Raw genomic sequence first — 72,089 nt, 5'->3', positions numbered from 1 at the left:
AATTTTAATGTGACCATTTCCTTACACAAGCAAGCAATAACACACATGGGGAAGATTTTACATAGCTTTTATTGCTTTTTGAGTACATAGAGGGCCAGATCCACCAGTGCTTTCTAGCTGTTTTGCACTATTCCAACAAGGCAAAGCAGCATAAACTGAGCTCAGCTGACCAGTTAAACTGGGTTGCTGTTTTAAATTGCCAAAGCAGTGCGTACAGGCTGGAATATACTGGTGAATATGGTCAAATGTATCTACTGTTTTTAAAGTTACTTCTGAAACGACTTCCTCTGGAAAATACTGCTTCTAGAATGAAATTCAGCACCTGTAACTCTGGTTTTATTAATGGCACTTACAGGAATTACATCAAATCATGCTTGCAATAGGGTATAATTGGTCAAATGTCTTGGGTCCTTTGTAATAGGGTCATATTTTCTTTTTCATTGTGCATTACAATGTATCTTTATTCTACTGTTTTACAGGAAAAGCAGAGCAGAAATAAACAAGGAATAGCCAAGAAGATAAGGCATAGCATTTTCATGGTGCTAATTAAAATGATAAGTTAAAAGTTAAGAGCAGAGCAGGAAAACAGATGTGCGTAAGATGTGAATATTGGCTAATGAAATACACATCTTTAGCAACTGTCCCATGCAAACAGGGGAACATAGCAGTACTTGTTTATATAATGTCACTTTGAGAGCACATTCCTGGGTGATTATGCTTTGCCTCTGCAGCCAAACTTAAATGAAGTGGCAGTTGCTCATTAATTGTATTTGATAAGAATGTTGCTGTTGTAAGAAGCTTGTTTTCTTTCATGTTTCAATGTGTTCCCAAAGGAAATCATGACAGTGCGCTACTTGACAAAATTTCTTGAGACACTTGATAAGAACTAGAATTGTTCTGTATAGAGGTCCATCTTTCTCTAGCGGTGACTGACCCTGAGGATGCAAGGTTTCACTTTTGTTCTTTTTCTTGGCTAGTAAAGCTTAAGACTACACAGAGAGTAGCCACTGTCTAATGCTTTAGCATGTTCTGTTGCTGTTATTTCTTAGGAATTGTATTAATTGCATCATCATAGTGTTAACTTAATGGCATGAGACTTTTCCACAGACAAGTATGAGGGGGAAAGCAATAAACATCAGTGCTGAAGGTGGGAGTGGGTGGGATTACAATTTAAGGCCCTGATCTTGCAAAGACCTAAGAACATGTTTAATTTTATGCTAGTAAAGTAGTTTCATTGATTGATTTTAATAAGACTGGGAAGGTATAAGGGATAGTATTCCTCTGGGGTCAGAGGCCTGCAGCTGGCTGGCTAATTAGCCCCACCCACTGCACCTGGGAAAATACCAGCAACTTAACTGGCTGATCCTCAGAAAAAGAGGAGCAGGGTGTCTGCACTATCTGCCAGAGGCTGGAGCAACTGCTGTGAAGAGCAGCTCCAAGAAACAGATGGACAGAAGGGAGACTGGGGAAAATCCTGTAACATCACAAAAAAGGCTCTGACGTATAAGCCTGGAACTTTTGGGGTGGTGAATTCATGGGGTGAGGGACAGACTCGAGGGAAACGGACTTAACCTGTACAGACTTTATGAGAAGAGGCTGTGAAGCACTGGTCCTTGTTTACATTAAGAAGGCTTGAAATAAAATACACAGCAATTAATCTGACTGGAATCTACTCTCCCTGGATTCTATGAGAAGGGCCCAGACAGGATTTTCCCAGGGCGGGAACTGGCTCCACAGGCACAAGCCTGGGTCCAGCCAGAAGAGAGTGATGTAACTTAGGCCCCAATCCTTTACAAGGCCTATTTGCGTACATAAAGTTAAGCACAGGCATAAATCTTCACAGTTTCAGGGTCTGAGTCTATAACACCATAAGTGTCCCTTGATTAGACAAGCAGTCTGTCCTATAAGAAGAATTCCTAAACATTATGGGTCTGATCCTGGATGTTAAGCATTCATATGGCTTAGGCAGTGCTCATGATCAGGGCCATGAGGACAAAGATAGATGATGGATTCCAGTTTAAAACATAGTCTGGTAGTAATTCAGAGGCAATTTCACATCCCTTGAAGGGGTTTTGGCCACAGAAAGTGGACAACTACTGTGCAGCAAATTTCCTCTGGTACTGCTCTTCCTCATGTCTTCCAAAGTTTTCTTTTTTTAACAGAAAGCATAACTTGGAACAGGCACAACAGTGTCTCAGTTGCTACTTGAAGTTGATGTGTCCCTGACAGGAGGCTTGAAAATAAACCTGCCTGAAAAATAAGACATGTAGAGGAAATCTTTTATCCAATATCTGAATTTTCACTGTAGCTCAATAAATCACCATGTTATTTGCAAAGGATTTTTTTTTCAAAATGTGCACCTACAAGCATATTACCCATGCAATTACATGTTAATCATTACATAGTGCAAACTTCGTGCACGACTACCCAATCTGTTTGCACAGTAGAGAACAGAAGTTGGTCCAGGGTGCTCTTTTTCTAAAAAGTTCAATATGTCTATTTTAAATAAAACTATGTAGGGTTCACCATTGCACGGTGAAGGACTCCCTCTACCACTTCTCCTGGCCAACATGCGGAAGGGTTTGCAGCAAGAGCTTTGGTACCTTTGACAAGGAAGGGTTGGCAAAAGAGTTAAATTATTAGCCACATCTCTCTTCAGAGCTTACCACCATGATTGCACTTGTCTCACATGGCAACCCATATGGCACGTCATTATCCTCCCTCCCTGCAGATCTCATCTCTCTCCTTCTTGTTATTCCCCTTGCTACACGGGCCAGCTCACTTCATGAAGACAAAACATCCACATGATTTTTGTACAGTAAAGAATATTTTAAAACAGAGATAGTAAAGTTGCAACATGCTGCAAGGAAAAGCCACTTACCTCTGGCCCTGTCGGCATTCTGTAGTGGCTCTAAGGTCATCAGGATAATATATGGCATGACATGTCCTGGAGCAGGAACTGGCAATGTGTGACTGGAGATTTAAAATGAAAAAAAAGTCACAATCAATTGTGATAGGTACCAAATATCTTTCCCCTTGTTATTTAGGATCTCCCTAACTTGTTAGTTATCTTAAAAAAACTTCTAATCACCTTAAGTTAATTCTTTTGATAGACTTATTACAATTTCTTATCAAATACTTAAAATTCACTCCTATACTTCACAAGCTTCAAACCAAGTTATGTTTATTAAAAACAATGTTGTTATGAACTTGACAAGACAGTGGTGTTTAAAACCCACATGTTATTACAGAGTGATACTGTACTCTGGGGGTGTGCACTATTTGGCAGCTGGGTGCACTCTGCTTTGTCTACTGTGTTCTCTCTTGCCCTTAGACTATGAAAGCACATGCTGGGATCTTGCCTGCAGATTCCACTTTTGTTCATTTATAGGGTGCACTCCAAGATACACAACAGAATGCAGCTGGAGGCAACCGCCTGGAACAAACTGGAAGTAAAAACACTAATCCTTGGTGCATGTTGTGTCAGCTTAACTGCATCCAAGTAAAACAGTACTCTGAATGGGCAAATCCACTCATCTGCTATGTGGATGCACTAGTGGAGAAGAATATGTAAAGGACTGATTCCTGCCCTTGCTCCTGCCCATCCTAGGCAACAGAATGATAGATTGCAACTTAGAGTTTGTCTACACTGCAATTAGGCACCCGCAGCGGGCCTGTGTCGGCTGACTTGGACTCACAGGGCTCGGGCTGCCAGACTGTTTAACTGCAGTGTAGACTTACCAGTTCAGGCTGCATCTCACAGGATCCTAGACCCCAGGCTCCAGCCCGAGTCCAAAAGTCTACACTGCAGTTAAACAGCTCGCTAGCCCAAGTTCTGCAAGCCTGAGTCAGCTGGCACAGACCAGCCACGGATGTGTAACTGCAGTGTAAGACATCCCTTCGTGTTCCCAGATAGCTAGGCAAAGGAACCAGATGCTGGAAAGCCCTCTATGCTGGGAGTATTTTCCAGGTAGGCCACATGGATGCTTTGTGCCCACTTTGCACCAACATAGCTGGCATAAAGTGTCCCAGTACCCATGGCAATCATGAACTGGCCACTTAAATACCACATTGGGCCTGATTCACCACTGCTTTGCATCTTTGCTAGTCATTCATACCTGTGTAAGGTCACATCCACACGTGTGTGTGTGTTTAAATAGTCACCAAATCAGTATGTAATTGACCTTCTACAAGGCTGTGGAGAATCAGGCCCATTGCATCATCTATAGTTTCAAATGTAATAGTTTCAAGGGAGCTCCCACTCTGATTGCAAGACAACTGCAGATAGACTGAGACTAGCTAAGCAAGATAAAAGACATGGACTCACTTGTGCTACATGTAGAAACACATGTTCAGGATGATGAGAGGATAATGATTTCTGAGTGACATGCCACGTCTGTGTACTTACAACAGGACTTTACTGTTTTGGGAGTGGGATTACAACACAAACTTGTCAGTTGGATGCAGTCTCTGGGAAAAGGAGCAGCTAGAAGAGCACTTTGTATGCTGTTTAACAAAAAATGCTCTCTTTTGCTCCGACTTTAGAAGTGAGTGGATATTTGGTGAACTTTGTTGCTGCTTGCACTGTTAATACATCTTTACTCAGTAGGGTAATGAGCAACACGTGCACTAGGCTAAAACATGAAAATCTTAACACAGTTTTTCCTCAATCCTTATGCAGAACAATTCCATCAACTTTTCCTAGGATCTTTGTTTGAGTTTTGTGTAAAAACTGAGTAAAGGCCTCATGATTTGTACTATTCTTAATAAAAATGGACTAAGAAAGAATACGCTGTATCTGTGTCCTTATTTGTCTCCTGTCAGTGAAATAGCCCATGCCAGAAATCCAAATCCTTCTTGACCGCTTGGAAACCAGGACAATATCTACATAGAAAGAAAACAATAATCTAGCCTCTTAAAGGGAATAACCCTTGAAACAAAGAAATCAAACTGAAATACAATAAGTATAAAAATATATCTGTTACACCATTGCTTGCCTAACACAATACAACTGGCTCAAGCTGAGTTATGTAATCTAAAATAGTTTTGCTTTATTTTCTGTCCTAGTTTTTCTCCTGAAACTCAAAATTTCACCTCTCACTGTCAGGTACAGCTGCTGTCTCAGTTTCCCTCTTCTTGCGAGGGTGGCTTAGGCTTCTGCCTAAATCAAAGTTACTCCTTCCCCTTCCCAGGTAAATAAAGTTTCAAAACAGAGTTCAACAAAAATATAAAGCCTTCCTCTCAGTGAAGGGCTCACTCTCTTGGTCCAGGACCAACAAGAAGTTTTTATTGCTGGGCTTCTTTCATGGTCCTTTGGAGGAGATGTATGAGCAGCTCCTGTTCTCTCCAGGTTTTCTCCCAAGTCTCTGTCTTTCTTGCCCAAAACACCATTCTTGAGGTACTTTCTTCAGCCCTTTGGTTGTTCTTCTAGGCCTCTTCCTAAGCTCTTCCAAACCCCTTCCTGTGGAGGAGAAGAGAGATTCAATAACACATCAGATTTCTCACTGTTCTGAGGCAAGGCTACCTTTTATATCCCCTTGGCAACCTTCCCATAATTCCTTGCTGTAACTACAGTGCCCAGGGTCCCTCTGGACTACAGCCACTAGAATCCCTCTAATCTGGGAACAGTCCAGTAACAGGAATGTGCTGCTGGATCTGGGGCGGGCCTTAAAGCACCACACACTCTGATAGAGTCCCAAATCAGAATTTATTTGACCAAATGACAACTGTTGCAACACAGACACATTGCTAGAAATTGGTTTATTGTTAGTTGGTTAGATATTTAAAATTTCATGTTACAATGACCTGCAATAGACTTGCCAGTCACATTAAACACTCTAACCTCAAACATGGGAGTCAACCCTGCTGAATATTTAGAGAAGTGTTTTCACAGCAAGTACTTGGCAAATCTCAAAAAGTTCAGACAAACTACCAGAAGTTTGAATGATTATCCAAGGCTGAACTTGTCCAAAGCTCTTTGTGCTTGACAACTTTGTCACATTAGTCTCTCTCAAGAACTTCCTGGGTTTGGCCAGTGCAAAAATATTGTAAGAATAGCAATTTCTAGTCCCAGCTGAAAGCAATGGCCTGTAACCAATTTTTAAAACAAATAAGCAGATTTGTTTGCTTAACCTTAGAAAAGGTTTGAACTCACTTCCATGTGAGTTTTAAGTCAAGATTCTGGTTGGTTCTCATATGATCCCATCGCTTAGTTATATAATAAAGAAGTCTATAAGGAGGTGAATCTAAAAAGCAGCTGGGAACCAAGAATACAGGTGCTTCATGCAAGGGTATGCGTTCAAAAGAATTTATACTATTGTTACATTGAACTTACATCTTTCTGCATATCATAGATAAACATATCAAGAAAAAAAAGAGGTAGAAGGGGGATGAAGAGAAAGGAATGAGAAGGGAAAAGACAAAGACACACAAAAAGGGCAGAAAAGAGAGGTCTGAACACTAGGATTCAGTAGTTTGAGCTGTAATCTCCACTCTAATTTATTAACATCTCTGCCTCAGTGTCCATCCTTAAAAAGAGGAAGAGATGATCATACCAACTTTCACCACCGCAGCAATGTTAGAGTTAAGTAGCAATTTGTAAAATGGAAAGTAATATTAAGCACTTTATATCTTTGAAAGACTATGCAAATATTGACTAGTTTGTCCAAACTAATTTCAAAGTACTAAGTAGTATGATGATTATTTTAGTAGACCAGAAGCTGCCAATAAAAATGTTTCCCCCCATGTGTAGAACATGTCATTTGTATAAAACAGAAACTGCCTGCTATGCTCTTTATGAAAACAACAGCAGTGCTTCAGACAATGCAGCTGAGGGTGGGACTATTAACAGTTATAAATACAACGTTAACAACGTCACTGTATTTCCCTTGACTTCCACACTAGAATCTCTGGGGAAATAAAGGCCCTGTTACTTACTAACTTGAATTCCTGTCATTGTACTTTGGCATCAATTGCTCTAGACTAAAACCTACTACATATGTCCGAGGTTATCATCTTTGGGGTCATTCACAAGCACTGATGTATAGCTGAAATAAGTGGATTTTTTCCCCAAGAGTTTTGTCATAGATCAGGGTGAACAGCACACTGAGTGGTGGCAGAATGGGAGAGAATTCCCACAGGAATTTGTATTAAATATAACAATTTCACTGCCCTTGGATAATTGTAATTGTTTTCTTAAGTTTCTCAACTAATCCAAAGTGACGACATGTCAAGCTTTACAATAGTTCCAGTGCTATCATTTCCTTCCCTCTTCCCCACTCACCTATTTTTTTGTAAAAAAAAAAAAGCTGATGAGAGCAAAACCAACAAACATATACACTAAACTTCCAGTCTAGCTAAGACCAGTGGGTGTTTAAGTCTTAGCATTTGCTAAAAAGTGTCTCTTTATAGACACAGATATATTATTGGGATCATTCTGATATTTTTCCTTCTAGCTTGCCCCTTATTCTGCAAATACCTATTTTTGTTAAGAGAAGGCGACAGATTTTTTTTGGTCAGGTGGATTTTTGTTACCCATGAAAGTCTATGATTGAAAGCACTACCAACACTTAGACACTCTGTGAGTAAACAAGGGATGGGCAAATCAGTTCAGACAAAATAACGTCACAACACAGCCAAACAATCTTTATGAATTCTTTCTGGAATTCCAAAGTTGTCTCAAGCAGGGACTGTTTCTTCCTCATGATTGTCATTCAAAACATTCTAGCAAACATGCACAAACAAGCTGTGATGCTGGCAGACCAGGTGCCAGCTTATGCCAAGGGCCCTAGGCCTCACTAAACACTTACAACCGCACAACTGGAAACCAGTCTTGCTTACCTGCATGGTAGTATTATCAGAATAGATATTAGAGTTATAACAATGTGTTTAGACTTTATGGAATGCTTGTAAGGTGTACATGTATCAGTCCTACTTATAATATAGGTAATTTTCACTTCATGCATCTGAAGAAGTGAGGTTTTTACCCAGGAAAGCTTATGCTCAAATAAATCTGTTAGTCTTTAAGGTGCCACCGGACTCCTTGTTGTTTTTGTGGATACAGACTAATACGGCTACCCCCGATACTTGACTTATAATATCTGTATCCCATGGTATAAGGTAATGTTCAAATGTTTGCTCCATAGGTATAAAAATGCTTAAGGCTAAGTTCCCCCCAGTCAGGGGAGAAACATTACCAAGCATGAAATATTAGTTTACCCCATGAGGTGTTATCTCCTGCTCATCAGGAAGACCTATTGAATCCAAATGCGCCAAGCAAAGACTTTGTCGCTAGCTCCCCTACCCACCGAGGAAGAGGTTACATGCAGGAGTTCTCGTCCCATCAGCTGTGATTTTGGGATGAGGGGGATAAAAATCCCTGACAAGGAGAACTGTATCTTTTATGCTGTCAGGCCTCTGAGGGGCAAAGATACCTAAACATAAGCAGGAGAACCCCATCCAGGTCAGCCCTAAACATATAGAGCTGCTTATTATAGAAGCACCAGGGAGTGGGGAAAAGGCTGCCTAATTTATAGAGACTGACTGTATAGAAGAGTTCCTGTCCACCTTTGAGAGGCTCTGTGGGATCCACAAGGTCCCAGAGGATAAGTGGGCTGCCCATCATCTTGACCAGATTAACTAAGAAGGCAAGACAAGTTTTAAATGATATGGAAGAGGGTGATGCTATGGTATGTAGGAAATTTAAAGAAAGTGTACTGAAAAGGTTTAAGATCACCCCTTAGTCCTATCAACTGAAGTTTAGAAATCTTAAAATGTTTGACAGTATCACTCATCTTGAATATGTGCCTAAAATGTGTAATTTTATGAGAAGATGGATAATGGGGTAGGGGCTGAAGATGATTATGAAAAACTATTTGATCTGATGGCCCAAGGAGAAATTGTCATGGGTAGTTACAGATGAGGTGACTGTAAGGCAGCCATCTGTGACAAAAAAACCTTCCAAAGTTTTTGAGGCAAAAATTGCTGATGAATATGTTGAGTCAAGGGCTCGTGGTGGGCATAAATCCCAGGGAAAGAGAAATCCCTCTGGCCTGCAGGGTAAGTGGGAGGAGGGGTCTGGCAATAAACCTACCCCCAACTTTAATAAAAACACCCAAGGAAGCCCAGGTTTTAAAATCCAATTCCCAAGTTAAGGCAGGTAGTCTGCCATCACTGTGAGCCTCCCAGCTATATAAAACCAAATTGTCCAAAACTTAAGGTCACATCATAATCCACACACACAACCCTCAATGGGAATGCTGCTACCCTGGAATCTGAGATAGCAGAAGGGGATGTGAAGGACCCAGTGAGCTATTATAGGACTGAGTCTTAGGAAAGAAGTGAAGAATTTATTAAGGATGCTAAGATAAGTGGCATAGATTGTAAGGGCTAGAGGGACACAGCATCCCAAGTCACTTTGGTCAAGGAAAGTTTGGTAAGGGAGGAAGACAAACTTCCTGGTAAGAGTTTAAATATATTACCTTTGGTTGAATTCTCTGTAACTGTACCTCTGGCTAAGGTCCACCTCCAACTGTAGGATTTTAAGGGAGATGCCATTGTGGGCATCTGAAACCTGCTCCCTGTTGATATTTTAATAGGTAATAATACTTTAACCATGTCTAAGCAGGTTAATGGCATTACCCACAGCCAGAAAGAGTATGGCTCTAACTCACCTGCTTTGTTTGTGGAGAGCAGGGAGGGCTGCAGGATGGGGAGAATGACTGCAGTCCTTTCTAAGCTGAGAGTAGCAGTTTCTGCTTAGAGGAGGAATATGAATATTTCACTGATTTGCGAGAGCCTGCTTTCAACTTAAGTGGAACTCAGATGGAGTTTATTGAGGGTCAACAGGCTGATCAAGAGAGGGTTGCAGCCTATAGATATGTAGAACCCCTCACTGGACCTTCCAGGAATGGAAAGAAATATATACTTGTGGTGGATTCTGCTAGCAGGTACCCTGAAGCCAAAGCTCTATCTCATATAGAAGCTGAGACTGTGGCTACTGCCCTATTCACCACTTTTAGCAGAGTAGGTTTTTCCCAGGGAAATCTTGTTGGACCGTGGTGCAAATTTCATGCCTGTAGTTTTCAAAAAGTTATGGGAGTTGTGTGGAGTGAGGCATGTAAAGGCTGCCCCTATCATCCAGAAACTAATGATGTGGTGGGAAGATTAAATGGTACATTGAAAGCTATGCTGAAGATATATGTTACCAGGTTAGAGAATGACTGGGATGTGTTGCTCCCTTATTTGTTATTCACAAATAGCAGGGTTCCCCAAGAATCTACTGGCTTCGCTCCCCCTTTGATCTTCTTTACGGGAGACATGTGAGGGGACCCCTACATTTGACTGGCGGCTCGTGGGAGGGTAATACAGAGGAGACAAGACAGCCTCTAGGCAAGTATGAAACTCATTTAAAAGAAAATTTAAAGGCTTTGATGGATTTAGTACTGCAAAACAATGAAAGGAGTGAGGTGACCCAAAAGGTTTGGTATGACAGGTATGCTGAAGAAAGATCTTTTGACATAGGTGATTTGATGTTAGAGTTTATTCCAGTGCGAAAGAACAAAATGCAAGATTGGTGGGAAGGACCTTTAGAGATGATAGAAAAAGCGAATGAGGTCACATATGATGTAAGGAAGCTCCACGGTTGGGGAGCTCTGCAAACGGCACATGTCAACCGATTGAAAACTTACCATGAAAGAGAGATGGGAGTGAATATGATTTGTTGTGCTGATGAGGGAACTTGTACTGTCCCCTTAACTGATGTGGTCAGTGAAAACTTACCATGAAAGAGAGATGGGAGTGAATATGATTTGTTGTGCTGATGAGGGAACTTGTACTGTCCCCTTAACTGATGTGGTCAGTGAGAGTAAGGAAGAAATTTCTCTGGAGAGCATTGAGACGTGAGAGGGTTTAAACCCCACTCAAAAGCAGATGTTAGCCCTTTTGCAGAATCACGGGCAGGTTTTCCAACCAACCAAATTTAACTGACAAGACTGTACATTCCATTGAAACTACAGAGCCCCTCCCTACTCCTAGCAAAGCATATCATACTATAGGAGAAATGCAGAAACAAATTCACAAGGAAGTAGAAAGCATGCTGGATATGGGGGTGATTACTAAACCAAAAAGCCCCCGGGCATCACCTATTATGATGGTATCTAAAAGGGATAAAACCATGAGGTTTTGTGTAGACTTTAGGAAGTTAAATGCTATCAATCAACCTGACTCATACCCCACACCCTAAATCGATGACTTGCTGAATATATTAGGGGGTGCAAAATTCATAAGCACCCTGGATTTGACTCAAGTGTGTTGGCAAATTCTCTTATATACTGATGTCCAGGAAAAATCAGCATTTGTAGTGGAATCTGGCCCATACAAGGTTAAGAATATGCCTTTTCAGATTAATTAATTCAGGGGCTACTTTTCAGACGCCTGTCAATGAAGTGTTGCAGGGATTACATACCTTTGCCAGGGCTTATGTAGATGACTTGGCTACCTTTTTGACTCCTGACAAGACCACTTAAACCACATGGGAATTGTGTTACAGAGGCTTAGAGAAGCCAAACTCACTGTCAGGTGCCCATGTGCAAGATGGGGGCCGCAGAGGCATCTTATCTAGGACATAGCATGGGCAGTGGATTTGCTCGCCCTCACCCTTTAAAAGTAGAAGCTACTCAGGGTTGGGTTGCCCCACAAACCAAGAAGCAGGTCTGGCCAATTATTGGTCTGGCCAATTAATACCAAAGGTTTAGTGATATTGTGGCATTCCAATCTATCTTGCCACCAGACAAGCTGGACTATTTCATAGATGGTCACTTTACACCAAAAATCACTAGAATATTCAGGTTACTCCCAGTCGCAAAGGAGTCAGGCAAAAGACCAGTCACTTACCCCGGGTCAATTGTACTCACATCTCAAACCAAAGACAATCCTGCAATAAATTACCGAAGGTTTTATTAACTAAGCAAAGAAATTTATTTACAAGGTTAAAACAGGAAACATACATACACAAATGAGTTACAGTCTTAGATTAAAAAAAGGTAATATAAGCTGCTATAATAAGCAGCTCTATATTCCCTTTTGGACGGACCCATGGAAAGGAGCAATTATTCTTGGCCCTGGGACCCCCTATCCTGTGCCCCTCACCCTATGTCTAAAAAGAGGACAGGCTTCTCTACCGTCACTCCTCAGGCCCCGCCAGACCACAGTAGCCCTCAGCCTCCTCTGGCTCATAGTCAAGAGGAAGTGGAAAGCACATATGGGTACCTGCCCGGGTCATTCTGCCAACAGTTACCCCACATGGCTTACTCTCTGGGCGCATGTGTAGGAGCCAGTGGGCATATGGAGTACACATCTGGTGGAGGAGGAATGTTCGACTGTAGAAGGGAAATAAATACTGGGTAGGAGTAGCAACAAGCACAAGGCAATCAAAGGACTCCCTCCTATGGAAGCCTATTCCAGAACTCAACTACCCTAATAGATAGAAAGATTTTCCTAATATCCAACCAGCAGATTAAGCTGATTACTTCTTGGCCCATTTTCAATGGACTTGGAGAACAATTGATCACCATCCTCTTTATAAAAGCCCTTAACATATTTGAAAACAGTTATTGGGTCCCCTCTCAGTCTTTTTTTCTCAAGACTAAACATATCCAGGTTTTTTTAAAAAAAAAATCTTTCCTCACAGGTCAGGCTTTTAAAACCTTTTATCACTTGTGTTGTTGTCCATACTGTCTCCAATTTGTCCACATCTATCCTAAATTGGAGAGTCCAGAGGAAAGCAACAAAAAAATGGCCCTGCTGCACCATCTTTTTTCTGGACCCTGTAAACTTAGCTGGGACCCCATATTTTCTTGCCCAACCAGATCCAGGAAATGGAAATTTCACCACAGAACGTGTTCATATACCAGATTTGTAATTTAAATTGTAGCCAAGACAGGTACAGATGCTACCCCAAACCAAATCCTGGAAATTCGTTCATCAGTAGGAGAGCAATTAGTTCTCACTTGTGTTTACGCATCTCAATCCTGTCCTACACACACCCCTATTATTTCACACTGCACTTCTAAACCAAGAATGCCCCTTAAGCTAAGTTCATCCAAACTGTAATGTGGATTTGTTATCTTGACAAATGTCCAGTACACTCTAAATCGGTGCCAACAAGGAATTTCATTTGGGACCTAATCCAGGTCACAGCTTAGCTTTCCAGAATTTATCAGATGTACCTATTTCACTAGCTAGCCCTCAAACATTTATCCAGAAACCTTCTACCACAACCGCCTAACCCATATTTAGGCACCAGAATAAAAGCGAGCTGAGTTTTACAGGTGTTGAGCCCTCACAGCTCCTTCTACAATCAAAGGGAATTGCGAACACTAACTCTGAAAAATCAGAACACTTATTTAAGAAACAATGGCCTTGATTCGCCGATCTCTCTTGTGGGTGAGAAGGTAGGAAGCTGGTTGCAGCTAAATAATTCAGGGCCACCTAGCCCCGATATAACTTAGGGCAGGTCTATCCTGGCCATTTAAAGCAGAAAGAAGTCCCCTTCTTGAGCAAAAACCATGGGAGCGTCTACAATCGCCAATGACTTTTCCAGTGAAACAAAAAGAAAACCACCTCCATGAGAGACATACAGCTCTTACCAGTGATGCTTTTGCGGTGATGCACAAATGAAGACACGTTCTTCCTGTTTACCCAGCTTTTAGCCTCCGGAGGATATCCCGCTGTGCCTAGGTGACCACTCTATCCAGCAGCTTTGCTGCTCTGTTGCCAGGTAAACAGACATCCACCCCTCCCCCTGTAAAGCCCCGGGAACTTTGAAACTCCCCTTCCTGTTTTCTTGACAAGTGCTCACTTATCTGGCCAGGTGACAATGCCTGGTCCATGGATCAAACAATCCCCTGCTTGGAGCAATGCTGAGTACTGGAGCTGATCAGTGTTTGGGGAGAGGAGGCTGTGCAGGGACCCAGGATGCCCCGCGATCACGCCTCCTCCACTTCCCACAAGACCCATTGTAAAACTGGAGAGAGCTGCACTGTGGGATAGCTGCCCTAGAGCACTGCTCTCATCCGCGATGGAAGTGCTGCTAATGTAAAGAGTCTCTGATGCCTGAGGAGTTAAGTGAGTGCACAAACCAGCGCTCTACTTTCACCAGTTCCCGATCACCGGTGAAACTTACAGCGAAAAACCTGTGCAAGTGTAGACATCGCCATTACTTGACATAGCCATTCCTGGGTAACTGCAGTGAAGCCAATGGGGTTAAGCGAAGTAAGGATTTGGCCCAACACATCTAATTTGTGGCCGAGAGAACAACTCAACCACAGGTGTAAGTTGAAGCCAATGGGAATTGCATATATGTACACAAGGGTTGAATTTTGGCCAGTATTACAATTAGCCTGGATAAGAGAAAAAGCAAATACAAATGAAACTGAAAAAAGTTCCAACACTGACACTGAAATGAAGATCAATGAGAAGTTCATGAACCAGATCTGAAACTTCATTCAACACTGGCAATGGCACTATTTATATTTCCAGTTCACTATGTCAGCAAGTTTGAGTCAAAACTTGCATTCTTTGATCACAGGGCCAGCAGAGACTATAGATAATTCCTCAGGGAGTAAAGTCTGCTCTCTGTGCTGGGATTACTCTCCCTGACATACCAGAGTCACAACAGTGAACAAACCTATACAGACTATTAAATACCTGCCTTAAAAAAGGAAAAAGAAAGAAAGAAGTTACTGAACAGCTGCTCTCAAGAGGGAGATCAATGCAAATGAAGATGGATTTTGTGGTTGAAGGGAGCTCAGCACCTTTCCTCTATGAATCTGTCCTGCATAAAATAATAAACTTCACCTCATTCAGAATGAGCTAGATTTCTCTCAGCAGCCTGATTGGCCCAAATTTTTCACTTTTTTACACTGGTGTAACCCCAGTGCCTTCAAAGGGATTTCACCAGTGCATCTGAGGGCAGAATTTGGCCAATTGCCCCCAAAACTGATGTAAATTGTCACATCTTATATCGTTAACTATGGGCCAAACTGTGACTAGCCACTCTAAGGCAGCTGTGCAAGGGAATAGGAAGTAGTAAGGATTCCCCTTCCTGCCACACACAGCCATGTTAGACCCACAGTTTAGCTCTATGTGTGGGATGCAGTACTCCAAATGCTCCCCCTAGGGAGCACTGGGGTGGGGGGTGGTCAAAAGTAGGCTACACAATGGCTCCATCCCACTCCCGACAAGCTGACCAGCAGAACTAGTTGGCCATGCAGTAGAAGACCAAGCTACATACTGAAAACATACTGGTTGCAAAATACACTCTTCCAGTGCAACAAGGGACCAGGCGACACTAGGTATAGCAGGGTAGCTCTGAATGACACTGCCTCCTGTTGATCCACCCAGGATAGCATGCCTACGCACTGCCCCATACTCAGGGCTGAGCCTATAGGTTCAATCTAGCCTTACTCACATGAATTTAAAAGTTCTTAGGTCAAATCCTGCCCTCAATGCCATTTGTGCATTCCCAGTGAAGGCAGTTTAATAAAGGTCGTCAAATTCATTCCACTTCCCTTCCGTGCCAGAGCCAGAACTTGTCTGGATTTAGTGATGGTGGTAGGGTAGCACAGGTGAAACTGTGGGTGGAACTTTCCCCCAGGCTTATAATTATAAATACCTCATACATTTGTTACTCGACACAAGCCTATCCACCAAATGTTGGGCCCAAATGTTTCCAGCCTTTGGAAAAGTCCAAATCTGGATCCAAATTTGTGTCTTAAGCCCATCTCTAATTATATATTATCCCATAATTGTACCAAATAGCTAGAATTATATTTTGGATTTTTGATGTATTATAAAGAAACACGGCTATTAAAACACAAGGGCAAGTGCTACACATATGAAAACAAAAGAAGGGAAAAACTTCCCCAAAGTCCCATTCAAGTCAATCAAGCTTCCTTTGGGTCAAAGTGCATTTTTAAATTTGTAACTGCTTTGCAAACAAACAAAAATATCAGATGTTCGACTTAGTTTCAATATTTTTACATTTCTCAATCTTTGCGGGCGGAGGGTTATTTTTTTGTGGGTGTTCAAAATGCAACTGATGTCTTCAGCATTACTTAAACAACCACAGTCTAGCAAAAGATAACATTACAATTTTTTTTAAGTATTAATGTCTGGCAAAACATCAAAGTTTGTTTCCTTAATCTAGAGAATCCTTTACTTATGAGTTATTTATTATATCTGGCTTTTCTCCAGAAGTTATGTATCCTACACTGATTTATTTCTTTTAGCGTCACTGTTTTCAACTGTAAGAGAATGGAACTTGGCAAAGCCATTTCATGATTAAGGACCCTATTCCGTTCGTCAGGAAGTCAATGTGATGTTCCCATTGACTTCCGGGGGAGCAGAATTGGGCCCTAAATAACCTGAAATCAAAGCCAAGAAAGAGTCGGTTGTTACCACACACACACACACACACACACAACGGAGATCAGAGAAGTGTTTCCTCTTGGTCATGAACTGGGAATATTAACCCATTTGAATAAAAATATCTGTTATATTCTGCATCTGATTCAGGAGATGGAACCAGAATTTGGATGTTGAAGGCAGACAAGCAGCCATGGTCTGGAGTCAGTGATCTGAATTCACTGGTGGCTTGAACAGTCGTGCAAGATACACACAGGGTGTTGATTAGATGGCAGATGTAGGTGGATGAAAGTGATAAAATAGTGTAACTTGGATGTATCTGGCATCCCATGGGTATGCAAGATTAGTGCAACTTATATGCCAAGGGGACAGAAGAAGGTGGAGAGTATCAGGAAAAGCAGCTAGCAAGTGTAAAAAAAAGCTGCTCCCTCTTTAAACTTATGCATGCACTGTCCCAAACACTTTTAAGGGTAAATTCAGTCACAGAGAGTCCCCTTCATGTGTGCAGGGGCTGCCGAGGCAGCCCCTCCCCAGCACCGCACAGATGTCCTCCAGCAGGTGTTCCACAACCAAGGAGCTCCGCAGAGTTCTGGCAGCAGAGCCAGAAATGAGGGACTGGAGCCTGAGAATGGACACCTCCCCTACTCAGAGCTATACTAATGTGTGCTGGGTCCCACTAGGTACATGGACACCCAATCATTGGCAGCATGGGTACTATAGGAGCTCCTATAGACTCAGGCTGCCAGAGGGAGAAGGGTCATTGGAGCAGCAGCGAGACAACTACCCATTTGGAACCCTTGTGAATCTGAGAAGATCCCCAAGATCTAGAGCGTGCAGGCACCTTGTTTCTTCCCCACTCCACACTCCCTGAATCTCTCCTACTTGAGAAGGCAACATACAGGAAATTCCTCAAGGTTCTTGTCCATCTGGCCCTCTCCCATGAGTTTCCTCTATATAAGGGGTAAAAAACAGTACAAACTTGTTTTTATCACTGAGTCAAGCAGCTATGACTCAAAATACACACAGGGAGCAGATCTGCTGGTGAATATGTGCTATCGTTACACAGTCACTCTTCAGAGTAAAACCACACTGTAAATGTGTCTGGCACATAGACAGAGATACAGCAAGTGGTGTTCATTTTGGAGAACCAACCAAAGATCAGGGTACTTTCCTGAGACACCTTGAACCCACTGGGAATGTAGAAGTTCATGACGTGGCATAAGCAGATGCAACTCCTAATGAAGTTGATGAGAGCTGCAGAACAGGTTGAATTGACTCCCACAGTGGTAAGCTACTCTAATTTAGGGAAATTCAACCCTGTGCAGAGGGTGAGCACAAAGCCTATGCACTACTGAAACCCTATTCTCAAGGCTTAAGTGGAACTCAAGAGGTACATAGAAGTTGTGTTGACCCTCTGAAGAGAGGTGAATTTCACCAGTTTTGCACTGAATAAGGAACACATAGCAATCTTGCAAACATAATTTTGTTCTGCTTACAACATCTTGCATCTGCACAGTAGTATTATTTAGAGATGTAGGTGTGCATGGTGCTTAGTTTCCTTCCATGCTATTGAAAATCACCACCTGTCATGGGGGAGGAGGGGAGTAGAACATAAAAATTATGCTTAACCCCACCTACATGAAATCTTCTTAAGAAAACATAACTGTACTCAACAATAGGTACGTGATGGAAACCAGACATTTATGCTCCTACTGAAAAAGTTAGAGAGGGAATCTGGTTTCCTAGCTGCACTGTTCCCGTCTGTTCTAAAGGCAAAAAATGTGTGTGTTGGTTTTACGTTTGGATAATTGCATTTGCAAGTCCAAAATCCGAGACGAGATGAAAGCATCATAGTTCTTGGAATAGCCACCGGGTAAGGAATGGCATTAAAGAACTAGACTCTTTTTCTTAAGAGTAAAAGCAAGCACTGGAATAAAATGCTGAGATCAGAATTAGGCCCAATTACGCTGGCAAAATTTTAGGAATAACCTCACTGAAGTTAATGGGGCCAGATTCATCGGTGTATTCTGGTGACACTGAGCAGCCATAAACCCATTTTCACTGCTCTGCACCACTTGGAATGCACTGATGACTCTGGCCCTACAAATTTCTGACACCGTAAAACTGGTGTAAATGAGATAAGAATTGGGCCCCATGTCCTTAGGCATACATCGACCCGGAGATATTTGGGCAAATTAGCTGTTATTACACAATCACAGCAGAGAAACTTAGAACTACACTCTTAAATATTACGGGGTCATCTCTTATCTTCTTTGGCCTAATTCTCATGGCTTTTATGCCCTTTGGCATAATACAAGTATGAAAGATATGCACATCCCAGACTGCATTCAAGATATTCACAGGAAGGGTCACATCAATCTGAAGACACCAGGGATTGTGTCAGAAAGGATATAACTTGCAAACTCCTTCATTTTATTAATTTATTTAAAATGTTTATCCAGGAAATTCCCATTGAAAAAAAGCATTTTGTTTCCATTCTGTAGCCAAGAAAGAGGAAACAGCAATACACGCTCACGTCATTACAGAAGTCAAACAAACTAATTCATAGGAAGAGAACATGGGTTAATGGGTTATCATTCTTTCACTTTATTTTTAACATATTAGTGACCAGTCAGTTCATACAGATTAATCTGTATGAATGGGGAAAGTGTCTCAGATAAAATGAGATCCTCTCTGACTCTTCACCTCTATTTGAACCAAATCCACATGGAATCTTTTTATTTTAATTTTTTTATTAATTATTATTATTATTTTTCTGTACTGTTTCCAAAAAGAAGTGATCAAAGGCTACTATTGTGGCATTTCTATCCTGGCCAAAAGCAGAGTACTGGAAATTTAACAAGACAGCAGCTAATTTTCATGAGCTTCTACGTTTCCAATGGGTTCAAGATGTTTCAGAAAAATTTCCTAAGCTTTGGTTGCTTACCCAAAATGAACACAACTTTATTAATGTGATTTTACTCTGAAAAGTGACTGTGTAACACTGGCACATACTCTCCAGCAGATCTGCTCCCTGTGTGTATTCTGAATCATACCTGCTGGACTCAGGGACAAAAACAAGGTTGTACTGCCTTTTACTTATGTGAGCACAGCAGAGCCAATTTAGCTGACAGAAAGTGAATTGGATTCTATTCCTTCCCATTCCTGTTCATCTTTCCCAGAATTGTATGCAGTGTAGTTGTAGCCATGTCAGTCTCGGGATATTAGAGAGAAAAGGTGGGTGAGGTAATATATTGTATTGGAGCAGCTTCTGTTGGTAAGAGAGACACGTCTGAACAAGAGCTCTGTGGAGCTCGAAAGCTAGTCTCTATCACCACCAGAAGTTTGTCCAGTAAAAGATATTACCTCACACACCTTGTTTCTCCAGAACTGATTACTAAGCTCCAATCAGCAACATCTGGTGTCAGCCTGAGTTCATATTGGCTATTCATATTGGCTGAGTTCATATTCTTGGCTCTGGGAACACTTTATTATTTAAACTACACTGCAGACATAGAAATGTGACTTTACAGCTTTCTCTGTTGCAAAGAGTGCAGAAGAAACTGGGGCTGCTGGTAAATTGAGGCACACCCCACCCAGTTTTTTGAGACTGCAGGAAGATTGGCAAATTGGGGAATGGAAGCTGGATGCCCAGCAGTGGACACAGACTGGGAGTGACAGAAGTGATGTAAGACAGGGGAACCCTAAACTAAAGGTCTTTTCTACTTGCAGAGTTTCTGGGTCCTGTAAGATGACCTGCTCCTTTAAGAACATGGGAAACTCTAGGTACCTTTATGTGGAAAGTCCTGGGGAAATTAATTCCCTGAACAGAAAGTTTGTGGCACAAGGAACTCAACTGGACTGGACCCAGGGTTTAGGATTCTGTTTGATTTTCAGGGTCTTTCAGAAGCTGGAAGTTCCGTCTCTGAAATTAAAAAGACACAGGCCTCACCCAGGACAGCACCCGTGGCTACAGAAGTACAGCCTATCCTGTGTACAGTGACTGAACCCAAGCAAAGCTCTAGGGAGACCCCCATATTTGACAGGGAACTCAAAAGAGGCCTGGCATAAAGCAAAGGGAAAGACAGGGGCAAGGAAGGGCAAGTACGAAGTTGGGGTTTTGGTGGGTGGTGGGAAAACAGAACACATTAAAAATCACTACCTAGGAAGAGCCTGGACTCTGGGGAAAAATGAACAAGGGGAAGTCTAGGGTCCCAGCAATAAGCAAATCAGGAAGCAGTCCCTGTGGTCTAGAATTAAAAGTGGGCGGATAGCAACAAAGTTTGAACTCCCATTTGGCTAGAGTAGAAATCCCAAATCTGCTGTCATCCTAGGAACCCATGAATGCGAGGGACTTGTATAGCCTGGTTACAGATCCCTGTCAGGCCCAGAAGCCTGGTTTGGGAGTATATTTCTGAGTTGGATAAATCAAGTGTATTTGGAGCAGCAGGTAGCAGAGATAAAAGGGAAATTGGAGGCTGAGGCCAGCAGGCTCCAGAGATTCATTAGAGAGACAGCAAGGTCGCACAACCTGGCAGTGAAAACTAATAGATGGCAACTAGGGGCATCTGAAGGCCCCAGTGCCGAGAATTCTGGCCCAGAACTGAGAAAAGGTATGCGAACAGAGCACAGAAGCATCTGTGGAGCTGTGCAATAAGGTTGTGAAATCAAGACAAGAGCAATTCTGAGATTGGGGTCAGAAGTACCTAGAGACCAACTGGGTCACTGTGTAGATGTTCAAAGAACTGGAAGGCCACCAATGGAGTGGTTATCAGACAAAACAAACACAGATGTATGCGTGGTAGATGTAAGAGTGATGACAGTAGCCCCTACAGCCACCCAACTAACCTCTCCAGTTCTTCACTTGGTTGATCTAGAAGACAAGGTTGCCAATGCCTACAGAAACTGGGCTGAAATCCCTCATAACTTAACAATTTACAGAGTCAGTTGACACAGTGCTTCCAAGAGCTGGAAGAAACACACTCCTCAAGGGATTAGGTTTTGGCACAAGCCATGCAGACAGAGTAAGAACTGTCCTGCTTCAGAGTAAAGAGAAAGCCTTTACTCTGAAGTTGCTGCAGGCAGATGAGCTGATTAGGTGCCTTTCTGAAATCCTCTTGAGCTCTTTACAGAAAAGAATGCGAAGTTGGAGAGCCTTGAAGATGAGGCAGCTATCTTAAGAAAAACAACTGAGCACTGAGGTACTTCAGAAGACAGGGCCTGTGGTGATAGGCAGAATGACCAACCAAACAGAAGAACCATTGTGTGCCTAATAGAGAAGCCCAGGATGATGCACAGAAGAGTTGTGAAGGGAAGAAGCAAGGGCCCCATCTGTAAGCAGGAGTGGGGAGGCTACAAGGCAAAGCCCATCTAGGACACATTTAAGACAGAGATGTACAGAAAGAAAAATGGGTCTGCCCAAGGATGGGGGCTGGCTCAGAATAATTATTCAGGAAGTTGCATGGGTAGAAGAGGAACAGAAGTGGGGTTTGTTACAGGCTACAATGGAAATTGCAAGGATGGGGCTGTGAGTCTTAGTGTTGGAGGAATCCAGGCAATGAAACGGACCTTATAAGGGATATTCTATACCTCAAAGGCTGCAGGCAAAAGAGATAGCACTGCACTAATTTCATTCTGGTGAAAACCCAGTCTTGATGACTGTAGTGTAAACGAATTGGCCATCCCGATGCCTTGTGCCTGAGATGCTTCTGCACTGCCCTGCTCTTTATTCTCCCTCTTCCGGACCCTTTTCACACAGACTTCATACCACCCTTACAGGGGAGGGTTTTTTTTAACACTACACCCCATATTCTTCATAGTGATATTAATACGAGATGGTTATAGCATAATTTTGATCCATTTTATGCAAGATAAGTCATGTGAGGTTTCATTGGAAAAGTTATGATTTGCTGAATATGACTGTCCTATTTGTATGCATGTATCATTTTTGTATCTGAAGTTACGAATATTGACTATGTGTCTGTATTTCAAATGTAGTTACACCTGGGTAGTGCCCACTAGACAAGATGCTTTCAGGCTAGAGAGCTGGTGGGGAACGGTCTATTCAGGACAATGGGTCATTAGAAAGAACAATAGGCCTTAGGAGAAGCTTATCTCCCACCTGGTGAGCCTTCCTGAGAACGTTACAGACAGCCTGTGAGTGATGGCTGCTATGACTCTACAAGGACATGTGACTAGGCCACATGATACTAGACTCCATTTTGAGATGTCAATATTTTTCCACAAACTGGTCTGGGTACCAAGCTTTGGAACAAAAGGTTCCCGCCATATGAAAAAGCTATATAAAGGAGGGAATGACATCATCTGGTGCTCTTCATTCGCCATACAAGAAGGCTCCTGGAAACATCTGAGGAACCAAGGCTGAACCGAGGGAAGTGCTGGACCCAGGCTAAAGGGATTTCTAGCCTGTGTGAGACACCTGTGTGAGACACCCTAAGAATCTGCAGCCTGCTTGTATCATCTCTTAAGGTGAGAATCTGCTAATTCATATCCAGTCGATCTAGTATAATAAGCTTAGTTTGTATTTTTTTATTTATTTGCTAGGTAATCTGCTTTGATCTTTTGTTATCCCTTATAATCACTTAAAATCTATCTTTTGTAGTTAATAAACTTGTTTTTATTTTAATCTAAACCAGTGAGCTTTGACTGGAGTGCTTTGGGAAAATCTCTGCTTGGTTACCACAAGTGTGCCTTGTTCTCTTCACAGTGAGGGAGAGGCGAACTGGGTATTAAACCCATATACCGGCCAGTTTTGACCAGGGCAGGACGGTACTGCTCTGGGGGTCCCAGGCTGGGAGCCTGGTGGTTAGAAACCTTGTGTGTAACTGCAGCTTGGTTTGTCCCTACCTGTATGAATGCTGGTTAAAGTGCAGGCTGGAAGGCTTTGCAGCTTGTCACAGCAGTACAGTATGAGAGGGAGCCCAAGCTGGTGGGTTAGGGAGCTCAGTGGTATCCCAATTCCAGGTGGCACTTGGGGGGAACTCATCACAGGGTTGATTCAAACAAAATGAACTGAACAGTAAAACAAAGTCCCAGAAGTCTGTCCCAGGGCCTGGCTCTTACCTCAGAGCCTGGAGGAGCAAAAGCGTTCCTTCACAGGGTCTTTTTATCAGTTCTTAGGAGGCGACCAATTCTGGGGTTCCGCTTGCAGCTGACCTGCTCAAAGCTGGCTCCTTTGCAGACTTCCCAGAGTCAGCTCCCTCCAAGAACTGCTTCAGCTCTCTTATAGGGAGCCAGCTGCTTGGCTCCTTTAGCAAGCCTGCTCCAGGCTTCAAGTCTCCTACAGGCAGCTCCCTCCCTCCCTCTGCACTTTCACAATTAGACATTCCTGATGCAGAGCATGTCACTGAGGACTATTAAAGCCTAAATATGGCATGAGTCCAGGACTGAAGATTAGTACCTTCCTTTGGATTTTGATTACCCCAATGGAGATTTAGCCAGAGCGCCAAATCATTTTATATAGTCCTATGGTTAAAATGGAGAGAATGCAGTTCACATGCGACTCCCAGATAGATGGCCAGAAGAGAGATCATCCTTCAGAGAGATGGAAGGAAGGAGGGCTGAAAGCACTGAAGGGAAAAGGTAGATGTTTAAACATCATGTGTCCTGAGCCTAGGGCCTGAGAAGAACTTGTGCGATTCTTTACCGAACCTTCCTGGGCCAGTGAGAGAACCAGTGGCTCACATTTGTACAAATTGCTTTGAAGGTAATGGTGTTGCGCAGATGTAACTAAAGCCTACTTTTGCCTGCAGAACCTTTTTTACTGATGCACATCAGCGAAAGTGCCCAGCTTGGCAGTAGGATCAGATCCTCGGGCATGCCAAAGCAATGTTGGGCACACATGGCGGAGAAAGTATCAGCCAAGATGGCTTTGACCTATCTTTGTGCTCCCCCAATCCTGTTTGCAGCTGGGGGCCAGTTCTGGCCCCTGATAAAAGTTATAGCATCCTCAGGGCTGCTCTAGCTTGTGCTAGCCTATAATAGCCCCCTACTGCTGGACTTTGCTCACACCCTCACTTGCCCTCAGCATGCCTCCCCAGGCTTAGAGCTAACTACACTGGTCTTAAACCACCCTGCAGTCCCCACACACAGTGGGGAATTCCCAGCTGCCTTTAAAGGGGATCTAGTAGAGTAAGGAGCTGCTCCTCAGACTGTATGTTGATTGCAGGGCTAATAATTAGAGAAAATATCTTTTCACTTGCCTACTGAGAACATTTGCAGTGGAAACAGTGAGACATAATATACATCCCTCTGCCCCTGATGTAGTCTTAAAACCACATTTCAGAATAGACCCACACTTCTAACATTACAAAGAAAACATGTATCATGTGCCTACTAAATAAATGACAATCATAATAGATGAGAGAACAAAGTAACATTTTTTTTAAAATATGACAAAATCCTATCATGCCATAACCACCAAGTAGTAAACAATATTTAGTCTGTACAAAATATATTCTGGTAGAAGTGTTATGTATTTGCAACTCAAGCTAATTTTAGAAAATAATGTAATTCAACATTTTGAAGCCAGAAACATCTTAGTACTGTCAAAAACAAAGTCATGATTTTGAGCCTCTCTCCAGAGGCCATTTTCTATAAAAAGAGCATCTGGAGACAGAATTCCGGTTTCTTTTTGGCTGATAGTATGTATTCCTCTGGTACTAAATATAGATGTGTGTACAATTCACACATGGAGTTGGAGCCTTTACCATATAAGGGGAGAAGTAGGTGTTACTCTATGACAACTTTTTTTTTTTTTTAAATTGGTGGAGACCACGTTGTGTTATAAACCTGTCCAACACCAATAAACAGTACATAATTTTGAAAGAACTAAGTACTGGTCACTGCATGCCCCTGATGAGCTCTTTAGAGGATCTGCAGTGACAATAACTCCAGAATGTCTATGCAGAAGTACAAACGTTCAGAGTCTGATCTTTTAGCAGTATCTTAAGAGATGTTGGTTTTTTAGTTCAAGTAACACTCAACAAGGATCTAAATAAATGTGCCGAGTTTGACAAAGAACAAAAGGTAGGGCTCAGTGCTGATCTTAGACCTCCACATACACAGCGTCAAAAAAGTGGGATGGGTCGATGGTCCTGATTCAGCAGAGATTTGGGGTCCTCCTAAGAGGTGCTGAGCAACCTCAACTCCCACTGAAATGGAGCTCAGGAGGTACTCAGCACTGCATGGGAATGGCTCCTAAAGAGGTGACAGACTATCACCCCCCTCCCCCGAATACTGCCACCTTCCACAGAGTGCATTAGGATAGATACAGAATACATGTATATTGCTAGTAAGCTCCAAAACAACAACTGACGCGGTTGCAGCATTACACACAAATTATCTACATACTCCTGACTGAGACTAACATATCAGGAGTGCATTTTTGAGTGCAATATATCTGCTGGGATATACTTTGCAGAGGAGCCTCCTCAGATGCCTGATTAATGCCTGACTGCCCACGTGCAATTTTTACATATTTTAGAGACCTGACAAAAAAAATTGAGCACACAGGGACATCATGAAGGTTTGTTACCCTTTCTGGGGTTTTGTGAACCAATGGATGGATTCTAATAATCTATGTGAGTAAAAACATGGTGGGTGAGGTTATTGGACCAACTTCTGTTGGTAGATGAGACAAGCTTTCAGGCTTCACACAGAGCTCTTCTTTGGGTCTGGAAAAGGTAACCAGAGTGTCACAGCTAAATACAAGGTGGGACAGATTGTTATTTTGCTCTGACACTCTGGTTACCTTTTCCAGACCTGAAGCAGAGCTCTGTGAAGCTGGAGAGCGTGTCTCTTCCTCCAACAGAAATTGGTCCAATAAAAGATTACCTCACCCATCCTGTTTCTCTCATATCCTGGGACCTATACAGCTACAACAACACTGCGAACACCCATCTAGGTAGCATTGTAAACTGTTAAAGTACATAGTGGGTAATAGCAGGGACGGGCAAACTTTTTGGCCTGAGGGCCACATCGGGTTTCCAAAATTGTATGGAGGGCTGGTTAGGGGAAGCTGGGCCTCCCCAAACAGCCAAGTGTGGCCCGGCCTCTGACCCCTATCCAACCCCCCTGCTTCTCGCCCCTTGACAGCCCCTCCAGGACTCCTATCCCATCCACCACCTCCTGCTCCCTGTCCCCTGACTGTCCCCAAACACCCCCCCGCCTCTGACTGCCCCCCACTGTCCCATCCACCCCCTCCTCTCATTCCTGACTACCCTCCTGGGACACCTGCTCCCATTCAAACCCCCTGTTTTCTGCCCTCTGACCGCCCCAACCCCTGTCCATACGCCCAGCCCCTGATCACCCCCTCGAACTCCCCTGCCCTCTATCCAACCTGCCCCCTTACCACACTGCCTGGAGCACAGATGGCTGGCGGCGCTACAGAGCACCAGGTCAGGCCGGGCTCTGCAGCTGCGCTGCCCCAGAAGCTTGCAGCCCCCCCACCCAGAGCATTGAGCCAGCGGTGCAGTGAGCTGAGGCTGTGTGGGAGGGGGGACAGCCAGCAGCTCAGGGGCCGGGCCGTAGGGTCCCGCAGGTTGGATATGGCCCGCGGGCCGTAGTTTGCTCACCTCTACATTAAGGTATCCTGTGCAATCCTTTTCACTTAAGGCTAAATCCTGCTAATTTACTTGGGTAAGTAATCCCATTAATTATGCTGATTGATCATTAATTCTCCTTCATGGAGAGGAAAGGCACCAGCCATGAGTAGGATTGCAGCCCTGAGTCTTGAGAAGGGGAGGATATTCCCCATTCATCCCCAACAGACATCCCTAGCAAATAGTCTGGCTACTTGGGATTTGTGCTGCATTCCAGGTTTTGTTTGTCCTTAACTATCTGATTTCACTGGGGTGGAATTTTTCAGGAGAATCATTTCAGCTTTATACACTCACATCTATGCTTTCATCTATATGACAGTTCTGTTCATGTTAGAATAAGCTTTCTACAATGCTTGAGAAAAGCAGGAATAAGTGAATCATGGTAGCTCAGACATAGGATGTCTGCTAGATTTCACCATTACTTGGTAGGCTCTCCTAAAGTAATTTGTAGGTAGTAAAATAAACAATAGATGGTTGGCTATCACATCCCTTGAGCCAGCTCATACTTTTCTCAGTCACAGATACATTCCCAATGGTTCTTTATGACTGACCTTATCTAGGCTTCCAGGAAGAAGAAGATCCAATCTTATGCTGCATCTGGAATTCAAAAGTAAACATGGTCACCTTCATTTCTGAAACAAAAACAGATTGCATTTCAGGTTTTTCAATTACTTTCCATCAAAGATTTAAGTGTATACATCTTCATCCATGTTGTAAATGCAACATTTCAAACAAGACAACTTAAAATTAAAATGTATAAAAGTGTGCTGGCTGCATTGATTTTAAATATCAGGGGGAAAAGAAAAATAAACGTTGTAATGATATATTGAGGGGGGATTGTTCCCCTAGGACAGGGATTGGCAACCTTTGGCATGCGGGATGTGCTGGCTGCCACTTCCCGCAGCCCCCATTGGCCTGGAGCAGCGAGCCGCGGCCAGTGGGAGCTACAATCAGCAGAACCTGTGGATGCGGCAGGTAAACAGACCGGCCTGGGCCGCATGCCACAGGTTGCTGATTCCTGTACTACATAATCATATGACGTTACATGCAGAGACAAAGTATTATTTTTATGCCCACACCCAGTTCATTTAGAACGTTTCTTCTCTTTACCTATTCATTGGCTACCTAAGACTTTGGGGCAACATTATGTCTTTCATATTTTTCTTTTTATTTCCCAAGTTTTCTATCCCCTGTAAAAATAGCCAGGAAGAGGAGCAGGGAGGATTGTCCATTTAACAACTCTTGCTATGTCTATCCTAGGATTTTTTTCAACGAACATTTCCCAACATTGTCGATTGAGCTCCACTAGTGATAACAGAGGAAACCTACTGTAGGCAAGGTGCTGGCGGCCGACAGCATTTTAAGTGCTATGCCATGTAATGATGTAAACCTCCTCTGAGCAGGACAGACCACCTGGTGCTTAAAGTACCAGCAACTGTCTGGAATCCTGGCTGCACTAGCAGATAGGTTGGTAACTTGTTGAACTCCACAAATTTGAGGCACAAATAATGAAGTTTGTTAACTTGCACAATACAGTTAACTTGCAGGGTACAGGACTGCCCAGTGAAAGATGTGGTGTAACTCCATTGATTTCAAAGCTTCTGTAGAGTTAATACAAATTTACACTGGTGTCAATGAGAGTGGAATTTGGCCTGTGGTGTTATAATTGCAAAATACAAAATTGTGATTTGATCCTGAAAACCATTACTTTAGTGAATCCCGTCCAGCTGGGCCATATGCTGCTCTCATTTACACTGGTACAAATCAGAACTGATTCCTGAGACTTTATTTTACAACTGATATAAAAGAGGGGACGAGCAATCAGTCTGAAGCCAGACTATGGAGAGACTTTAAAAAACTCAGTTTATACAGTGTTTCCCTGACACATCACAATTTATGTGAAAGCCATGAGCCACTTACATAAATTACAGTGTTTCCACACACATGCTGATGACAACAGAATTTGGCCTTCAGTGTGATTTAACTGAGATGCTAGATAAATAAGTACTGATGTTAGAAAAGGTTTTTAAATTGAAGTCTCTTTAACCAAACACAACATTCCTTCTAACTTTCAGAGATTGTTTGTGACTTTTGGAAGAAAACATTGCGTAAATCTATATGCCTCCTAAGCTCTAATAATGAGCCCCGTGACTCCAGCCCCTATTTGAGAACAGTCTCTAAAGCTGCCTAAACTGGCAAAGAGCTAATCAGATTAGCTGGCTGTAACTTAGTGTAAATCATAAGAAAATTGCTTTTAATAAGAACATCATACATAACACCCGTCATCCCACAAAGCGCTTTAAAAACCTACGGTACTAGCCCTGCACTCCTCTCTCTCAGGCAAACCTCCCATCACTTTAGGCTCTTACTCTTACCAGTAAATACTGCTGAGGCAAGGGGTGTTGGATGTGGGGCATGTGACAGCTATTGTAGCACACAATACTACACAGCAATTTAGAACCAAAAGTAAAGGCTAAAATATTCAACTGAAAAGACAGAGTGAATATCAGCAGAAACTCAAACTAGAATCTGGGCAAAGCTGGAGTCTAGTGGTAACATGACCCCTTTTCACTAGTTAAAGGTACGAGATGGTTTTTAGTAATAAAGAATCTCATAAAAAAATTATTATTGGGCTGACAACATGCTCAGGTCATTCCAAGACTCAGATAGGAAGACAGACCAAGAAAGATACATTCAAAGGCCCAGAACAAGGAGTCGTTTGATTATTTTGCCCCATAATCTGGTAGACTAGTTGTTACTGTATTTAATCCTTTAATATTAAATATGCATATTTAAGACAGGTTGTCAATATGGTTATGTTAGAACCCAGTTGCAAAAACACAACCTGTTTGGTTTCACCAACAGTGTTTCGCAAATGCAGCAACAGCCTCCTGGGTGGTGATGGGAGAGAGGGGGAAAGCAGTGGCCCCTCCCTCAGGGCCACCAGCAGTGGTTGGGCCCCCCCGGAGATACACAAGCTGGAGAAACAGGTAGCCAGTGAGTTCCCCACCTTCACGGGAGCAGTGGGTGGCAGGCTCCAGCCACAGTGCTTCAGGCTCCATCCCCAGGACCTGTCCCCCGGGCTCCATTCCCTGGCTGCAGGGTGGCAGGCTCTGGGCACGAGCTTCCCCCCTCCCCATCACCCTTGGCTACTGCTGCCTCCCCTAGGACCCCATTGTCCCTGGCCCCAGCTGCTCTGTACCCACCTCCCCATCCTGGGCTTAATTTGTCCCTGGGCTTGCCAAGGCTGTGTAAGTCTGCTGTGAAAAGTGATATTTGTATGTTTGTTAATATCACTTTTCAGAGCAGACTTAGTAGCTAGCAAGTCTTAAAGAAATAAGCAACCAAAAAGGCAAAAGAAACAAGAAAAAAAAGACAAGAAAATGCAAAGCACCTTATTTGTGTTTCTATTCTATTTAGGGTCAGTAAAGAATAGAGAAAACTGTATATTATTTTTATTGTTGAGTTTGCAAAAAAAAATCCTACATAAATAAATTACAATGATTTGGGCATGTATATGTGCATATTTATTTGTTTTGCCTAAAGTTAAGTATTTTAGGAAAAATTATCAGACTGGCCACCAGCAAGAGTTGGCCACCAAAAAATGTGTTGTAAGAACCTCTGCTCTAGGAACCTAGAAGAGTTGAATTAACTTGTTTTATTTTATTTGTATGTGGCCAGATCATTTTAAAACTCCCTAACCCAATACGAAATCAACCACTTAACCGGCCCATTTAGCTGGCAGATTTGGCCACAGTTGACCCTTACGTGCCTTTGCTAGCAGGAAACTTTCTGTTGATGCTCTCCAGGCATCTGGGGGAGCCAGAGTCTGGCAAAGGGACAGGACGAAAGTTTGTTGCTCTGTAGGAGGGACTCCGGGTGGAGTCTGGCAGTGATTGATGGGAAAGATGTGACTGAATTTAAAAAAAAAAAACAAAAAAAAAAAACCGATTCGCCTAATTTACTGGATTTAGGCGCACACCAAGAGCAAGGAGAGGCTGCTTTGCTACCGACATCCACTTACTCGTTTCGCAAGAGCCAGTCCCTCCCGCGGCGGCAGCGCCAAGCTGCTGCTAGCCAGGCAGCGTCCTTCAGAGCGCGGGTGCTGAATCGCAGGCAAGCGCTGGGAAGCAGGAACCAGCCCTTGGCAGCTGCTTTGTGCTGGGAGGATTTGAAAGGTAAATAGATGTTTATAGCAAGCTGAGGACGAGCCACTGGACACGCGTTTTCTTCCCGGGGGGGAGAAAAGAAACCTTGGGGCTTCTCTTTGAGCTGATAAAGGATGCGGAGGGGCTGAGAGGAGCCCCTCCCGAGGGACGGGGGTGAGGGCTGCAAGCCTGGGCAGCTAAGGCGCGGGGGGGGGGCGAGGGGGGGCGATGCGGTGAGAATCTCCGTTCCGATTGTTTCTCGGGTTTTCCTCTCGCTAGTTGCGATTGACGTTTCCGCGAAGGTCGGTGCCAATCGGCACTTCACTGCCTGTATTTCGCCCTTTCCAGACCTCGAGCGCGCCCGCCTCGGGCTGCGGGAGGGAAATCGCGGCTTGCTCCCTCTCTGAAAGGGGCATTGGCCGGGACAGGGAAGGAAGTGGGGTTTCCGCGGGGCTCGGTGCGTTTTGCAAAGGGGGGGGGGCTGGCGCCTCTCCTTTTAAAGCCTCCCCCCGGTTTGGCAGGAGGGACCCCCTTCTGAGCCGCGTTAAATGTTCCTCTCCCGGCTCTTGCTCCGTGCGGGGAGAAGGGCTCCCCCCGCGTGACCCGGCGAGGGTCCTACCGGAACGTCTACACTGCACAGCCCCAGCCCCTTCCCCCGAGCCGGAGTCAGCCCGGGCCAGCCGCGGGTGTCTCGCTTGCCGTGTAGACAGCCTGTGGCGGCGGGGCTGGCGCTGCGCCTGGACACCCGCGGCCGGGCTGATCCCCGTCTCCTGGTTCTCTGTTGCAGGGTGACCCGGCGCCGCTCGGCTCTGCCCCGCTCCCGGCAGCGGCATGCACCGCCCCGGCCTCTGGCGCCTCCTCGCTCCCGCGCTGCTGCTCAGCTGCTGCGCCGCCTGGGAGGAGAAGGGGTCCCCGCGCCCCGGGGGCGCCCCGCAGCACAGCCCCCTTTCCCCGGGGGCCGCGGTGACCCACACCGCCCGCACGCCCGGGCTCAAGGGCTCGGGCTCCAACGCGTCCGGCTCGGCTGTGCCCGGCGGCGGCCGAGCCCGCTCGCCGTCTCCGCCCATGTGCACCGGGCAGACGGAGGTGAAGGAGACGTTCAAGTACATCAACACGCTGGTGGCCTGCCTGGTGTTCGTGCTGGGCATCATCGGCAACGCCACCCTGCTGCGCATCATCTACAAGAACAAGTGCATGAGGAACGGCCCCAACATCCTGATCGCCAGCCTGGCCCTGGGGGACCTGCTCCACATCACCATCGACATCCCCGTCAACGTGTACAAGGTAAGGGAGCCTGCGCCGGCCTGGCTCCACCCGCCCGAGCCGGCAGATAGACCGGCTCCCCGGCTGAATGGCCGGAGGTGGGCCGGTAGGTATCTCTCCCCCACCCGGACAGCCGAGGCTGGTAGAAGTTGTTCCACAACGTGCCAGGTTAGGCAGCAACAGCGTTACCCCCTCTGGGCCGCACGCTGTCCTACAACCATACAAAAAGTAAAAATAAAGGGGCAAGTGTATTAACACCGGCTGTCTCAAAGGGACAACTACCACCCTAGATCTAATACAAATCAATCAAGAAAGGGGCCGCTGATTTTGTTCACCCCCCACCCCCGTAGAGGGGTAGCAAAAAGAACATGCATTCCTTAAATGTGCCTGTTGGTCCTATACACCAGGGTGAATTTCAGCCAGGGATGAAATGGGGAGGGGGGAGGGGGGGTTTCAGGTGCTTAATTTTAAGCAGGTGAATAATCTAATTGGCTTACTTTGCTGATTAGGGATGGGTTTACTCACCTGCTTAAAATTAAGCAACCTGTTAAGTGCTTTGCTGAATGTTGGCTTCCTTCTGGAGAGAAGGGGCAAAGAAAAACTGACTTAGGCACATAGCAATGGCAGTTGCCCCTAAATACCTGCATGTGGCTCTGGGCCCTGGTTCTCAAATTGGAGGGGGAATGCTGCTCCCTTAGCCCTGTAAAGAACTTACCCTGTGCCAAAGCCCAGTGGCCTGGCCTGGCCTGAGATCTCCTCTGCAGCTTTCTCTTTCCCACCTCTGCCCCAGAGCAGGGAGTGAAAGGCTTGTTCTGAGTGGGACTATTCTACCTGAACGTCAAGTGCTGCTGCCATCCTTATGACTTTTACATAAAGCTGTAATAAAAATAGTAGAGAGTGTAAAAAAATCTTTCTATTCTAACCCAGTCTCTGTAGTGTATGATTATTAATTCATATTACTGGTCCATCCAGAGTCTCCAGTCAAGATCAGGGCACATTGTGCTGGACAGTGAATATACAAAAGATAGTTGCTGTAGTCTAAATATCTGAACACCTTACAGAGGTTACTCAAAGTAAACAAGCAGATGTTTTCTCCACTCCTTTCCCCACCAGCAGGTTAGAAGTTTTGGACTTGGATCTTATTTTAATTTGGGAATGCTATGTTGAAAAGATGGGCTTTTAAGTTAGTCCTTGGTATGATTTGTGCTCACTCTGAGAGGTTGTTGAAGGGAATCCCATAATCTTAACCCTTCTAAACATAGAATCATAGAACTGTAAGACTGGAAATGAAGTCAAGAGGTCAGCTACACTCAGAGAGCCCCTGCACTCATGGCAGGACTAAGTATTATCTAGACTAGACTATCCCTGGCAGGTGTTGGTCTAACCTGCTCTTAAAAATCTCCAATGATGGAGATTCCACAATCTCCCTGGGCAATTTATTCCAGTGCTTAACTACCCTGACAGTTAAAGTTTTCCTAATGACCAACCTAAAGCACCCTTGCTGCAGTTTAAGACCATTGCTTCTTGTCCTGCCCTCAGAGGTTAGTTAAGGAGACCAATTTTTCTCCCTCCTCCTTGTAACAATCTTTCATGTACTTGAAAACTGTTATCATGTCCACCCTCAGTCTTCTCTTCTCGAGACTAAACAAACCCAAATTTTTCAATCTTCCCTCATAGGCCATGCTTTCTAGACATACTGGAGTATTCTTTCAGTGGCTGTTGTAGACTTTAGAGTCAAATTCATTAGAATTATACCAGGGATGAATTTGACTCAGTGTTTTAGACCATCACTGCACTGTATATTTATCGGCCTTTCTACATAAGGGGGTGGTAGTTTTCTGGCTGCAGGTGGTATGTGTTAAACAATAGGTGTTTAATTTTTTTAAAAAGCTGCTTTGAAAAGTAAAAACGATGAACGGACAAAATGACAACTACCCTGTATAAATCCAAGAAAAACTGTCAGTAACATGACTTTTTGGTACAGGAATTTGATGTTCTAGTGACACTGACATTTTCAGAAATGAAAAAACACCTGGCAAGGGCAGTCACAGCTTACCCCACCCCCATCCCCCAAGCAAAAATATATTATTCTTATCTTGATAGATTTTTCATGAAATATATTATCATGTGGGAGGACAGAAGGGTCAGAGAGCATACTAAGTTATACCAAGCACATTGCACATTCAGGACTTGCCATTTCAAAAAGGTCCTGCTATTGTCAAGAGCTGCTCACCCATTACTCCATGCTTTGTAAGCAAGCTCCCAAACTGAAGTGATATTTAATTGATAATATTTAAAATTATATTATAAACACATTTGCCTGTATTACTAATGACTTTAGAGCATTAACCCCTATGGAGAATTTTTAAAAATCCAGTTTATTCTTCACTATTTTGTGTGTTTGAATGCTTTTTGCTGTCCTCTTTCATCTTGGGCACTGAAGTTAGTTTCCCTTTCAGATTCTTGTGGCCACAGCATTTGCAAACACCTCAGTGTACCGTTTATTTGTTTAAAAACAACTGAATCCAATGGAATTTTAAAATGAATGCTAATGGAAACATACATTTTTCTATTAGCCTGAGATTTGGTAAAAGCTTATTTTACATAATGTAAATTATGTGCCAAATCTGAGTTGACAGTGTCCGTTTACCAACTTCACAATCCTGTTAATTCAGTTGCAGAGATGAGCCCAAAAAGCCTTATATCATTTGAGGCAGATTATAGTGAAATGGCCTGTAATCAAAATCTCCTGTCACTTAGTGGAATGAGAAAAGTAGAGGCTAACAAAGCGTTTCATTTTTGTAAAGGCAGCAAACTCATCAGTTTTAACTCATGATTTGGAGCAATTATAATACCACTGTCCCAGACTTTTAGAGTGACATTCAGAGAGGGCACCTATTTGGAAAATAATGTGAAGGAAATTGCTGTGTTCAAAAACCTACCATTGCTAATAGCTTTCTTAACAATGCTTACAGTAGCCAATGTGAAAGTGAAATACCACCCTAGTGCATGAAAAAAGTACCTAGCAGAACTAGACAGATCCACAATAGATACTTCAGAGTTTGCACAAAGCACAGATTTTGTGTGAGCTGTTCAGCATGATGAATTCAAGATACTGTTTGCAGTGTTGCTGTAGCTATGTTGGTCCCAGGATATGAGAAAGACAAGGTGGGTGATTCTGTGATTCAGTTCTGTATCTTTTATTGGACCAACTTCTGTTGGTGAAAGAGCTGAGCTTTGGAGCTACACAGAGCTCTTCTTCAGGTCTGGGAAAGGTACTCACTAAATACAAGTTAGAAGAGATTAACATAAGTAGTTAACAGGTTTCAGAGGGGCAGCCGTGTTAGTCTGTATCAGCAAAGACAAGGAGGAGTCCTTGTGGCACCTTAGAGACTAACACATTTATTTGGGCGTCAGCTTTCGTGAGCTAGAACCCACTTTATCCGATACATGAACACACTGTAAGAACCATTCAAGGTGAAGTGGCCTGTTAACACCTCAGCAGTCGTAGGACAAAAAGGGGGGTTAGGGGATTACGAGATTGTTGTAATATGCCATAAATCCAGAGTCTTTATTAGGGGCATGATTTTTCGTGTCTAGTAAAGTTATAAATTTAATCTCCCAGGCTCATCTTTTGAAGGTATTGCACAGGTTTCCTTTGAGGATGAGGATTGGGAGGTCAGAAATGGAGTGAACATTTTGCGAAAAAGTGAGGTGATATTTTGTGTTTTATCATTTCTCTGCGTGAATTCATTCAAGAGTGAGTGATTGGTTGATTTCACCCACATAGATGTTATGGGGGCATTAGTGCACTGGATGAGGTACACCACATATTGCAATAGGCAGACGTAGGACCAATGGATCTTAAAAGGTGTGTTGTGGGGAGTGTTGATCATCATAGCAGTGGAGATATGTCTGCAAGTTTTGCATCGGTTGTTATGGTAGGGTCTGGTGCCGCTTTGAATTGGTGTGTCCTGGTTTCTGGGGAGCTTACTTCTGATGATGAGCTTGGTGCGGTTAGGTTGAGATATTCTTGTCTAGTAAGTTCCTAAAAAGCCAAAAAGTTCACAGACACCTGTGCCTGTCTTGAAAATTCAAATCACTTATCCTGAAGCTATCTAAAGATAATCAAATATCAGCTAAGCTATGAGACAAAATAACATGTAATGGGTAAAGCACTTATTAATATATTGCACTTGATAATAGAATATTGGCTAAGTTTTTAAAGTGGGGCATTATGAAAAGTGGAAAACATTGCACAGCTCAAGCAAACAAGAAAATATGCACAAAAAATGCAGACGGGGGATTTGCAGGACCCGGGGAACAGTAAGGCTGTGGTTGCAGATCTACTACTGCAGAGTACAGGGAGGCTACCACTGCCCTATGCAGCAGTTTGGCCTTTTGGAACTATGGTGTGCCAACCATATCCCTTTTCCATTTTCCAAAGTGCCAGGTGGAGCCCTCTGGAGATGTCCTTCTGCATGGCCCATGAGCATGACAGAAACACAGAAGTTTGGGGAATTACAGGGCCATTTAAAGTGTGGGTCATTGAGTGTTATGAGTCCCCCTCTGTGCTCAGTCCACAAAGGATGAGTCTGACAGCTTTCAGCCTAAGAGTGTAGTTTCGGAGGTTCCTAGGCCAGGCCCCAGCACTGGCTATGATGACAGCTATCAGATAAGCACTCTTAGGTAAAATTTTTTAAAAGATGCTAAGAGAACATTAAGTGAAAAGTGGAACACCCAAAAGTCTACAGATTCCATATTTATAGTTGGATGCACAGCGTTAAGTCTACCTCTTGTGTGTATTCATTATGATGTTTAATTACATAGATAACATTTCACAAATACCATAATACAATCTCATACAATTTCTTCTACAACTTTCAATACACGTGTTGTAGTTTGTAATATTCATTCTCTTATACTTACATAATATTATTATGTTCCATTTGATTTTATTGATTTAGTCTTCCGCACAGGGGCCTCTTGTGCAGCTTCCTGGACCTTCACTCTTCACGACTGCTACTTTCCCAGATCACAAGTGGGTGGGTTGGGATAGAGCCTTGACTCTGCCCTCCCCAGTCATGCACTGGCTGGCAAAACTGAGCCAACATGGGGCAGGGGGGAAATCTGCACCTGGCAAGGGACTGTCACAGATTACTTCCCCCCAGAACAAATGTGGGGGAAGAGTAGAAAAACAATTGGCACTCTTCAGTCACAAGTACATTCTGGGGCTCTTCCTGGGCAGCAAAGCTAAGGGGCCACAAGGTTTACTACACAAGCCAGTGAGCCAAGGCTCAGTCTGGCCTGGTATATGATAATCCTCTTTTCTGTGATTATTTTAGCACTCAAAAGTTAGGAAACACCATGCTTATAGTTGCCGTGCAACTTTAATTTGGCCCTATGTTCATCCAGTCTGTTCACGGAAAGACACAGGGGTCATATGGAAAATCTAGTATGTGATCATGTAGTCAAAAATCATAATGCATGTACACAAAGAGCCTAAATTAAGGTTGCCTGGGTGATAATCATTTGACATTTCTTAACTTCTCCAAGCCAAGGTACTTCTCGTTAGTGAGGACTATTACCATTCCAAATTTTAGCTATTAGCCCCAGTCATTTCAGCTGTAGAAAAAGTTGTCATTTTTTTCTATAATGGGAAATGTACAGTATTTTCACTCTTTGCAATATCTGCACCAATTCTGTTGAGATTTTGCAAACCTCAGTTCTAGACAGAGACCAAGCATGGAAAACTTATGCCGCCAAAGACTACAGTTTTATGCTGCTTTCTCTGTAATATAGGTATTTTCATAAGAGCAAATTAAGGGCTTGAAGTGTAGCTGCTCAGCCCCGGGCTTCTTTATGAGCTCAGTGGAGGTTTTACCTGTGGCCTGGTCTAGGCGGGGACATTGACCAGAACAGCTATGGTGGAATAAATTATTTTGAAATAGCTATTCTGGAATACTCCCCATATGGACACTCTGTCCCAGAGTAAGGGCTTGTTTACACTACCACTTAAGTGAATGTCAGTTATGTCCCTCAGGAGTGTGAAAAAGCCACCCCTCGGCGTGACATAGGTTACTCTCTCCCACTGACATAGCTTCTGAGGTGGAGTAATTATGCTGATGGGAGGGTGCTCTCATGTCAGCATAGCATGACTTCACCAGATGTGCTCCACCAGCGCAGCTACATCAGTTTAGCTCCAACAGATTAGCTGCACTGTAGATTAGCCCTAAGACTGGTTTTAGTCTGGAGCAGTGCAGCCACATGGAGAGCTGTTCTTGGACAGCTATTCCAGAATAATTTATTCCACAGTAATTATTCTGGTCAATTTCCCCATGTAGCAAAGGCCTATTTGTGGATGCAAAATTGGGTCCTATGTCTCTAACATATCAGATTTGGGACATTTCTCCATGCAGTGTATATGCCATTTTCCAAGGAACTTAATCTGGGTTATTTATATTTGTAAAATATCATTAGATTTTGTAAATTCAGTGTAAAGTTTTTGTCAGCTTATCTGTACACTGATTCACTCATTACATATATGCCTGTGACCACCACCAATTCTCATCTCCTGCTTATCCTTTTGGCTTCTCCTCTTGTGTTTGTGCCTAATGGCAACACAACTCAATGAGAGCTGACACATCCCTCCATGCTTCTTGTCCAAGACTGCCAGGGGAATGTAGGTTCCACAACTGTTTACCTTTCAACACCTCTCCTTAGAGTTTATAGGGTTCTTTTCTCTTTGGGGGTGTCTGCATGTAATTACCCTTAGAGTAATAATCTTAACACAAACAAGAATTATAAACAGAGAGAAAATGAAATTAAAACAAAAGAAATGATTTTCTGAACATAACTAGATTTACATTTTTCATCAACTAGACTAAATAAGACACCCTCATCTTGGTTAGAGAAAAAGAAACCCATCTATGTCTAAAAAGCAAGTCCTGGCTCCCAACAGCTAAATAAATCTTAATAAACTTAAAATATTAAACAAGTGCTTCAATTAAATATTGTGTAATTCATCTCAGTCATTAAGAATAGTTTATTGGCAAAATCTATAATTTGAAACACTTGTTCCTATGAAAGACTGAAAAATCCTTTGCCTTCATTGTCTATCTTGGTATTCAGTACATCAGGTGGAAATATATTAGCCTTTTCAGATTTATGTATGTACATGTATTGTGAGGTGCAATTTTGTTCATGAATTCGGCACACAGGTGCATGCTCTTTTTTGCACATAGCTCTGGGCTTTTGAAGTTTTGAAAAGCAAGTGCTAAATAACTGTTCATTTGTACCTTTGGCTACCCACCTGTATAAGAGAATAAGAATTCCTGCTATATACAGTCCTGCATGGGCTCATCAGAGCTTGGGTCTAGGTACATAGGAGCAAGCAGGCACTACATATCTGCTTAGCATCCTGCCAGAGAAAGAAGACAGGAATAGACGGAACCTTGGCACCAACCCCCTAATTGCGGGCAAGCACACCTGAGCCAACATACGGGATATCGTAACCAGCAGCAAATTTCTAACATCCTCCTTCCCACACAGAACAAAGAGGATGCGGGGGAGGAGTTATAACTCACAAGCGGGGCTGAGTCACAATTTCTGTTGGGACTCTCCCTGGAGTTGTGCAGTTTACACATTACCCCCCTACTCAGTGCTGTACCTAAATACACAATCTAACCCTTTCCGAATATGTATTTACTATTACTGGTTTAGATACAAATAAGGCATGTTTAAAAGAACGAGGTTTCTTAGGTATGATTTACATCATTCTGTAATGCATCCTCTCCTTTTTTTTTTTTGTATTAATTTATTCTTTAAAAACTATGTGGCAATCAAAATATCACCAACATAAGTTGGGTGAATATAAAGTGCTAGCGGAGACCACTTTGGCATATAATGAATTATTTTTGTTTTCACTTCAGTTTGGCTCATGAAAATATTTAGATACCTGTGTTTCTGTTTCTTTCCCATTCCCAGGAATATACTTCCTATATCCAAATCTCCTTTAGGAAAACAGTCTTCTCTTTTGTAAATATTCCATTTTGAATCTTATTAACATTTTATTTATTACAGTATAAAACTTTTAGTGGAGTACGTACATATATGGCTCTACTTTACTAAGAATAAATACTGTTATGTACAAACATTATTTTCCTGCATAATGTTTACTTTGGATTTGAGTTAAGAATAATTTGATCCCCCTATTACCATAAAATTTACAAATTAGAATGCTTCATTTATTCCCTGGTTATAAGCCTAATTCTGAAGGAAACATCCCTAACTCTGCAACTCAGTTGACAGAGAAAAAAATAACGGAGGGATGTAATTCATTGTTGGCAGTGACTGCTTCGTGTTCCTGAGCTTCTGTATCTTGTAGATCACAATCTACAAGAGGCACACAAGACATTTGTAGATAGTTATGAATATTAGACCTGTTCAGAAAGGATTCAATAACATGACTACTTACCCAATCTCAAAGAGTCTCTTTTCCTGTACACCCTCTGTCACTATCCTTTCTGGTATTTCCTCTATTGTGGATGGACTTGCTTCAATGAGGATTTGAAAGATTTGGCTCATGCTATGACATAAATCTGGACCATCAGTCCAGCTTACAGCATAGTATAGTGGTTTTCAATCTGTGGTCCCCAGACCCCTGGGGGTCCACAAAAAAGGATCCGCAAAAGTTTGTCATTACCATAGAACAGTGGTTTTTCAACCTGTGGTCCGTGGATTCCTGGGGGTCCACAGACTATGTGTAAGATTTCCAAAGGAGCCCACACCTCCATTTGACATTTTTTAGAGGTCCGCAAATGAAAAAAAGGGTGAAAACCACTGATATAGTAGATACATCGGGTCATGTTAAACTAAAGTTGCAGCAAATAGCTCATCAGTTTCAGCTATGTTGAAAACGCTCTCTGAATCCATGAGCTATTTATTCCTGTAGTAGGCCTGTTCTTCCCAATGACCCTAAATGTGCCCCTCAGATTTATTATGACTGATGTATGTAACATAAATAATCCTTTTTAATATGACCTGGCAGGAAATTTAAAATATATCAAAGTGTGAGACCCAGGAAAGCTACCAAAACAAAAATCAAAAACCATCTCTGTGTTATCTTATTCTAAATGTACTCTTGGAGATGGTGTGTGGTATATACAGTCTCACTGGAGAAATGTTCAACAAAAGACCACTTGTATCTGGTGATAGAACTTTCTGAGTTATGATTCATCTCAGATTACTTCCTGCATTTCTACCAAATAGGGATTGGTCCTGATCGTTTGCAAGAGGGAAAGCAATGAACACTCAAACCAAATAAGGAGCAACATCCCAAGGTCCTTCTCCACCAGCAGGATGATTACTATTAAAAATAAAGGTGGAGAAGTTAAAACTGAAGGATCCAACTCATTATCCTTCTGACTCCAGTAGGTCAGGGCTGAGCCCTCAATGCACATCCCAGTCAGCAGCACCAACATTCTAATTTGTTGGGGAAGGAGGCAGCCCTCCCGCGAGTGCACATCCCCTCCCCGCTCCTCTGTACTCCCCGCAGCATCTCCTCCATGCTGTGGAGCTGTTCCGCAGCAGGTGGGAGGGCTGGGGAGGTGCTGATCGGTGGGGCCACTGGTGGGCTGGAGATGCTGGGGAGTGCGGGGGGAGCTGGCTGCCGGTGGGGGCTCAACACCCACCATTTTTTCCCCATGGGTGCTCCAGCCCTGGAGCACCCACAGAGTCGGCACCTGTGATCCCATTCTCCAATGATGATTCATGCTAATTCAAACAGAAGAAGGAGACACTCAGTTGAGACAGCTAAGCACAGCTCCTATCAAGACTGCCAAGGGAATGTACCCTTTGTATTGCCTGGTAGAACGGTTGCATAATGATCATACAAATCTTGCTGGTATATTCTAAGGCAGTGATTCCCAAATATATAAGATCCCTTTCCTAAAGGGCTTCATTGAACGTTAAATACACTAAGGGTATGTCTACACTACGAAATTAAGTCGAATGTATAGAAGTCGGTTTTTTAGAAATCGGTTTTATATATTCGAGTGTGTGTGTCCCCACAGAAAATGCTCTAAGTGCATTAAGTGCATTAACTCGGCGGAGTGCTTCCACAGTACTGAGGCTAGAGTTGACTTCCGGAGCGTTGCACTGTGGGTAGCTATCCCACAGTTCCCGCAGTCTCCGCTGCCCATTGGAATTCTGGGTTGAGATCCCAATGCCTGATGGGGCAAAAATATTGTCGCGGGTGATTCTGGGTACATTTCGTCAGGCCCCCGTTCCCTCCCTCCCTCCGTGAAAGCAAGGGCAGACAATCATTTTGCACCTTTTTTCCTGAGTTACCTGTGCAGACGCCATACCATGGCAAGCATGGAGCCCTCTCAGGTAACCGTCACCGTATGTCTCCTGGGTGCCGGCAGACGTAGTACTGCATTGCTACACAGCAGCATCAACCCATTGCCTTGTGGCAGCAGACAGTACTGGTAGCCATCATCATCATGTCCGAGGTGCTCCTGGCCACGTCTGTCAGGAGCGCCTGGGCAGACATGTACGCAGGGACTAAATTTGGAGTGACTTGAGCAGGTCATTCTCTTTAGTCCTGCAGTCAGTCCTATTGAACCATCTTATGGTGAGCAGGCAGGTGATACGGATTGCTAGCAGTCCTACTGTACCATCTTCTGCCAGGCAGGCAAGAGATGAGGATGGCTAGCAGTCCTACTGCACCGTCTTCTGCCGAGCAGCCATGAGATGTGGATGGCATGCAGTCCTTCTGCACCGTCTGCTGCCAGCCAAAGATGTAAAAGATAGATGGAGTGGATCAAGAAATAGACCAGATTTGTTTTGTACTCATTTGCTTCCCCCCCTCCCCCATCTAGGGGACTCATTCTTCTAGGTCACACTGCAGTCACTCACAGAGAAGGTGCAGCGAGGTAAATCTAGCCATGTATCAATCAGAGGCCAGACCAACCTGCTTGTTCCAATAAGAACAATAACTTAGGTGCATCATTTCTTATTGGAACCCTCCTTGAAGTCCTGCCTGAAATACTCATTGATGTAAAGCCACCTCCTTTGTTGATTTTAATTCCCTGTAAGCCAACCCTGTAAGCCATGTCGTCAGTCGCCTCTCCCTCCGTCAGAGCAATGGCAGACAATCGTTCCGTGCCTTTTTTCTGTGCAGACGCCATACCAAGGCAAGCATGGAGGCCACTCAGCTCACTTTGGCAATTAGGAGCACATTAAACACCACACACATTATCCAACAGTATATGCAGCACCAGAACCTGGCAGAGCGATACTGGGCGAGGAGGCGACGTCAGCGCAGTCACGTGAGTGATCAGGACATGGACACAGATTTCTCTGAAAGCATGGGCCCTGCCAATACATGCATCATGGTGCTAATGGGGCGGGTTCATGCTGTGGAACACCGATTCTGGGCTCGGGAAACAAGCACAGACTGGTGGGACCTCACAGTGTTGCAGGTCTGGGACGATTCCCAGTGGCTACGAAACTTTCGCATGCGTAAGGGCACTTTCATGGAACTTTGTGACTTGCTTTCCCCTGCCCTGAAGCACATGAATACCAAGATGAGAGCAGCCCTCACAGTTGAGAAGCGAGTGGCGATAGCCCTGTGGAAGCTTGCAATGCCAGACAGCTACCGGTCAGTTGGGAATCAATTTGGAGTGGGCAAATCTACTGTGGGGGCTGCTGTGATGCAAGTAGCCCATGCAATCAAAGATCTACTGATATCAAGGGTAGTGACCCTGGGAAATGTGCAGGTCATAGTGGATGGCTTTGCTGCAATGGGATTCCCTAACTGTGGTGGGGCCATAGACGGAACCCATATCCCTATCTTGGCACCGGAGGACCAAGCCGGCGAGTACATAAACTGCAAGGGGTACTTTTCAATAGTGCTGCAAGCTCTGGTGGATCACAAGGGACGTTTCACCAACATCAACGTGGGATGGCCAGGAAAGGTACATGACGCTTGCATCTTTAGGAACTCTGGTCTATTTCAAAAGCTGCAGGAAGGGACTTTATTCCCAGACCAGAAAATAACTGTTGGGGATGTTGAAATGCCTATAGTTATCCTTGGGGACCCACCCTACCCCTTAATGCCATGGCTCATGAAGCCGTACACAGGCAGCCTGGACAGTAGTCAGGAGCTGTTCAACTACAGGCTGAGCAAGTGCAAAATGGTGGTAGAATGTGCATTTGGACGTTTAAAGGCACGCTGGCGCAGTTTACTGACTCGCTTAGACCTCAGCAAAACCAATATTCCCACTGTTATTACTGCTTGCTGTGTGCTCCACAATATCTGTGAGAGTAAGGGGGGAGACGTTTATGGCGGGGTGGGAGGTTGAGGCAAATCACCTGGCTGCCGGTTACGCGCAGCCAGACACCAGGGCGGTTAGAAGAGCACAGGAGGGCGCGGTACGCATCAGAGAAGCTTTGAAAACCAGTTTCATGACTGGCCAGGCTACGGTGTGAAAGTTCTGTTTGTTTCTCCTTGATGAAACCCCCCGCTCCTTGGTTCACTCTACTTCCCTGTAAGCTAACCACCCTCCCCTCTTCCCTTCGATCACTGCTTGCAGAGGCAATAAAGTCATTGTTGCTTCACATTCATGCATTCTTTATTCATTCATCACACAAATAGGGGGATGACTACCAAGGTAGCCCAGGAGGGGTGGTGGAGGAGGGAAGGAAAATGCCACACAGCACTTTAAAAGTTTACAACTTTAAAATTTATTGAATGCCAGCCTTCTTTTTTGGGGGCAATCCTCTGTGGTGGAGTGGCTGGTTGGCCGGAGGCCCCCCCACCGCGTTCTTGGGCGTCTGGGTGTGGAGGCTATGGAACTTGGGGAGGAGGGCGGTTGGTTACACAGGAGCTGTAGTGGCAGTCTGTGCTCCAGCTGCCTTTGCTGCAGCTCAACCATACACTGGAGCATACTGGTTTGATCCTCCAGCAGCCTCAGCATTGAATCCCGCCTCCTCTCATCACGCTGCCGCCACATCTGAGCTTCAGCCCTCTCTTCAGCCTGCCACTTATTCTCTTCAGCCCGCCACCTCTCCTCCCGGTCATTTTGTGCTTTCCTGCACTCTGACATTATTTGCCTCCACGCATTCGTCTGTGCTCTGTCAGTGTGGGAGGACAGCATGAACTCAGAGAACATTTCATTACGAGTGCGTTTTTTTTTCTTTCTAATCTTCACTAGCCTCTGGGAAGGAGAAGATCCTGTGATCATTGAAACACATGCAGCTGGTGGAGAAAAAAAAAGGGACAGCGGTATTTAAAAAGACACATTTTATAAAACAGTGGCTACACTCTTTCAGGGTAAACCTTGCTGTTAACATTACATACATAGCACATGTGCTTTCGTTACAAGGTCGCATTTTGCCTCCCCCCACCGCGTGGCTACCCCCTCAGCCCTCCTCCCTCCCCGTGGCTAACAGCGGGGGACATTTCTGTTCAGCCACAGGCAAACAGCCCAGCAGGAACGGGCACCTTTGAGTGTCCCCTGAAGAAAAGCACCCTATTTCAACCAGGTGACCATGAATGATATGTCACTCTCCTGAGGATAACACAGAGAGATAAAGAACGGATGTTGTTTGAACGCCAGCAAACATACACTGCAATGCTTTGTTGTACAATGATTCCTGAGTACGTTTTACTGGCCTGGAGTGGTAAAGTGTCCTACCATGGAGGACGCAATAAGGCTGCCCTCCCCAGAAACCTTTTGCAAAGGCTTTGGGAGTACATCCAGGAGAGCCACGAATGCCAGGGCAAATTAATCCTTTCACATGCTTGCTTTTAAACCATGTATAGTATTTTAAAAGGTACACTCACCGGAGGTCCCTTCTCCGCCTGCCGGGTCCAGGAGGCAGCCTTGGGTTGGTTCGGGGGGGTACTGGCTCCAGGTCCAGGGTGAGAAACAGTTCCTGGCTGTCGGGAAAACTGGTTTCTCCGCTTGCTTGCTGTGAGCTATCTACAACCTCATCATCATCATCATCTTCTTCGTCCCCAAAACCCGCTTCCTTGTTGCCTCCATCTCCACTGAAGGAGTCAAACAACATGGCTGGGGTAGTGGTGGCTGAACCCCCTAAAATGGCATGCAGCTCATCATAGAAGCGGCATGTTTGGGGCTCTGACCCGGAGCGGCCGTTCGCCTGTCTGGTTTTCTGGTAGGCTTACCTCAGCTCCTTAAGTTTCACGCAGCACTGCTTCGGGTCCCTGTTATGGCCTCTGTCCTTCATGCCCTGGGAGATTTTGACAAAGGTTTTGGCATTTCGAAAACTGGAACGGAGTTCTGATAGCACGGATTCCTCTCCCCATACAGCGATCAGATCCCGTACCTCCCATTCAGTCCAGGCTGGAGCTCTTTTGCGATTCTGGGACTCCATCATTGTCACCTCTGCTGATGAGCTCTGCATGGTCACCTCTGCTGATGAGCTCTGCATGGTCACCTGCAGCTTGCCACGCTGGCCAAACAGGAAATGAGATTTAAAAGTTTGCGGTTCTTTTCCTGTCTACCTGGCCAGTGCATCTGAGTTGAGAGTGCTGTCCAGAGCGGTCACAATGGAGCACTCTGGGATAGCTCCCGGAGGCCAATACCATCGAATTGTGTCCACAGTACCCCAAATTCGACCAGGCAAGGCCGATTTAAGCACTAATCCACTTGTCGCGGTGGAGTAAGGAAATCGATTTTAAGAGCCCTTTAAGTTGAAATAAAGGGCTTCGTCGTGTGGACGGGTGCAAGTTTACATCGATTTAACGCTGCTAAATTCGACCTAAAGTCCTAGTGTAGACCAGGGCTAAGAGAAAATCATCCCAGAGAAATGTTCATGTTATATTAGCAATTTCAGTGTTTATAATTACATTAATCATACCTGGTATTTTCTTTTCGCAGCTCCTTGCAAAGGACTGGCCCTTTGGAGTTGAAATGTGCAAACTGGTACCCTTCATTCAAAAGGCATCAGTGGGCATCACTGTGTTAAGTTTGTGTGCCCTCAGTATTGATAGGTGAGACCTGTTTCATTGTTACCAACTCTATATTTTCTTTTACAGTCATTTAGATAATACGAATTACACCCATACAGCCAACTTCTGCTCTCTGTTCAGCTGATACGACAGCATTGACATGTTTATATCAGTTGAATAGAGGGCATAATTTAGCCCTTAATGTAATAAGTGTCCACTGTTGATATTTAGGTATCGAGCAGTTGCTTCCTGGAGCCGCATCAAAGGAATTGGAGTGCCAAAGTGGACTGCTGTAGAAATTGTATTGATCTGGGTTATATCAGTAGTCTTAGCTGTTCCTGAAGCTATAGGTTTTGATATGATTGTTATGGACTATAAAGGAAAGCATCTTAGAATCTGTATGCTTCATCCCACACAGAAAACATCCTTTATGCAGGTAAGATATTTTCTCTTTTAAACAAGTCCTTTCTCTTAAACAATATCTGTATCTAGTTTGCTCAACGGTCTAAAAGTACAAAACTTACTAAGTTTTACTTCTATTAATTTTTAAATTCAGTGTTTAGAAGCAGGGTGTACAGAAACTCTGTCACTGACTTATTGTGTGGCTTTGGGCAAATTCCTTAATCTCTCTGTTTCCTCATCTGTAAAAAGAGACAATAATACTTATATCTCATTCGTGCTGTTAGAAGGATTAACAGATGGTTAATTCAGCCTTGCAAAATGCTGCACATTGTTTATGTATAAATGTTCTTTTTACTACACCCCAAACTGAACGCCTAACACTTCTGATTGTTTCCCCCCTAGTTTTACAAGACAGCTAAAGATTGGTGGCTGTTTAGCTTTTATTTCTGTTTGCCGTTGGCCATCACAGCACTTTTTTATACTCTGATGACCTGTGAGATGTTAAGAAAGAAAAGTGGAATGCAGATTGCTTTAAATGACCACTTAAAACAGGTAAAAATATGCACATGAAAACACTGCTGAGTTTTATATGAGATTACAGTAGAAGCTTCACTAATTCAAGCACCACATAATTAGTGCACACTGAAATTGCAGGCTTCACCTTGCTTCTTAAGAGATGTTTATGAGTAATATTGCCAACACCAACTGTTCAAAAATTGTAAATCAGGCCTCAAAAATTATGAGATTGTCTTAAAAATCCTGAGACTTTACTCAATTTTGAGTTGTTTTTGTCTTTTGTAGTTAGGGTCTGTAGGGTTCACATTTTTAAGCTTTTTTCTGCAACCGGGAGGGCTAAAACCCTTTTTATATGAAAGCTGAGATTGCGATGTGTTCACATGACTCCAGAAGTTGGGATTTAAGAAAGACAACCACGTATTGTGGGACTCATGATAAAACTGTGAGTTGGCAACATTGCAGTGCTGTAGTCAGGTATCATATTAGCAAAAACCTTCATTCCAAAATACATTACAGAATGTTTACTAGCATACTATGAAGAATTATAAGTAACTAAACCTAAACTACATTTTTAAAATAAAATATATTTGAAATTTTTGCTTTCTTCATTGTTTGTTAGCTTGTACACTAATTTGCAATGTCATTAGTGTAAATAAGAAAGGTTCACCTATATGAATATATTTGTAATTTATGTCTCTTGAGATCTTTAAAAGCAGACCAGAGAGAAAAGCACTAGATAATACACAAGTGAAAAAAATCTGTACTTTGAAGGGGGATGGACTGGATAACTAACCTCTTTTCCACCTGTATCTTAAGTGAGTGTATGTATTGACCCCTTGAATTTTCACAGTTGATCCATGAACATGATCAGATATGTTATAGGTATGATTAATTTGTGAACAGCAGCTACAATAGTTAAAGATCTCAAAATTAATTAAAATTTTAAAAAATTACAATGTTCTAAATGTCATTAAATTCCCTCTAAGCTGTGCGGCCTCGCAGTTGCGTATTAAGCACCGCAGAGGGGCTTAGGGCTGTGGTGGGGAGAGGTGCCTCTCCCCCAGCACGGACCTACCCCAGTGGGGAGGGGTGTGGCTCCCCCAGGACGTACCTGCAGCGACACGGAGAGGCACCCCTCCCCACCTGCCCCAGCGCAGACCTGCCCCGGACTTGCCACAGGCAGAGGAGAGGAGCCCCTCACCTGGCCCAGGCCCACCAGAGGTGCCAGAGAAAGGAGCCCCCTTCCAGTCCCGCCAGAGCTGTTGGGGAGAGGAGCTTCTCCCGCAGCCCAGGCCAGCCCCACCAGAGCTGCTGTGGCTGGGGAGAGGGTCCTCTCCCCCAGCCTCGAGCTCCTGCGGCGAGATGACTGGGGGGGAAGGGGTCCTCTCTCCACACCGCAACCCCGGAGCAGCCTGCACCCCAAATCCCTCATCTCTGTCCCCACCCCAGAGCCTGCACCCCCAACCCTCTGCCCCAGTCCTGAGCCCCATCCTACACCCCAAACTCCTCATCCCCAGCCCCACACCAGAGCCTGCACCCAGAGCCCTTATCCCTCCACACCCCCAACCCTCTGCTCCAGCCCTGAGCCCCCTCCCACACTCCGAACCGCTCGGCCCCACCCCCACCACATGAATTTTGTTATGTGCACCAATATGAAGGTGATGTGTCACACATCACCTCCATATTGGTGCACATAACAAAATTCATTCCGCCCATGGATGTACAAAATTAGAGGGAACACTGAACTTCACCTATGTACCACATTGATATTTATTTTTGCACTTCTATGGTATCATATATTTTGGTTTTAGAAGCGAATAATAAAAGATCAAGAGAGACACTTTAACCCAGTTCCTTTCAATTTTGTTTCCAGAGACGCGAGGTGGCCAAAAATGTGTTCTGTCTGGTGGTTGTCTTTGCCCTGTGTTGGCTCCCCCTTCACCTAAGTAGAATTTTGAAGCTCACTATATATGATCAAAGAGACCCCAATAGATGTGAACTTTTGAGGTAAGACTGTTATGGCTGAATAAGATAACAGGCTTGTAAGGAAAATACCCACTCAGTATTAACTTTATGTATTCTCCCTAAGCATGCTTTTGTATTTGGTTTTCCTGATGAAAGGATTTTCTCTCAGTGGCTGAAGATCCCTCTGCTTTACACCCTACGCGCTGGACATTTTGACATTACTATTTTTTCCTTGCTTATAAAGACTGGAGGGAGCTTTAGTATTGCTGACCCCCAAGGGTTCACATATCATGAGCCAGGCCCTTCAAAGTCATGACTGTCTTAGAAATAAGGGGATTTTATAAACACATGACATTTCCAGTTCTGTTGATTTGTGTTCTGGTTTTTGAACCTTTGAGGCACGCTTGACTCACTTATTCAAGCTTTTCTCCACAACCCTGAAGACTAGAAACTTCCCTTCAAAAAAAAAAAAAAAAGAAAGCCAAGATTCTTATATTTTCACATGACTCCTGAAGCCAGGGTTCTAAGACAAGAGCCAAATATCATCAGACTCACAATAAAATCATGAGTTGTCAACAGTGAGCTTCCTTGAGAGGCCTTACTCGTTTCTCTAATAAAGCCAGAGGAGTCACTCATGAGCAACATGAAGCAATCCCTCCTCCCTCAGGGTAACAAAAGACTAGGCCCAGGATTTGAACCTAGGGCTATGGCTACACTAGAGACCTTACAGCAGCACAGCTGTACTGCTGCAGCTGCAAGATCTCTCCTACAGCTGCTCTATGCTGATGGGAGACAGCTCTCCTGCCGGCATAATTAAACCACCCCAACAAATGGCAGTAGCTCTGTTGGCAGGAGAGCATCTCCCACTGACATAGCGCTGTCCACACCAACGCTTCTCTTGGTGTACCTTATGTCAGTCAGAGCCGTGTTTTTTTCACATCCCTGACCAACGAAAGTTTTAACAGCAAAAGTGCTTGTGTAGACATAGTCTAGGTCTTTCCCATGACCTAAGTTCCCTCTAAGCTGTGTGGCCATGGAGCAGCCTATTAAGCGCTGTGCAGGTGCTCAGGGCTGCGGCGGGAAGAGATGCCTCTCCCCCAGCCCTGGACCTGCTGCAGCGAGAGAGGCATCTCTCCCCACTGGCCCCAGCCCAGCCCTGGGCCTGCCGGGGACGAGGCACCTTCCCCCAGCCCCAACCCAACCCAGGCCAGACCTGCCACGCCCCGCCGGCCCCAGTCTAGCCCCAGACCTGCTGTAGGCAGGGGAGAGGTGCCTCTCATGCATCCCTAAACCAGCCCTGGCCCAGACCTGCCAGGGGGGAGGCACCTCTCCCGTGGCCCCAACCCTGGAGCTGCCACAGCGGGGACAGACACGCTCCTTCAGCCTCGGAGCTACTATGGCTGAGGGAGAGGTGCCTCTCCCCCTGAGCCCAAGTGATGCTGCAGGGATAGAGAGCTGGGGGGAATCCTCTCCCCGCTGTAGCCCCGGGGCAGCCTGCACCCCAAACCCTTCATCCCTGGCCCCACCCCAGAGCCCACATCCCCAGCTGGAGCCTTCACCCCTCCCCCCTGCACCCCAACCTTCTGCCCCAGCCCTGAGCCCCTCATCCCCGGCCCCACCCCGGAGCCCGCACCCCCAGCTGGAGACCTAACCCTTCCACACTCCGAACCCATCAGCCCCACCCCTGCCACATTAATTTTGTTATGTGCACCAATATGGAGATGATGTGTGACATATCACCTCCATATTGGTGCACATAACAAAATTCATTCTGCAAAATTAGAGGGAACACTGTCCGTGACTGTGCAGTGCACTGTTACTAAGCAGCCTGGCCAGCGGCATTAGACAGGCAGGCTCTGGGGGAGGGAGGAGAAGAAATGCTCCAGTGATCTGATGATAAATATAATCCTTTACTTCATAGTTAGAGATTGACCCTGTCATTCTCAGGATCCATATGTGAAGGGGTCTGTCTGCCTCAGTGGCAGCACTCCCCAGCCTGCTTCCCCAGGAACCTGCAACGGGCATTCTGTCAGTCCAGAGATCCATGCAGAGGGACAGGGTAGGCTGGGTTTGGGATCAGGGAGACGCATATCATCCCCTCATTGCTGCCCTGAGCTACTGGAGGGTGAACTAGTGCAGTCCAAGGCAGAAAGCAGTGCAATTCCCCCTTTAAGGGGAGTCCTCAAAGAGGAGTCCACTTTTTGCAGAAGTTCCCACAGGACAGCTTCACTACAGTTGTGTATTAAGGTCATGGTGAGGTACGCCAAGGACACAGGGCGTCTACACAGATGGCCCTAACCAGTGGAATCTATACTGTAGGATTTGTGGGCCTTATTACTGATTCTGCAAGGCAAAAACCCTGCCTCCCCTTCTCTTCCCATTAGAACAACTGGGAATAAATCTCCATGAAGAAAACCTCATGAAGATTTTCTCCTCCACATCTCCCTCTGACGGGTTGAGGTGATCAGGCCCTTTGTAATCATACATGTAATCAAACCATAACAAAGACTGAGTCCTCCTATCCAAAACTGTGCTATGAGGCACAATATTTTCCTCTGAATAACCCATTCACATAGTTAGTCAGCATTACTGTTACCATACTTAGTAGTAAATCATGCCAGGGTTGAGCATGATGTTTACAACTGTGACCCTTCAATAAGCATGATCAGGAAGTAGTGTATGAATCACATTTACTTTAATTTTCACACAGCTTTTTTCTTGTATTGGACTACATTGGTATTAACATGGCTTCGCTGAATTCCTGCATTAACCCAATAGCCCTGTATTTGGTGAGCAAAAGATTCAAAAACTGCTTTAAGGTAAGAGGCCATCTAAGGCTGCTTTTCATCACATTAGAAAAACATGTTCTTTCTGCATGAAATTCATTCCATGCAGAGGGACATGTGCCAGGACTTACCCCTTCAGATTCAAACAGAACTTTAAAAGATGCACAGGCCTAGTACAGGCGTTCTGCATAGGACCTGATCCTGCAAGATGCACCTGGTTCACGTGCTGCATTTCACCCTTTGTGAACTATAAATTATGGTCTATTTGCCCTTTTTGAACTGGAACAAGAACTCACTCAATAGTTTGATGTGGGTTTCATGCATGGTTAGGGCAGTTCAGTAGTGTATGTTTTGGTCATTATTCCTGTCATACAGAATGAGCCTTAAAACTTCATGAGTCCAAAGACAAATTATTAGGGCTGGTCAGAAAACAATTCTGTTACATGAAAAGTTTCAAGGTTTCGAAAAATGTCAAGGTTTTTAGTCATATGGGGAACAAAACAGAGCCTTTCAAAAACTGTGTGTGAAAGAGATCAACCCACCTCAGAATAGCCACATGGTTAGGGCATCTCACCTGGAATGTGGGCAACCTCGGTTCAATCCCTGTTCTGCAAGTGAGCACTCTAATTACCAAGCTACTGGGTTTCCCACATCCCATGTGAGTGCCCTCGTCACCTGGCTATTCTTACATGGTCTCTAGTTCTTTCCCTGTTTTCTTCCCCTTGCCCCTCTCAGACCAAAAAACCTTGTTCATAACTTTTTAGTTTGATGAAATTTCATTTGGTCAAACAAATTGCAACCCACTCTTGTCTCATTTACTTCCTCTGATTCAAGAGAATATAATGTCAGATACTCAGTGGTTTGAGCATTGGCCTGCTAAATCCAGGGTTGTGAGTTCAAGCCTTGAGGGTGCCATTTAGGGATCTGGAGCAAAAATTGGAGATTTGGTCCTGCTTTGAGCAGGGGGTTGGACTAGATGACCTCCTGAGGTCCCTTCCAACCCTGATATTCTATGATTAACTGTCATTACGTCTTAATGAGATTTTAGTGTCAGACTCCAACTGTCTTGTGGTCCTATCTGTAATGATGGCCCAGTTCTGAAAGCTCTCCCCACAAATGGACCACCCATTGAAATTAGGAGCATGCAGCCTCAGAACAGACTTGTAGGATCAGGTCCTAGGTTTGGAAACTGCTGGACAGTGGGAGAGAAAAATTCCATGAGGCAGGGAATTCTTCACGGTTTACAAGTTGTCCCCAACTCCCACAGACCAATCCTGTATTGGCAGAAGGATTGAATGGAATAATTTCTCTTTCCTAGCTTTAGATTGCAATAGAAAGGGGGAAATCACACAATTTTTGGTAAAAATCACAATCAAGTGTGAGAGGTGCACTCAGGTCTTATAACACCCGTAGGTATAAAACTAAAAGAAGGATTACAGGAAGAAGGAAAATACAAAATCTCTCATTCCATTTCCAGATACATTAAAAATTGCCGGCCACATTCAACCCAGGCTTTTAGGGTGCTGCATATTGTTCTTTCTACTGTACAACAGTTATAATGGCCCCTAAATTCTCAGTCGAGGCTGGGTAATAGCAATATTTAATGCATTGTGCAAAAATGTGCATAACAGAAAGATGTAAAATGATGATTCTTTTTGTTTAAAACAGTCATGTTTGTGTTGCTGGTGCCAATCCAAAGACATGCTGTCCCTGGAGGAAAAACAATCCTGCTTTAAGTTCAAAGCTGATGATCATGGATATGATCATTTCCGCTCCAGTAATAAGTACAGTTCATCATAAAAAAGTGTATCCTGTGAAATTAATTTCAGTGCCTTTATTTGACTCTGAGTGACAATTGCTGTTATAGATTAAGATAGTAGAACTTTTGAAAAATCTAGTTTTCTGTTTGCACAAAAAGTAAATAAAAAATTGATTCCCCACAGTTACATAACATTCATAATTATGCATGGTATCATTAGCCACTTGCAAAACACGAAGAACAGCAACAGAAACAACAACTAAGTCTTAAAGCACTTAAATTCTTTGGAGTCAGCAATTCGAGACTATCCTCAATTCCAGTATATCAGTCATTTGTGTTCATTATAAACTCCTTAGGAACTGGAGTCACAATTCTTAGTAAATAGCAAACCATATCTTTTGTTGGATCAAAGCCAATATTGTATATAACTCAATGTATTATCTGTGTAAAGCAGATTGAGTGTCTAAATTGTTTTTTAAAAAATCAAATCCAAACTACTTCATAGCACAGTTCAAACAAAAAAGAAAAAAGTACTTTTATCAGGAATGTTACGCTACTAGCTGAGAACAATACTAATGGGATACAGTCAAGTTAAAAATCACACTTATGTCTAAATATTTTTACCTACTACTGTTACAAGTAACATTTAAGGTTACGACAAATCTTGTTCTCCCTTATCAGTTTGCTTATATCTTGAATTTGTGGCAGCACTTTTAATAGTCCATTTCACTGTTTGCCCAGTTATCTGATATAGTGTTTCACATACTAGAGGAGAAAAACATCTTTAAATGGAGGAAAATAAGATTGCAGAACCACAGAAATTCTGCATAGTAGCTGAAATTAATGATTTTTTAAATTGATTAGATCTCAAGTTTACAGCACCCCTTTTAAATAATGGGCCTTTGAGTAACTGACTGTAGTTTAGCCAAGTTTACTTTTCTAGAGATTACAAATGAAATTCATTTGTCATGGGAAAAATCAGAAGCTATCTAAATGATGGTTGGGAAAAAGAACCCTTAATATAGCAGATAGTACAAAATGTAGCAGAGGTAGACAGAGCATTTTGGGTTCTAATTGTATTTAGTTCTGCTAGATCTTTAAGAAAATATTCACAAACTGTACTTAAAAGGCTAGTACTACGTCATACAGTAATTCTTGACATTGTTATGAAATGATTTTTCTTTCCATGTGTTAATAACATGTGTGATTAGTTTCTACATCTGTAAATATATTTTAGTGAAGTATAATTAAATGTAAAATATTAAAATATGGGCAGGACCCTACAAGAATATAGAGAGAAAGATGCCTGTGGTAAATAAGATGTGTATTGCCAGGAGCAGTTCACATTTTGTGTATGCATAGCAGACTAATGCTTGTGTTTTAAAATATTTTAATCCAAGCAACTCATGCGTTAAATCTTTTGCTAGTACAAGTTACCAATATTAGGCTTAGTAAAAGCATTACTCTTTGGCTTTGCATCTCCAATTGATTTGTCACAGATTCCCCGAAAAAACTTATTAACACATTTCAAGCAGCAAATCATGAGCGTTTCCTACAAATATCAATAGAAAGCATTTTGAAAGTGAGAAATGTTTTCAGCACACACCATACTTTATTATAATAGAGTATTTGTCAAGCTCAGGAATTTTCCTACCTTCAAGTGTAAGAATTCCTTGTACACCTTGTCCACAAAGTGCCTTAAATCTTCTCAGGATAAAAACAGTTTGGATCAGATCTTCAACCTGTGTAAGTTGGTGTTGCTCCACTGGAAACTACTGGAGTTATGCCTATTTACACCAGCTGAGGATCTGGGGGGGTGAGTGGGTGGGGTGTGTTTTCCATCATTAGGTAGCTGTTTTCATCACCCTTTGCCCATAAACCCAACTACCATAAACTTAATGGAATGAACTACATGGGGGGTTATTTCTTTAAACAGAAACAGAAGTCATGTTCTGCCAATTCCTAAAGTAGAAAAATAGGTTTTTTTAAAGTAAAAATAATTCCTTTTCTTGTGCACAAGAAGTCAATAATTTGACTAGTATACCATGTAAATATTATGAATGTTCAACACACTGTTTATTTTATCAATTTTCACATTGAGACGTGAATTAATGCAAATGAAAAACAATTATTTCTGTGAAATGCATTTCATATATTAAAAATGGGTAACCAACTAAATCCTAAATTTGATACTGGTCAGTGTTATTTTCATAAAGTTATATCATTACAATATTGTACATGTATATTATTTTTATTTCTGTGTGAAATGTAGCTGTTGTATTCTACAACTGTGTAACATGGTTTTTTTTTGTTTTTCCTGGACTAGTTCCTAGTTAAATTGAACCCTCATAGGCTCAGACGTTTAGGTATTGTAGACAAAGGGCATGTGCACTGCCTACTTTTCAGAAAATAATATATACTTAATAGAAAACTTTTTGTAACTTCCAGTATTTACAAAGCAGTATTTTTTCCAGCAACTATATTTTCCCTGTAATAACAAAACCTGCTGCTTACATGGGTTAAAAAAAATACAAGGGAAAACACAAGAGAATCTGTTCTAGCTAGAAACCAAGATACGAAGGATGGGATTTTCACTAGTGCTCAGTGTTGGCAAGTCAATGGAAGTATAACTATTGGCTTCGGTAAGAGCAGTTAGGCCACCACTTGGAGCTTTTAAAGTATCCAACAGCAATTTGCTACCTGTCCTGTCATCCTTGAATAAATAGTAAATGTAAATTTTGTTTTCAAGCATGAAGAGTTATCTATATTAGTGATGAGGTGAAAGGAAGTGAAATTAGCTCTGGTGTAAACATCTAGGCTGGCAGAAATCTCATGTATCCTCTATCAGCCATATGGGCACCTGTACACCATTAGGTACCATGGAAAAGGTCTGTGCACTATCCCGGCACAGCCTGGCATAGCAGGCCAACATGATGGGGAGCCAGAGAAAGGATCCCAGATCCCTCAGCCCTGGTATCCTGTGCAATGTCCACAGAGGGACTTAAAACTCTATTTCAATCCGTAGGCTAGATTAACAGCCTCATGGGTGGCAGGTGAACCCCGCTTCAGGGAGGCTAAGCCACCAGCCCTACCCCTTCTGCCTGCAGCACCCCCTCCCTACAGCTAGAGACCCGAAGCCCTCCCACCCCAAGTGGCTGGAGGAGCCCTACCCCAGCCACCCCAAGCCCCAGGCCACTGGCCAGCCCCAGCGCTGGGCCAAGCCAGTGGCCTGAGCACCGGCCACTGGCAGGCCCAAGCTCCAAGCCGCCAGCTAGAGCTGAACCGTCACCGGCTTCAGGGGAGAGGGGGAGAAAGGCAGGGCCTCATGGCAGAACATGGGTAGGGCCATGGCCTGGGGAAGCTTAGCCTGCCCTGGCCTTTGATACCAACCACCCATGGGAGCTACGCAGGAGCTTTGTGCTTTGGCCATGAGTTAGCGGTTGGATTTCACCTCCTCATCTTCTCTGCGCTCCATCCACATAGTGCCTTATGTGAGTGAAGTGGGTTTCATGCTGGGTCAATTGCACTGATACACTGGTACTGCATTCAGGAAAAATCAAATGCAAATACAGTGTTAGTACATAGTCTCCATTGTATGTTGTTGGTATTTCACTATCCCAAACAGCTTTTAATAGACATGTACTGGCTATACCAAGACACAGATGGTTCGCAGTGGAATGTTGTGTGTACCTGCATGAAAATGTAAAATCATTTTTTTTCTTTATTGCCATGTTTAACCATGTAAAATAATTATATATTTTGCTTTTTATGGTCACTAAACTAGCAACTTTTGTGGTTGCTACAGTGTAAACAATCTGAATTAACAATAAAAATATTTTAATTGCTTCACTGACATTCTTTGATCTTTCTTTCTCTACAAACACTCATTTATCAAGCTGGCTTACAATGAAATTGATGTCAAAAGAATCAAGCATTTCAGAGTTAAAAATCAGTGATCTCTAAGGAAGGGTGAGGTTATTCCACTAAATCAGTGGTTCCCAAACTGGGGTTCATGAACCCCTGTTACTGGGGGTTCGCCAGAAAAAATTCACTCATGGCGGCCAGAGGACCCCAGGCTTTGGAGGCAACAAGTGGTTTTTGCTCAAAAATGTCAATTGCAATCTCTTCCCACACACCCATACATAGTAATAAACTTGTCCTGTGTTAGGAACATAGGTTGAAACTATAAAAGAAGGAAAGTTTTACTTCGTTATCCTCGACGGTGCAGCATTCAAGATGGAAACATAGCATGCATTTATACAATGGTGGTATAATATTTTTCATAGTTTTAGATGTTCCACGGGTTTACTCATGTTTATAAATTCCTATGCTCACCACTCCTATACTCCCCAAATCTATTCTTTTTTTATTTTTATGCAAACAGTTTGGTTCCCCTGTGTTTAAAGGGCTGCTTATTCCATTAATATAGGTACTCCCTTCTCCACGTTCCAAGGACTTTCATTTCCCCTATGCATGGAACAGAGAGCACTTCCAGAGGCTATCTTAGAGACCCCTTGAACTTAAACTGTCCACGGCAGTAATCATCAGATGGCAGTGGTTCAGGATCCAAATTAGAGATCAACATTACCCAAAAGAGCCATAGTCGTGTGAATTTGTTGTTTCATTTACTGTAGTACTATGTATTCATATTTAAACAGTATGAGGGGGAAATACTTAGTTTATATTATTCTCACAGCAAAATGACTAATTTTAAGTATTATTATATCAATTACAACTGGTTAATAACATAGGGAAAGCATCCTGATTGGTTAATAATTAAATCACAGTGTTTTAATATCATGTGTGGCAAAGGCACAAATTAAATGTAAGATCATTAGTGCTATTTTATCCTCACCCTTTTTTTCAATATATGTCAACACAATGTTGACTAGTTCTGAATTACACAATGTGGTTTATTGGTCCAATAAAACATTACCTCACCACCTTCTCGCTCTAGATCTGAATTCCTGGCTCTGTTAAATAGTTTTATAAATATGTTCTTTAAGAAGACTTTCAGTTTCAGTTTGTGTGTATCTTTCATTTGTAGAGCTTGAAAGATTTGCTATGACTTAAAGACATCAAATAAAACTAAAGAGTTTGGATAGCCTTTAAACTATTTAAATTGAATGTACCTTCTACTCAGAGGCTACACCTGAATATTTTATTGACTTAATGACTAAAACACTAACCCACAATGTCAAATTATAATAAAGGACAGTAAAAATATCAGATGATATTTTAAGTTTTTTCCCATTCCCACAAAGTGTGAATAATTAAACATTTTATCGCAAATAACAGAATATAAATAGTTTACAAAAAATTGAGTATTTTGATATTCATAAATGAAAACTCTAACTGAGATTATGTCCGCCTCTACTTTAAAAAGTTAAATTAATCAACAACATAAAAATGTGCTGTGGATTATTAATGATCAAGAAAATACTGTAGATGTTCAAAGAAAGATACTGCGAAAGAAAAATAGATATAACAATTGTCAGAACAGAATCTCTGGGATCTTACATTGCCAAAACAATCAGTTGGTATGTTTGGATTTCAACTTGACTTTAATTGCAAATGAAAGACTTGAAAACCAGTATGTTCATCCTAATGCAACAGATGCAAACAAGTATAATTGTATTCCAAATCTTTCAGCTCATGCCAAAAAAAAATCACAAAATTATTACTTAAAGAATAATTGAATCCTTAATTGGATTTATTTAACATAATTTGGTATATTATAGCTTTAGGGCCAACCTCAGCACAATTACAGCTGCTGTAAAGGTTGTGGATTGATGGACAACTACAACTGATAATTAGGGCTCCGTCACAGATTGCTTGACTTTCCGTGACCTCTGTGACTTCTGCAGCAGCCAGTATGGCTGACCCCAGGGACACCCAAACAGTTGGCTCCAGGGCCAGCTGCTCAGGCTGCCCTGGGGATAGCCACACCAGCCCTGCTGGAGCAGCCCCGCAGCCAGACACTCGGGCAGCCCCACAGCCAGCCACACTGGCCAAGCTGGAGAGGCCCCAGAGCCAGCCGCTGCTGAGGCAGCCCCGGGCAGCTGGCCCTAGTGGACCACCCGAGCGGTGGTCCCCAGGGGCAGCTGAAGCAGCCACTGCTCAGTGGCCCCTGCAGCTGGTGCTGCTGGCCCCGGGGCCCCCTCAGCAGCAGCCCCCTGGGGTGCCTCGCCCTGCAGCAGCACCTCCCCACCCCTAAGATTTAGTCAGGGATCTTTATAGTATACATTATGGATAGGTCACGGGCTGTGACTTTTTGTTTGTTGCCTGTGACCTGTCCATGACTTTTACTAAAAATACCCGTGACTAAATTGTAGCCTTCCTGATAATACACTAAAACTATACAGAACAATACTCCTCTGGCAACCAGATTTAAGTCATAACTATTTCTATCAGCTTCCCTGACTTTTCTTTCCTTTGGTCTTGGGGCAAGATCCTCACCCTCGCTCTGGTCCCTTTACACTGGTAAGAGGGGCAGAGTAGTGTAAAGGAGACCTAAAACCTCCAAAGCTAGCTGGGTGAGGATTCCTCCACTACAAGTAGAAGACATCCATAAAGCTGTTCTCTGAGGATAACTTCACAAGCCCTGGCATAACAGGGCACATCAGGGCAGAGCCACAGCAAACAGCACTGTGGAGATTCTGGGCAGCACTGCAGCTCATACGGCATTTTAAGGTGTCTGCTGTAACGGCTGTCTAAGTTATGCCAGGGGCCTACCTAACTCTCAGAGCAGTCCAGGAGCTGGTGGCTGCAAAGATGGGTTAAAGCCATCATAGACTACTCAGGCTGTGGGTTCTGTGCTGCACCTCTTAATGTCACAGGACAGAATCTCATCTTTATTCAGATCCTTTTCAGCAGTGTTTGTGTAACGCCGACAGACCCTGGTTGTCGATCAAACCTGGGACTTCTGGAGCTTAATGCATGAGCTTCTACAGCAGGAGAAAACACATGTCACTTAGCCCAGGCTGTATCAGGCTCATCAATCGCTAGCTGGTATACGAGCCACTAGAGGGGGACAGAGTGCCACGCCAAACAGGCATGGGTTCCATTTGCTCAGCCATTTTCTACACTGCCCCTGATAGTTTCTTTATTTTCCTCTCTTCAGTATGTGCTCAGTGCATTTAGAGCCCATTGCAGGCTGTTGCCCCAAAGTTTTCCCCCCAGTAAGAGCTGTCACATGAAGACATGGAGGCAGGGTTGTCAAGTATTGTAAATCAATGAAGCACCACTGTGTTTATTGAGTTCCACAAACTGAGAATTTGGCCAGGCATTAATGGGATGATGTAAAGCTTCAATCTCATTTTTTCTTGATGACTGACTTCTCGAGAGCTGTACACTGGCATCCCTAAAATAAAGTTGAGATGCTCAAGATATTAGAAATACTGATCCTGTTCATCACCTCACAGGAAATGCTCAGCATTTCGCAGGATCACTCCTCTGTCCTGGTAATGTTCTGTAATTAGTAGAACTGGTCAAAAAAAAAATTTGCCCAAGTAGTTTTCTGTCAGAAAATTCAGTTTTGTCAAAGTCTAGATGTTTCACAGGAAAGTGTCAATTTTAACAAAATTTTAGATGTGAAAAGTTTAAACGATTCTTTTTTTACTTTCTAGTTTAATTTCATTCATGTTGAAATGTTTTGTTTTGATAACATTGAAGCTGTCCTGATTTTATCATTGATTTTGTTTTAACTTTTATAGTATTTTAAAATATTGATGTTAGGTTTATTTCATATTTAATGATAAATATAATCTTTAATACTTTAATGTAAAAGTCAAAACAAAATTAATTGAAATTATCCAAACAAAATGTCAATGGTTCTGAACAAAAAAAAAATTCACAATTTGTGTTCCATAGGAAAATTTTGGCTTATTTGTTCCAATTCAGAACAATTTTTTTTCAAAATTTTGGAATTTCCTGTGGAAAGGAAATTCTGGTTTCCAACCAATTCTAGTATGGCGTTAAGGATTCCGATGAGATGGGCTTGTACTATCACCTTTAGTTGCTTGACAGAGTCTGGAAGGGTGGTTATGTGTAACAGGATTTTAAGATACTCAATTATTTTATCTATATCTAAACTATATTTAACTTTCTAAACTGTCTAGATCAGCATGAGCATATGTTTCCTGCATCCTCATATCTGCACTGGCTGCATGTTGTTTCCAGGTGGAGTGTGTGGTGTTGAGTTAGACACTTTTAAAGCCCTAAATGCTGAGCATCTACAACTCCCAACAGAAGTCAGTGGGAAATGAAAATTAGAGCTAAAGTGTCTGAAGCTGGTACCCCAAAACTGAGGCAACCAAAATTAGTGCCCATGTTGGAAAATGTGGCTCTATATCACTTAGGATCTTTCCTATGTAAAAGACTAACTTGCTCCTGTGTGACACTAGTACAGCTGAAATCAGTGGAGGGGCTTGAAGAGTCTTTTTGGTGTGCAGAAGAAGGAGTCACTGACAAGGGGTTTTTTTTGTAAAGATCCTTCATGTTTGTACTTTTGTGCAGGTCACTAGGGAAGTTGAGCTGTGGGAGACTTGAGGATTTTGTGAGAGATGAGGTGGAACTGGGAAAGTTTAGTTATATTTCTGCTGACTGTCTTTTGTGTGCCTGTTGGCTATTGTGCTGCAAATTGTTTTTGCTACAGATACTGCTTTTAATGACATCTCAAAACCTTGAGTAGACTTTTTAAAATGTTTAAATAAATAAATAGACAAAGCCATCATCTTCTGTTCCCGGGGAGCTTTATCTGTTGCTTCTGATCTACCCTACCACCCGTAAGAAAATCTCCCTGGATTTATGCTTATTACCCGCTGATGATGTTAGTACACAGATAAGTATAGAGCAGTGATCGGCAACCTTTGGCACGCAGCCCATCAGGGACATCCGCTGACGGGCCAGGACGGTTTGTTTACCTGCAGCGTCCGCAGGTTCGGCCGATCACAGGTTCCGCTGGCCCCGGTTCACTGTTCCAGGCCAGTGGGGGCTGCAATCAGCTGAACCTGCGGACACTGCAGGTAAACAAACCGTCCTGGCCCACCAGCGGATGTCCCTGACGGGCTGCGTGCCAAAAGTTGCCAATCCCTGGTATAGAGAGATAATTTAATAAGATTTCATTTATCAAAGGATTTTTTCTGTAATTTAACTTAAATAACATGAACAGAGAAGATATATATTCATAACGGGGAAAACTAGCAAAATAATACATTTGGAAGCAATGAACACCCTCATCTAATAAAGAGATGCAGGCATTTACAGGGACCTTCAAATAATAATTCGAGTGTTTGTAATCCTTTGATTTTACCATACTTCATGAAAAGCAGGACGGCAGCTCTGAGACACATGGTTATACCTACAGATGTCAAAAACAATTAATGGAGATAAGGAAACACATTCTTTACCATCAATTATACAGGTGGAGGGAACAAGTTGTCCATTTTAATTAAGGACTTCCACCTGAAAGCTTCCCTACCTGACAAGTGATATCAATTCCTTCCCCTTCAATGTAGCAGAACTTTTTAACCGTGTCCCTACACATAAGCCACAAAGGAAACAACACCAGCACTCTGTGTGTGTGTAGACTGGCAGTTCCAATGGCAGTTCAAGATCCTTTAAAAGAAGCACATGAATTATTCTGTGGTGTTTGTTTTTATACACACAAATCATGAAAAAATGGGTGTTTATCACTACAAAAGGTTTTCTCTCCCCCCACCCCACTCTCCTGCTGATAATAGCTTATGTAAAGTGATCACTCTCCTTACAATGTGTATGATAATCAAGGTAGGCCATTTCTAGCACCTATCCAGGTTTTCTCCATGGATGTAGAAGCCCTCTACACCAACATTCCACACAAAGATGGACTACAAGCCATCAAGAACACTATCCCCGATAATGTCACGGCTAACTTGGTGGCTGAACTTTGTGACTTTGTCCTTACCCATAACTATTTTACATTTGGGGACAATGTATACCTTCAAATCAGCGGCACTGCTATGGGTACCTGCATGGCCCCACAGTATGCCAACATTTTTATGGCTGACTTAGAACAATGCTTCCTCAGCTCTCGTCCCCTAACGCCCCTACTCTACTTGCGCTATATTGATGACATCTTCATCATCTGGACCCATGGAAAAGAAGCTCTTGAGGAATTCCACCATGATTTCAACAATTTCCATCCCACCATCAACCTCAGCCTAGTCCAGTCCACACAAGAGATCCACTTCCTGGACACTACAGTGCTAATAAACGATGGTCACATAAACACCACCCTATACCGGAAACCTACTGACCGCTATGCCTACCTACATGCCTCCAGCTTTCACCCTGACCACACCACATGATCCATTGTCTACAGCCAAGCTCTGCGATACAACCGCATTTGCTCCAACCCCTCAGACAGAGACAAACACCTACAAGATCTCTATCAAGCATTCTTACAACTACAATACCCACCTGCGGAAGTAAAGAAACAGATTGATAGAGCCAGAAGAGTTCCCAGAAGTCACCTACTACAAGACAGGCCTAACAAAGAAAATAACAGAACGCCACTAGCCGTCACCTTCAGCCCCCAACTAAAACCCCTCCAACATATTATCAAGGATCTACAACCTATCCTGAAGGACGACCCAACACTCTCACAAATCTTGGGAGACAGGCCAGTCCTTGCCTACAGACAGCCCCCCCAACCTGAAGCAAATACTCACCAGCAACCACACACCACACAAGAGAACCACTAACCCAGGAACCTATCCTTGCAACAAAGCCCGTTGCCAACTGTGCCCACATATCTATTCAGGAGACACCATCACAGGGCCCAATCACATCAGCCACACTATCCTAGGCTCGTTCACCTGCACATCTACCAATGTGATATATGCCATCATGTGCCAGGAATGCCCCTCTGCCATGTACATTGGTCAAACTGGACAGTCTCTACGTAAAAGAATAAATCGACACAAATCAGATGTCAAGAATTATAACATTCATAAACTAGTCGGAGAACACTTCAATCTCTCTGGTCACGCGATTACAGACATGAAAGTTGTGATATTACAACAGAAAAACTTCAAATCCAGACTCCAGCAAGAAACTGTTGAATTGGAATTCATTTGCAAATTGGATACAATTAGGCTTGAATAGAGACTGGGAGTGGCTAAGTCATTATGCAAGATAACTTATTTCCCCTTGTTTTCCTAACCCCCGCCCCCCCCAGACGTTCTTGATAAACCCTGGATTTGTGCTGGAAATGGCCCACTTTGATTATCATACACATTGTAAGGAGAGTGATCACTTTAGTTAAGCTATTACCAACAGGAGAGTGGGTTGGGGGGTGTGGAGAAAACCTGGATTTGTGCTGGAAACGGCCCACTTTTAGCTTATGTAAAGTGATCACTCTCCTTACAATGTGTATGACATTGTAAGGAGAGTGATCACTTTACATAAGCTATTACAAGCAGAAGAGTGGGGTGGGGGGAGAGAAAACCTTTTGTAGCGATAAACACCCATTTTTTCATGATTTGTGTGTATAAAAACAATCTTCTGTATTTTCCACAGTATGCATCCGATGAAGTGAGCTGTAGCTCACGAAAGCTTATGCTCAAATAAATTGGTTAGTCTCTAAGGTGCCACAAGTACTCCTTTTCTTTATTCTGTGGTGGTTGTCATCTGTCTGTCTATACAGAGTGCCTAACAGTCAATACATTATTTGAACACAGTGTAACCCAGGAATTCTCAAAGATGAGTTCTGTAATACCCAGGCAATCATTATCTGTAATTTTAATTATGAGTTTTCATTTTATTTTTATATACTGACTTTTTATGTGGTCCATGTGACTATAACATCTGGAAACCCTGGTTGGGGCAGGCAGAATAAAGTAAGATGAAACCAGAGCATTAGAGCTGGAAAATTCCAAGGAAACCAAAGATACTTAGCAGGATGAGATTCCCATCCTGTAAACAACTCCTTTTATGTTATCCAACTGTGAAGTGGACACAATCAGCTGCTGAAAGGGAATGAGAGAAATATCCTGGTGCACTCTCTTATCTACAGATGTTTGCTACAGACAACAAATGTGCAAAGGATTTTGTTTTTTTAAACCGTTACTCACAAAAGAGTTGGCCATTTACATGACAGTTATTTCCTCTGGAATACAAGTGATGTGGCCCCATCAGCTGCAGTCTCTCTTCAAGTATTTATCCTAAACTAATACTTCCTGAAGTAGGAATATCACATTTATCAGAGCCCAAGTGCAATATTCAGCTAAGAAAATTAGAGATAATATATCAAAGTGTAGCTGATGTATGAAGGGAACAATATATGCTCTACTGCTTAAGCCTTCACAAAGCATCAGATACATAAATCACTTCAAAATGCTAAAAGTCAAAATACAGCAAGGAAAATACAGCATCTCAGCAAGGATGAGATTCTCCTTTCCTTAGGAGAATCAAGCACTTTGTGGAGTGTCCAATTTATTTTAGAACAAGCAAAAGGCACCTGCACATGATCTACAGTGAATTGTACATTTGACAATCAATGATAAACCGCAGTGTTTGCACCCAAATAAAACAGAGAAAGCCATGCTACATTTCAAGGGTCATGACTCTCAGATGCATCAGACATTCTGCCAGTTTCATGATTCTGAAGATGAATGTGCTTTTGCTCAGCCCAATGGGGGCTGAGAAACTGAAAATATCCTATCCACTGTTACTCTGCATAGAAAGGGAAAGCAATGAAAAGAAACATCATTGTCACTAAGCAACGTATCGCACATGCTCTAAACCAGGGGCTCCCCTAACAAATATTTCGGTGGCCTCAGAGTGCGACCACCAATTCTTGCTGGTGGCCACTCTAACAGTTTTTCCAAGCTGGAGTCTCACTGCCCTGGGCTGAAGCCTGGAGCCCCGTAGCTGGAGCCAGGGTGGGAGGAAGATGAAGCCCAGAACCCCAGGACTGAAACTGGAGAGGAAGGGGCTCTGAAGCCAGAAGCCCAACCCAGAAGACCCTCCACCCTCTGGAAGGTGGGCCAGGAACTCACCTGCTGCCTGCAGAGCTGAGGGTTCCTCCCTCACTGAGCACATACCCTGGCCTCACATGTCTGCAGATGTGCTACCTGGAGCCCACAGTGGGCTGCATGGTGAATGGTGCCGATCCCCTGCTGATGGTGCCAGCAAACATCAAGGCAGCGCATCCAGGACCAATGGTTGGATGCGGCAGGGAGGGGCCGCTGCTTTGTCATGGTGGCAGCATTTGAGAAACACTGCTCTAAATAGCCAAAAACTTATGTGAATGTACTGCTAACAATGAGAAATTAAGCCCACAAAAACCCTGGCATTCAAGAGTTAAATTTCTAAATCACCATTAACTAAACGATGTAACACCTATATAGATTAATTTTGTACCTGTTAAAGAAAGGTATATGGGTACCTTAATATATTGTTCAATAATATATCATTTGTGCAGCATGGATGAGTAATCATCGCTGTAAGAAACTTTGGCTTGGGGTGCTTAGTTTCTCAGATCTGATGTTTGATTAAAAAAAATTTTTTACTCCATTTTCCTAAGTAGCTATGAAGGAATTTGTAAGAAAAGAAGAACAAAATAGGATACCCTTTTGCACTGAAGGACTCTTAACTATTTTGTGGTGGCCATAAAATGTTGCAGCCTAAAAGAAATGAATAATAAATCTTCTGTTGTAAATGAGCGGACACATAGGGCCAGAATCGGACATCAGTAACATCACCATCAATCTAGAATAACCCCATTTATTTAAATGGCTTTACTCCTGATTTACACTGGTGTAAATGAGATCTGTTGCTAACCCATGATTTCATAATGGTAAAATACAAAACTGATTTTCTTAAATTGTGGCTGGATTTTCATCTCTCAGGGAGGACTACAGTTGTGCTTTGTTCAAACGTTAGAGCTTCAGCAGCTGCAATTTATTCTAAGTCTAAAAGTTTTATTTTTGAGAAAGAGATGAGGACATATATATATACTTTTTCAAGTCTTAGAATACAGTACCTTTAGTAATAAGTGCTACTATTAAGGTAATTGGGCAACTATCTGATGAGAAAGAGGGGTAAGAGTCAAATTAATATAAAAGCTTGCTCGCCTCCAAACAGTTCAGTTGCAGAAAGCTCAGGAAACCTGGAGAGGAGAGGAGGGGGTCTCAGGCCAGTGCCTTCACCATAAGATTATCTTCTCCCTGCAACTGAAACCACCACGGATCTCAGCAGGAACAGTCATGGCACTAATTTAAAGCAGTGGCAGCCTTGGGTTTCTGTCCTGAGATCCAGTTTGGGTCCCTCCTCTGAACATCTCATGTATCCAACTGACTGACAACTGCGTTGTGTCCTGGCTAATAGCCATTGCAATGGGGCACTTCTGTAACACTTCCCTTCTGTTGTCAGAGGCCTTCAGAGCTTGTCATGAAAATTCCTCCACTAAGCCTGGGAGGACGGTTAATATCATTGTTTCATTGCTGCCATACTACTTTTATTGTGTGTGTGTATATATATATATATATATTAAAATATTGTGCAGAGCTTTTACAAGTCATCCATAATTTCCACTTCTTCTGTCTTCCTTGTATCTCTATGAACAGACTACATAAATTTGCACTTTTATCCTCCTACAATGCGTCTTTGTTGTACTAAGGTTTCTGTTTATCTGCTGATTTGGGAGCTCATTGGACCTGACAAAACACACACCTGCCTATTTTCAAACTGACTCGGCAGGTATTGTGATAATTGTATTCAATACAGAAGGATTTCAATGTAAAACATGTGTCTGAGAAAGTTTAGAGAATGAAATCAGCCAGTGCTGGAATCTCTCATTGTGGACTTGATAAGCAGACGCATTGTGTGTAATTTGAAATATTTCTGTACTCCTTCCCCTCTTTCAAAAGGGATGAATGTTATTGATACAGGTGACTGGGGACTAAGCAGGGCTTAAAGTCTCCAGATTTCCTTTTGTAAACGAATATACAAAAATCAGAAGTGGCATATTTTTAATAAGAAAGGAATGTATTGCCTGTTATTTTTAAACTTTGTCTTGAAGAGAAAATTTGCCTTCATAAGACTGACCCTTTAAACTGCCCCCAGATACACCTGAAACATACAAATAGTGTTTTATATGGGAGCAAGATGTCTATGGAAAAACTTCCTTCAGCCTCCGTCAGTTTTTTCTATCTGTCCTACTAACTGCTTTATCTACAATACCTTTAACTTATACTCAGAGATCTTGAACATACATCTATAATATGTTGTGAACTAACTGACTTCTAACACTCCCCACAAACATCTCTTCCCACTCTATAATTCCTGTCACTGATTTCCTCTTATCACACACCAAATTTCAGTTCCTGGTCCCCACATTAAAGACTCTACACAACTCTTTCCCCGCTTACATCTCTGCTTTAATTGTTCCCTACTCCCCTTGTTCCGTGACCCTGCTAAGCTTCCATTCTAGTGTTCTTTACCCAATCTTGTCATCATGCTTCTTCCATACTTAGAACTGTCTTCCACTTCTTGTGTGTCAGGTCAACTTGCGTTCCTTCTTCAAATCCCTTCTTAATTCTGTTCTTCCCAGGTTCTTATAATGCACTAGTCACCATTGTATCCAAGTATACTTATTTTACAATGCCTTCCTATGCTGACCTCTTCAATAACATTTGCATGTCATTGTTTTTGAGCTGTTATCAGTTGTATAGTATACCATAAGAGTTAAGCTGCAAGTTCCTTAGGGCCAGGAACTTGTTACTTAGTTTGTAAAGCCTGTAGTCTATCTATTGATAGCACAAAGTTCCCAACCTTGTTTCACTTGTGGTCTTGAAGCTCATAATATTTTTCTCCACATCCCAGAATCCTTTGCCATTTATTTTTAAAAGATCAGAAAAGCAGCTCTTTTGCTGATCTTTACCCATAAGACCATATCACTGCTGGCTGCTCCCAACATGGTCCCTTTATAACTACAACCAGTCATGGTAGTTTAGAGTCACTGTTAGGCAATGCTAGGACCAGAGACAATGTAGAACCAGCCCTCTCAAAATCAGGAGCTCCGTCTAACTCCTTTGTACCCATACCTTCTTCTCTTCTCCCTCATCACATGCAGCCTGTGGATTCTCTAGTTCGGCATGTATTATCATGGCCATGAATTTGGTGATCAGCTTGTTTTCTTTTAAGATAAAGAAGTCCAGCAGTATTTCAGGCTATATTTGCTACCTAAACAAAGTCTTTTTTTGTTTTTTAATTTGGAACCATATTGTACCATCTTTTTTAAGTCATAGTTTCATCAGGTTCAATTATAATTTTTTTTTCTGCTTAACAAAAAATATTACTTCTTCCTTTAAAAAAAAAATTAATGGCCTGGTATGCTCCCTTATTTTTTTAAAAAAAATCTCAAAATCTCTGCATTCCCAGCATTCTCTCACCCCACCACTTTCACCACTAGAAAAAAACAAATAAAAAAACCCTGCTTTATGCACAAAGATATGTAAAGGGACATCATTCCAGTTCAATGTAGAGATTTAAATCATTCAAACATCAAGTTTCATACCTGTTTAACTGGATACTGTCATCTCCTGTGTCAAATACAAACAGTGAGATCAGGAGAAATATTTCTCTGTGGGAAGCATTTCTACTGTACAGGCACTTCTAAATGATTAGAATCCCTTTATTACCTTTCTGCAGTCTGTAGATCTGGTCTGGACTTTATAAAGTGCTAGCAGGAGTATTTAATGGCTGGTAGGTATTCAGGGGTCATGCAGCAAAGATAACATGGGGAGCCACTATTTCGTATAGGAAAGTAAATTAATAATTTCTTAATACAGACTGTGGTTAACCATCGCTTGGCTCTAACTTAAAAATAGGATTCATTTGTATTTCTTTAACTTTTTCCATTTTTCTTCCCCTTGGAGAAAACCCAGATGAAAAAACTGTTATTCTGGGAAAGTGACAGGCTCAGTACTGTGTCATCCTTTATAAGATCAAAATTTCTGATAATTATCTCATATGTTCTCTGTGTGTTTCTTTCAAATACACTACAGCAGTATACAAAAGTATGGCTGCAATAATTAGGGCAATATTCTTATATAGAGAAATTATATTTATTATTAATTCATATTTATAGTGCAGTAAGCTAGAGGTCCCAATCTGGGCCCCCGTATGCTATGCACTGTAAAAACGTGCAGAAAGACATAGTCCCTGCCCAAA

General features: G+C 43.1%; 1 protein-coding gene across 1 annotated transcript; it reads left to right on the top strand.

The window, feature by feature from the left end:
* Positions 1 to 32,026: 32,026 nt before the first annotated feature.
* EDNRB (endothelin receptor type B) lies at positions 32,027 to 54,910 on the top strand. The gene is made up of 7 exons (XM_077806954.1): positions 32,027 to 32,479; positions 47,371 to 47,483; positions 47,673 to 47,877; positions 48,246 to 48,395; positions 50,233 to 50,366; positions 53,035 to 53,143; positions 54,779 to 54,910. Exons 1-7 carry the CDS (start codon positions 32,027 to 32,029, stop codon positions 54,908 to 54,910), a joined length of 1,296 nt encoding a protein of 431 aa, XP_077663080.1.
* Positions 54,911 to 72,089: the final 17,179 nt, after the last annotated feature.

Source organism: Eretmochelys imbricata, chromosome 1, assembly GCF_965152235.1.
Source record: "Eretmochelys imbricata isolate rEreImb1 chromosome 1, rEreImb1.hap1, whole genome shotgun sequence".
Lineage (NCBI taxonomy): Eukaryota > Metazoa > Chordata > Testudines > Cheloniidae > Eretmochelys > Eretmochelys imbricata.
This window is presented reverse-complemented; position numbering and strand designations above follow the sequence as displayed.

Excerpts from the sequence above, each read along its gene's own strand:
- EDNRB (XM_077806954.1), top strand. The coding sequence starts at position 32,027 with ATGCACCGCCCCGGCCTCTGGCGCCTCCTCGCTCCCGCGCTGCTGCTC. Across the intron at positions 47,484-47,672 it reads TGTGCCCTCAGTATTGATAG|GTATCGAGCAGTTGCTTCCT; the intron begins GTGAGACCTGTT and ends GTTGATATTTAG. Across the intron at positions 50,367-53,034 it reads AATAGATGTGAACTTTTGAG|CTTTTTTCTTGTATTGGACT; the intron begins GTAAGACTGTTA and ends ATTTTCACACAG.